Raw genomic sequence first — 67,407 nt, forward strand, 5'->3', positions numbered from 1 at the left:
CATCTGCAATGTCTTCTTTAATTTTTTTTGAAAACTTCTCATACTTTATTTTTTGAAAGCTCCTTTCTAGAGAGAAGCTGCAGGCTTCCGCCTTGATACCTGCTGCTAATTCTGGACACTGCAGAAGTTTCAGGCAGTGGCAGTGGAAGAAAAACTGCCTTTCTTTATGAACCACAGGAAAGTGGACTATGAAGGGGGCGGGAACTTCAGAGAGATCCAGAGGCTGATCCTACAAGAGACACGCAGTGTCAACAAGCGGTGAGGCCAGAAATGCTGTGCTTTGCAAATGATTAATCACCTTCAAAGGGAAGATAAATTGGAACAGCATTTTAAGGACATTAAAAACTTGTGTGCATGTGTTTTGTTTAAATTATCTACTCTTATCCTGTAAGCTCACTCAGTTCTTCCTGCAAAAGTAATCAAGTCAAGTCCAGGATGTTTCTACAGCATTGCTTGTAATAGCAAAGAAAAAAATTGTCTCTAAGTTAAGTATTATATTGATTTTAAAAAATGATATTCCCATACAATGGGATACTATGAAGACAATTACATGACAGTGGAAAGGCATTTTTTTTAATGGGAAAAAGCATGTACAGCTTGACAACATGTATGAGTGCTTCAAAGAAAGTATGGAGACTTGAACTCTTCCTCTCTCAGGAATCCATCCTCAGCAAACAATTCTAAAACAAGTCCAGGCCATCTGCAATGTCTTTGGGGAAACTGATTTCCCCTGCTTTTCCCTTTCTTCCCTAACATACTTCTTTATTTTTCCACAAATGAATAATGACTTCCTAGAGAAAAGGGCTAGAGAGTGGTATGTAGATAACTTCTGGGGCCCCAAAGGAAGAACTGAAGAACACGTGAGGTAAAATAAAGATGGCTGTCTGTGCACCTCCACACTGTCATTTGTTGGAGAAGGAAGATGTTCTGGGATTCACTGTTCTCATCTTTTGAAAGCTGGACTCTGTGAAGGGACTTAGAAGACACTGGGGTGGAGGCCAGCACAATCATGGCGTGGTGAGATCTCTGGGCTAGATGTCTTCAACCTAGAAGTTAAGGTGCTTGAATTTTAGTTGCGTGTCTGACATTTCTGAGAGCTCTGTGCTTTTGTGCAAGTCATTTAATCTCTCAGAGACTAATTTCTTACCCCAGAAATACCGTGTTGCTGAGCATAGTCAACACTTTCTAAATGTCTATTGGTTAAATAAATGAACAAAGGAATTAGTGAAGTGACTTGTCGAAGGTCACCCTTAGTGGGAGCTATGCCTGAAGCCTACAGGTGTCCCACTTGGCTGGCGCACAGTGCAGATGGATCTCTCCCACTTCCCTCACCCCCATTCACTGGCCTCAGCACTCCGCACACCTTCCAGACCAGGGTGCAGACCGCCACATCCACAGAGCCGTCAGCCACCTGGTGCATGTTCTCCCCGGCAGCCACCATGAAGCGCTCCAACTGCAGGTGTCGGTTCTCAGCAATGCTCTTGATCAAGAACTTCTCAAAGCTGGGATTCTGATCAATACTGGTCACCCTGCTTCCAGGAGGACAGAACTTGAACTTGGCCTTTGTGCCACAGCCCTCATCCAGCAGGGAGATCTCCCCAGAGGGGCCCATAAACTCCTTCAGGTTACTAAAGAGCTCCCGCTTCTTGCTCACCATCTGTTCACTGTACGTCACAGTGAACCTCACCACGAAGTAGGGGATCCATTGTTGGCACATCCAGTCCCACAAGCCCAGAAAGTTCAGCAGGAACATGGGAGATGCCAGCATGCCAGACAGCCAGAAAGAGAGGGCTGGCAAGGACTGCCAGTGTGCAGGAAAGAAAGAAGCATGGGGAGGGGAGGATGGGAGAGGGCTGGGGGCTTGGCTCCTCTGTAAGTAATGTGAGGCCCTGTAGACCGCCCTACCTCATGCCCCTGCCAGTAGCGCAGGCTCATGAAATAAGGGACAAATGAAGGGAGATGGTGTCTCAAGTCCCGATATCCATGGGCTCTTACAGGAAAAGAGAGGAGAAGAAGCTCCAAGAGCCTGGTCATCCGCCATAACAAGTTCAATGACACCAACAGCTCCCATTTATTGAGTCTTTAACTGTATTTTAAAACACTGTCTACTTCAATACTTAAGAGAACCCATGAGATAGACACTATTATGATACAGAAGAAGAAACTGAGTCTCAGAGAAGTTAGCCACAAGGTTGTGGAGCTAGGAAGCCAGTGCCTGCACCGTTCACGCAGTGCCAACTGATTTCCCTTGAGACTGCGTCTCATTCAGGGGAGTAACTGTCATGCCAACCAAGATGAGAGTACGCACACAGGGTGACTGGGCGTGGAGAATTTGGTCAGAACAGCCCCACAAAATGCTTTTATCACCCCTGGATGCAAAAAATATCCATTCCCACAGTTTATAGAAACTTCTCTGAGCTGGCCTCCTCTGCCCACCTTGAATATCTATATCCTTGTTTATCCTTAGCACCTTCTGGCCATAGGTGTTGAGGTGTCCCTTCTCTGCACTGAGACTCTTAAACCCATCCTGCACTTGCCCCCTACCCCCACTTGCTCCATTAATTAGCTCTCCTCTCCTCATATTTAACATCTCTCCTTGTGGTCTATCTCCTTTTCCTCTGCCATCCCACATGCTCGTCTCTATATCCTGCATCAATCCTTTCCTTTAGCTTGCTTTCCATTCAAGTTAACATCCCACCTCACTTTCTCCTACTGACAAACCTCATGAGAAACTGTAGTAGGCACTCATGGTTCCCACTTCCTATCCCACTCAAACCTCTGCCCACTATACATGGCTTTACACTCCAGCAATAGTGCCTGCAGACAAGTGGGAAGGCAGTCAAAGGGAGGGGACAGAGGGTGACAGTGTTAGGAAGTGGTGACCAATGAATGGAAGAGTATATCTGAGGAGGTGAGAGAGGCTGGTGTCCAGGGTGCAGGTGGAGAGACAGTCTGTGCTCAGAGCCTGGAAGGAGGGAGGAAGGGTGGGTGGGCAGGAAAGTTTGGGTGGGGAAGGAAGGTAAAGGAGTTTGTGCCAGATGGCCTTGATTTTTCTCAGAGAAGAGCGCTATGATACTTTGTGGAGAGTGAGGGTATCGGGAGCGAGGTGGGGGATGGGAAGAGAGTAGAGAAGCTTTGCTGTAGCAACCAGGGGGACCAAGAGAGCTTGCTGACCAAAGGCAGGGAGAAGTGCCCAGTAGGAGAGGGGATGCAGCTGAGCCTGGTGACTAGGTGGTGACTAGATCTTGAGGACAAGGCTTTCTTCACTGATGCTCTGCACTTCAGACCTTGAGCAGAGAAGTTCAGTGCTTAAGCTCAGCAGACTGGGGGTTTATCCAGGTGGAGGAGACTCTTCAGGGTAAGGGCTCAGAGAGTGGGGGTCCAAGCTGGAAAGAAGGTCTGAAGGAGGCTAGCGGGCAGAGAGAAAATGGAATAATCAAGTTCAGGGTTGCAGATGCTGGTGTGGCTGATGAACCCATCTACTGAGAGTGGGATGGTCCTGAAGTGTAAGATCAGACTTTAAGACTTCAAAGATGGGACAGTTTAGGTCTAGAGTGGGGCCACGGGCAGAGACAAAAGAAAAAGGATGGAAATGAAAGTCCATGGGATTGAGGAACTAAGGAACAATCAGGCTGAGAGGCTGGGCGGGTCATCCACATGGAGAACAAGGGTGCCAGGAGCTAGAGGCCCTGGTGAGCGTGAGGGAGTGGCCAGGAGGTCAGGAGGTGACTGGACTGCGGGGCCAGTAGGGACCAGCCACGAGGAGAGGGGTGGAAATGGTACAGCCAGATGGAACAACCCTCATAGGCTTTTAAAAAGTTGCAGTTATTTGTGTGATCAATACATAAAAACAAAAATCCAATCAGCACAGGTAGGGTTTTATGCTTCTCAATAAATATCATCCCTCTGAATGTACATAACTCAGTCCATTTAATTGCTTCTTACTGATGGGCGTTTGCGTTGTTTCCTCTTTCTCTCTGATGAGAAATAATGGTGGCAAAAGCCGGACACATGTGTGGGCTTTTGGTGGGCACACCTGCAGGGTAAGGTCCTCGCAGTTGACGTACATGGCTGAGGACAAGTGTGTTCAACTTTTTGGTTTTGTGCATTGAGGTAAGGGCAAATGTCTTTAATTCTGATAGCTGTTGCTAACTTGCCCTCCAATCCATGCGCCAATCCACGATCCCATGAATGAAGGACAAAACTTTGTTACCCCCACACTCACCATCACGGTTATCAAACATTTCAGTCTTTGACAACCTGACAGGTGAAATGACTTTTCATTCCTTTTGTTGTTGGATTTCTTTGAGTGAGGTTGAGCAATTTTTTTCATATTTGCTATTTGGCTTTCTTTCTTTTCTTCTCTCTCTCTCTCTCTTTTTTTTTTATTGTAAGTAATCTAGTGGTTCAAATTGCCAACCTACCAGTCCTGGCTTTTCTATCTACCAGCTGTGTGTCCTTGGGCCATTTACTTAAATTTGTTGTGCCTCTGTCTCTTCTCTTAAAAATAGGTTTAGTGATTCAGAGCATGCCTTCAGGTTATTATGGGAACTAAATGGGTTAATAGATGCAAAGTGCTCAGGACAGTGCCAGGCACGTGCAGAGTCAGTACTGTGTACGCACCAGCTCATATTATCCACGTCTGTTCGTTTTTCTTCTGTGTTGTCTTTTTCTCAGGGCCTTGTGTATTTAGGAAAGTAGCCCACTGGCTGTCATTTATGTTGCTTCTTTGTCTCTCATTATTTGACTTTTTTTTTTTTTTAAGTATTACATTCCATGCAGGAATGTTAAATGGCTTTTGTTATGACTGCAAGCATTCGAATTCCAAGATAATGAAAACAAATCATGCTTTTCTTTTTCCTCTTTGGGAATCAGAGGACTCATCCATTAGAGGGCACAGACTATGAGTAACAGTCCTGGAAGTGCAGCAGGGAGCCCTGAAGAATGTCTCCCCCACCTCTCAGGAGAGGAGCAGCCAATACCCCCTACAGGGGCTGCAGGGCCACGGTGTTTGGGACAGGTTCAGTGAAGCCAAGCAGCGCTGAGGACCTGGGCCTGCTTATTTGTTCACAGCTGGGGCCCAGAGGGTGTGGTGGGAAGCCAGGACGGGAGAGGAAGGATGAGTGAGCGTGTGCTTGGCAGGTGTGCGTGTGTGTGACAGAACATTATGGAGACGGGAGTGAGATTTTAGGGTAGGGAAGGACAAGTGGGAAAGGCTTTGGGGATTAACTTGTCTCAAGATTCTGCCCGCAGTCTCCTGAAGGGGTCTCTGGGAGGCCAGCTGGGGTACAGGCTGGGGTGAGTTTAGATGTATCACTGAACTTGGAGCCACTGTGGGGCCTCTTGTCCACAGCTCCTGGTGAAGCCCTCCAGAGGGTGTTTATGGGCACAGCCTGGCACGAGTGGGCTCCTGCTGCCAGCCTGTCAACGTAGAGATGGGAGGAGACAGGCAAGGCTGGAACTGCCAGGAATGCTTCAGGGAGGGGCTGGTGAGGCTGAGGGGCAGATACCCAGCAGGCCCTGGAATGGGGCAATGCCACTCACAAGGGGGGGGGGGGGCTGAGGCCTGGACCTGGGAATCTTTTCTCCTTTGCAATGTCCTCCTGCCGGCTTGCTCTCCCCAAGGAACCAGGGATTTTATCTCATGCCCGGGGAGGTGCGGTCGGGGAGGGGCAGCGACTTGCTCAGGGTCACCAGGCAGTAGTACCCTGCCAAAGATTTCTCAGGCCCGACTCCTAAGGCAGAAGTGGAGGGGTGGAAGGAATTCCAGGTGTGGGCGGGGCACAGCCTCCAGAGAGCAGATCCTGTGGGGGCAGTAGATGGGAGGGGGCTGGAGGGGTAGGGGTCCAGGGTGGGAGGTAGAGGGAAAAAGTTGAGGATGGGTCCTGAGGGGTAAGGAATTTGGAGTGTGCGTGTGATGAGGTGTGCATGTGTGTGGGTGTGTGCATGTATGTGTGTGCATGTGTGTTTGAGCATGTGTGTGGAAATTAAACAATTGGTTTCTTTCACCTGCTTGGCAGGGTGTGGGCTGGGGAGGAGTGGGATCCCCACGATTCTGCTCTCTCTCTCTCTCTCTCTCTCTCTCTCTCTCTCACACACACACACCCTGAGCAGACACCACTGATGGTCTCCTTGGGCATCCCTCTGCCTCTGGTCTGAGCTGTCCCAACACCAGTAGGGAGGAGAGGGAGGGCAGGGGTCACTGAGAAGGTGTTGCTAGATGGTCAGCCTTACCAGCAGTCCTGATCAACTGAAATGAAAACCCAGAAGGGGATCTATCCCCACCCTCCTCCTCCTCCAGAACATCCCCAGGGCTTGGTATGAAGTGTCAATCTGCCCAGCTCATCGGGTCCAGGTGACAGCAGGCCTTTTCCAAGGACTCCTCAGGCTGCCCCTGAAACCACAATGGGTCTGTGGAAAATGGGGAAGGAATGTACAGGGGTGTGGCCAGTGTGTGGGGCTGGAGCCTACCAGGAAATGAGGCTGGGTGTGGCTATCTCTGTCCAGTGTTCCCTGTTCCGGTCCAGTGTTTATCCCCCTCTCTGGCTGGGTTTGAAACTCCTGGGCATTGCTTGGTAGTAGCTTCAGGTGGGGTGTTGATGAGAGCTGGTGACCTTTAAACCGGAAAATGGCCAGGTAGGGGGACTGGGAGGCATGTTGGAGTGCAAACACAGGCGCATGTTCAGACATGCATATGAAAGTGGGCAATTGTGTATTCATGGTCCCCCTACCCCCCCATATAGACTCCCACCTGTAAAAGAACTTTCACAGACATGCACACACACAGGTCTGGGATATGCAGACAGTGAAGCCCAGTGGCCTGCAGATGTATACACACAGAAATGTACAGACATCCACAGAGTGTCCCAAATACACACAGGTGTCCCCTTTTCCTCAGGAAAAAATAAGTGGGCAGGAATGTGATTTGGGGGTGGGGGAGAAAAGCACAGGCGCAGAGTAGTCATTTCCACAGACCTCTGGGCCTCAGATGCCTTTGGAGTGGCAAGAAAAGGGGCCAGAGCGGGGTCAGGCCCCACCCTACCTAGTTACTATTATGGAAATGAGGTGTAGGGCCGTGTGGTCAAGGAAACCAGTATGTCGGCTTCTTCCCTCCCTCCCTATCAGATCACTCAAGAACTGAGCTGATCTCTCAAGTTGGAGCTGGACTTGGGGGAAGGAGCCTTTCAGAGAATGCCTCTCTGGCTTTCAGTAACAACTTTTTGTGCACCCCTTCCCCCAGTCTTTCACAACTTGATTTCTCTGCTCTGGCCTCAGGAATCTGGGTATTCTTCATCCCTTCCCCCAAGCCTCCTCCAGGAAGCCTTTCCAGACTGAGCCTGTTTCGTATGTGCTCTGACGGCTGTCTCCCACCCATCTCTGCGTCCTCCTGCAACAGGGCCTCTAGGGGCCTACGGCCCTCCTGCCCACTCCGGCGCGTTCCAGCTTGGACCAAAAGCCCGGGCCTCTGCGGGGTGAGCGGCGCGGTGGCTGAAGCGGCCTGGGGAGGGGCCGGGCGGGCGGAGAAAGGTGGCCCGCGGCCAGCCCCGCCTCTACCTGTGTAAGCAGATCAGCCCTCGCCTAGCGGTTAAAAGGGGCCGATCTCCCCGAGATCAGCGAGTTCGCCTCCTTCCCGCCTTCCGTTAGTTAGACGGTCCAGCCAGCATGTCCATCCACTTAAGCTCCCAAGTCTTCAGTTCGCGCTCAGCCGCTTTTCCAGGGCGCGGCGCCCAGGTGCGCCTGAGCTCGGCGCGCCCCCTTGGCTTCAGCAGCAGGAGCCTCTACAGCCTGGGCGCCTCGCGGCCGCATGTGTCCCTGCGCCCCGCGTCCAGGGGCCCGGTGGGCGCCGGCATCCGCGAGGTCACTATTAACCAAAGCCTGCTGGCCCCGCTGCGGGTGGACATCGACCCCTCGATCCAGCAGGTGCGCCAGGAGGAGCGCGAGCAGATCAAGACCCTCAATAACAAGTTCGCCTCCTTCATCGACAAGGTGAGCCGGCCACGCTCTGCTTCAGGCCCCGCTCCAGGCCACAGCAGCCACCCCAGCCCTGACAGCACCAAGATAGGTGCTTGGAGGCCTGGTGCGTTCTGTCTTTCCGCGCGTGTTGGGGACCTTCCCCTTCCTCCTCCCCAGGAACCCTGTGACTGTCCCCGTCCGTCTCCAAGCCCTTCCTTCCAGCAAGCTGCCCAGGTTGCAGTGCTTTGTCCTCAGGGAATGTGTGCCTGGGTCTGTCCGGCAGCGCTGCCTGGCTGTATCTGTCAGTGGGCTGGGGTTCTTGGACCGGTTTTGTCACTGCTACAGTTTGGGAGCGCCAGGCACCAGGGCCGGAAGTTCTTTCTCTGGGCCCCTTTCTTTGAGAGGAGGCTGTGTGGAGTCTGAGATGGGATAGGGGATGATGCCCCTTCCCAGCTGAGGAGCTCCCCTCAGATACTGCCTACCCTGAGACAGATGCTGGAAATAGAAGGCTGGAGGGAGGGAGGGAGGCTTCCAGGTACTCCCGTCCCACCTACCTGGTCCTGCAACCTCCCTTTGGTCCTGCCCTTGGAGATAGCCCATCTGGGGGCAGGGAAGGTGCACTGAGGGGCCCTGGGGAGGACCATTTGGGAGGTGTTTTTCCTGGCTGGGTGGGTCCCACAGGGGTGCAGGCTGGGGGGATGAGGTGGGAGTTGGGAGTGAGGGGGCAGACTTGACTGGTGGGTCTAGGGGTGGGCAAAGTGGTGCTGGGCCCAGGAACTAAGGGCTAGCCCAGTTGGGCCCCTCTGCCAGGGCTTCCCCCTCAAGTGTGGACCAAACCTTTCCTCTCCTGCCTTTGTGTAGCTCTCTGCTTCCCAGCCCACCATATCCTTCTCTTCCTCAACATTCAGACCCTCCCCATCCCTCAGCTTCTGCTGAAGTCTTCCCAGGCCCAGGTTTCTCTGCTGCCTTTGAGCTGCTCTGCCTTATGTCTGCAGCCCCTAAGCCCTGCTGCCCAGAGTTGCTGGTTTTAGGAGGCTTGCTTCCCACCCCCAGTCCTACTGGGTGCTCCTTGTGGGCCTAGCACATAACTGGTGCTCTTTTTACAATGACTTGATTGTAGCCTTCTGTCCTGAGGCCTCGCTGGAGGAAAGGGGAAGGGGAGAGGGTATACTGAGGGAAGAAGAGACAAGATCCCATCCTGAAGGGAGGGAACCGAGTTAGGCCCGGGACACAGGAAGGATGCATAACTCTTCAGAGAGGAGGTAAAGATCACCTGGAATGCAATGAGAGCACAGGGGGCAGAAGGCTCTGGAACACAAGCACTGGGCCACCTTGGTGAAGCAGGCCCACCTGGCCCTTGGTCACACTCCGAGACACGTGAGACAAAGTCCTGGAGGACAGGCTTGTTTGGGTGGGGTTCCTGGAGGAGAGGGTCAAGGGCTGGGGGCCCAGGCTGGTGGAACAGCCAGTGGGAGCATGGGCTCCTCTGCGTGGTTGGAGACTGTCCCAGCCCCACTATGTGACACCATCAACACCTCCTATTTCTTCCTCCATCCCAGGTTCGGTTTCTGGAGCAGCAGAACAAGCTGCTGGAGACCAAGTGGGCACTGCTGCAGGAGCAGAAGTCGACCAAGAGCAGCTGCCTCCCGGGCATCTTTGAGGCCCAGATTGCTGCTCTGCGGAAGCAGCTTGACGCCCTGCAGATGGATGGGGGTCGCCTGGAGGTGGAGCTGCGGAGCATGCAGGACACTGTGGAAGACTTCAAGAATAAGTACTGTCCCCTAGTGCGACCTGCAGGATGCATGCCCTGGGCCAATGTGTCCCTCATGAGCTGACCTTTGCAAGTTCCCTTTGGGTTAGGCATCAGAGGGTGCAGCTAGCGGCTCAGTACAATAGCTCCCTGAAGGGAAGGTCTTGGCTAATACATTTTCTACTCCTCCTCTCCACTTTTTATCCCAGAGGGCTGTTTCCCAGTCATTCTGGTCTGTTCTCCTGACTTATTCCTAGTGAAATATCTCTGCCCACCTCTGACCTGTACTGTTCCCTTTGGTTGCCTGACTAAGGTCCCAAGAGAGGGTAGGGCAGCTGTGCTTCAGAACTTGCATGAGTCTCACAGATTATTCTAGAACAACTCCATTTTGCTCAGGAATTAGAGAGGTTTAGGGACTTGATCAAGATCACACAGCAGATCACTGGGAGAGCAGGGACTTGAATTTTGAGACATGGAGCACACTTGGGATGGAAAGAAGCCAGGAGAGAGAATGGTCATTGTGAGCCATGGGAGGGGTTGCGGAGGATGAGGGGTGGGTCTGGTCAGGACAGGAGTCAGAAGGGAGGCTATGAGGAGGGCAGGGAGTGCAGGGGCTAGGAAGGTTGGGGTTTTGAGGATAGACCTTTGAGGTGCCCATGAGTTCTCTTTTCTCATTGAATAGAAACCAAAGTCTGAGGCTTTGGCTGGGCCCCACCCTGACATACCTACCCAGTGGGCACTGGGAATTGTGAGCTTGCTCTGTCTGCCTGGGGTGTATGACTAAGCTGGAGCAGGGACACTGGCTCTGACTGGAGGAAGAACAAACAAAGGCCTGTGTGGAAAATGCCCACCCCCCTACTTCCCTAGGGCAACAGTCAACAGGGTTAATCCCACAGCAGGTGGAACCAGACAGGTGCAGAGCAGGAAAGGCCCGGGGCAACCAGTGAGCCCCTGTTGTGTGCACATGCATGTGTGTGCACACATAATCCTCCCCCCACACTAACCCGAGGAGCCAGGCTGTGCTCTGGGCTGGGACTGAAGGGGGCCTGGGAGGGGCACAGGGAGGGGCCCTGTGGGCAGCTGCCTGTGAGCTCTCTTTTGCATCCCCTCTGGGCCCAGGCATGGTGCGAAGGCAGGGGTGGACTGACGGCCTTGAGGACATTTCTGTAACTCTTCTGTAGTACCTGAGGGATGAGGGCTTTGGGAGTCTGACTGCCAGACCATCCTGCCCCCCACCCGGCTCCTGGGGCTCTCCTGCAGCTCTTGGGCACTGCTGAGTTCCATTTCTGACACCTTTTTAAAAAGTCCCCAAGTGAATGCTGGTTAGGCGCAATTAGGCTCACATGCTCTCTTGCTCTGTGGATGGCCTTCTATGGTGGGGTGGCTCCTTAGGAAGAAGAGGGATGGGAGCAGACCTGTGGAGCAGGGATGGGGGCTGGACAGTCTAGCTGGGGCCTGGTTCTTCCAGGACTTTCTGTATCCTCTTTCCTGATTTCACAATTAGAAGGGTTGCTCCCCTTCAGGCCCTTTCTTCACCCTCAGGAGGTGGGATTAGGTTGTGGGTACAGCATGGGCTGAGTTAGAATGCTAGGTTTCAAGTCTGGGCTCTGCCACTTAGCGTCTTACTGACTGGACAGATTATTCTGCCTCTCTGTGCCTCCGATTCCTTCCCTGTAAATCATAGTTCCATTGTTCCAGGACTGTTGTAAGGATTACATGAGAATGCACGGGAAGCTCGTACCTGTGCAGGCCCCCTATGAAGCGGTGCCTAAGCATGGCTAGTAGTCTTGCTGCCAGCATATGCAGCCTTTGTCCTTTAATCCACATTATTTCCTGCTCCCCGTGCCCTCAACCCATGCCAAGACTCAAAGCCTTAGGAATAGCTTTTATATGGAACATGAAAAAGTCAGGGACATTTGATTTCATAGCTCACACATGGTTTTTGCAGTGTCACTAAGGAGAGGGTGAAGGGAGGCAGGGCAGGTTTTCACACCTGGATACGAGGAGGGATGGAGGCAAAGCTGTGCCAACACCATGCCCACCCCTCTACTGCAGGTATGAAGATGAAATTAACCGTCGGACGGCTGCTGAAAATGAGTTTGTGGTGCTGAAAAAGGTGAGGGGGCAGACAGGTAGGGGGCATGTTACATGAAAATACATGACACAGGGGACCACAGGGCCCTCTCACCTGAACAGACAATAGGGACCAAGGTGGCCAAGATCTGGCCTGGGTTTGGAGGAGAGATCTGGAAGTCAGGCCCTTACAGCACAGCCTCTCTCTGTGTGTGTATCTGGCCTGGGTTTGGAGGAGAGATCTGGAAGTCAGGCTCTTACAGCACAGCCTCTCTGTGTGTGTGTGTGTGTGTGTGTGTGTGTGTGTGTGTGGTGAGTCACTAGACTTGTTTCTGGTTCTGGAGGGGTTAGAATTAAGACCAAAGGTTAGAGGCTAGGAAGGGTGATTTCAACCCCAAATAAGGAGGTGCTCTGTCACATTCAGAACCTTTCCTTACAGACAAAGGTTTGCACATGGCAGGCTTGAAATGTGAGCTGAATGAATGGGGTGGGCTTTCTTGGGGCCGAATGAACTTCCCATCCCTGGAATGTGTGAGCCAAGATTGGAAGGCCTGAGGGATATCTTAGGGGGCTTGATTTAAGAATCTGATCAACACACATGGAGCAGCTTAGTGTTCCAGTTCATCTACATAAATGCAACTTGCCCCAGAGTGCTGGGCATTCTGGGAGATTTAGGGCTGAGTGGAAGTGGGTCCTGCCCATAGGAGTTTAACCATAGGAAAGTATGGTTAGGAGAGGCCCAGACATTATCTGGACCTGCAGTGTCATCTGCATCAGAATCAACCAAGCTGCCAGTTCAACATTTAGGCTTGATATTTTCCATCCCTGGGATCAGTGTCCTCGAATTGAAGTGAATTGTTCAAGGTCACACAGCTGCTGGGTGGCAGAGCCAGGGGTGTGCCCAAGCCACCAAAGCCGTGAGGAACTGGTAAAGTGCTAAGTTTGGGGCTTTAGGCTGCTCTGGGCTATTAGTGCTGGGAAGGCCCCTCTGGTCCTGGGGATGCACGGAGATGATGTCCATCATGTAGCCCGGGAGGGTCCCGCAGAGGAAACTTGCTGCTGTGGGCATGTCAGGCAGCCTGGAGAAACTGTCTGTTTCTTGGAGGGTAACGGTGTTTGGGCCTGTGGGTTGGACAGTGCTGGCTTGCTCTCCTCCTAAATGTTCTTATTACTGAGGACATGGTGTCTCCCTGCCCCATTTACCACCACCTCCCAGGACGTGGATGCTGCCTACATGAACAAGGTGGAGCTGGAGGCCAAGGTGGATGCCCTGAATGATGAGATCAACTTCTTAAAGACCCTCTATGAGACGGTGAGGACCTCGTGGTTGGGAGACACCTCATGTCCTACATGTTCTATCTAAGGGGCCATCTAGTCCACCCCCTGCTTCTGGACCAGTTTTGGGGTACTGAGTGTGTGTGGGGGCATTTATTTCACTCTTTTTCCTTCCTGGACTCAGGAATCCATGATGGGCAAGATGAATTCCGGATGAGCTAGGGAAAGTGGAGCAGAGTGGGGTCAGTCAGGATTGGCCTCCCAGAGGCATGGGATGACCATTGGTCAGGAAGGGAGATTGGGAGGGGTTAAAAGGAACAGGAGGACATCAAGGGATCCCAGGCAGTGACAGAGTTCAGAGGTAGGCTGAGTGGGACAGGCAGGGAAGCCTGAGTCAAGGGAGATTGGAGTTCCTTGGAATTTACACCAAAAAGGGACTGGGTGGGTGGCTGTCCACCAACTGGTCACTCTGTCTGCCCACCCTTTTCTCCCGTCTCATTCTTTCCCTCTCATCCCTACCTTGGGCTTGCAGCTCTTCACCCTTGTGGAGATTTATAAACCTCTCCACTCTGTCAGTGTGCGTTTCTGGCTGTAGGCAGAAGATAGGGTGCCCCATCATCTGGCAGGGCTGGTCTGGGAAATAATTACATGTGAGGCTAGTTACAGAACAGTTCTCAGCTCTCCTCAGTCCAGTCCTGGCCTGAGTATCCAGCCTCCATAGCCCCTCAAAGTGAGTTCCCATGTGTGTTCATCTCAGGGGCTGGATCCTTGAGGTTTACTTCCAGCCCTCCTAGTCTCAGTGCTGGTCTTCATATGTCTATCACAAGTTTTATATATATATATGTGTGTGTGTGTGTATGTATGTGTGTGTGTGTGTATATATGTACATATAATTATTTCCTCTCATTATGAAAGAAACATATTTTCATTGTAAAAAAACCCAGGAAATTAAGTAAATCATAAAATTGAAGACAGGATATACCACTCTTATCTTGGCACCTACCTTTTTGGCCTTTTTCTGTGCAACTTAAAGATATAGAAATACATATTACATATTTTAATAAAAGTACGATCATACCCTTTTTCATGTAACAGTATGCCATGAATGTATTTCCCTTTTCACAAATGCAGCTATATCATCAGTTTTAAAGGCTGCCGAGTGTTCTGTTAGAGGGTGAAATAGGACTTATTTTACCTGCCCTGAGGGATCATCTTCACAATGGAGTTCATGCCCCAAAGACCTCCAGCAAGGAGCCATCACAGTTCACTCTGGATCACTTCGTTATACACTATAACCCCACCTGACTCTCTTATTTGAGAAGTTGCTCTGTAGCATATCAGGCAGTTGGGGGTGGGAAGAACTGTTTAGCAGGTGCTGGGGTTGGGCTCCCTCTCTGTCTGGTGACTCAGGGGACTGGGTGGGTGGCTGTCCACCAACTGGTCACTCTGTCTCTTCTCCCTTATTCTTTCCCTAGTGTGTGGGGACGGATGGGTCACGCCCCAGGTCCTGATGTTCTGTCTGGTTCCTACAGGAGTTGGCAGAGCTGCAGGCCCAGATCTCGGACACCTCTGTGGTGCTATCCATGGACAACAGCCGCTCCCTAGACCTGGACAGCATCATTGCTGAGGTCAAGGCCCAATATGAGGAGATGGCCAACCGCAGCCGGGCTGAGGCTGAGGCCTGGTACCAGACCAAGGTGGGTGGCCTCTAAGGGCACATTTTCTCTTTCTGGCAGGTCCTGGCAGCAGCTTCCCTTATGCCTCACCCTGTCTCAAGCCTTTAGGGGCTGGGTCCCATTGGGTCCCCCTGGCAGGCACCAGTGGTTAAGTCTATGGTGCTCTCCAGTATCCCGGGAAGAAGAGGCTGTGAAGGCCAGGCCCCTGCCCAGGGAGAGATCCCAGCTTGAGGTTGGGGACAGGACAGAAGAAATGGACACATATTAATAGTGTCCTCTGGGCTGAGACACTATTATAATATATTATAATAGCTAAAATTTGGCAGGCACTCCGTGCTAAGCAATATTTTCATATGTTTTACCTGTGCTGATTATTTAATCCAGAGAACAGCCCAAGTACTATTATTATCCCCATTTTATAGATGATGAAACTGAGACACACAGAGGTTGGTTAAGTACTCTGCCTAATTCCACACAGCTAGTAGATGGAAGAGCAGGCACAAGATTCTGGGTCCTTGGGCTCTAGACCAGGGAGGTTTAATAATTCCAAGTGCTGTGTGGAGGCAGGGCATTGACTGTACATGTGCTGAGAGAATGTGGTGGGCTGGCGGGGGTGGTGCTGGAGTAAACCGGTATTCTGGAGGAGGGAACCTGAGGCAGGGTTTAAAAGCAGCAGAGAGGGATGCCTCTGAAGAGACAGGGAGTCATCCATGGTGCATGGCTGAGGACATAGGTATACCAACAAGGAGACCTGGGTTCATATTTGCTGTGTGATTCTCGGGCAGTGCCTTCTAGTCTCTGGGACTCATTCTCCTCATCTGTGAAATGGGTGGTGCTGATGTTTCTAACAGGTGTGTTTTTATGGGGGGTGTTTAAGCTATATCTCAGACTTGCAGGGATTCTCCGGCACTGGGACATGAGGGCAATGGGTCCTGGAGAGCCATCCTTGTCCTTCCCTGGAGGAGAGTGAACCCCTGCTGTACCCCACTGCCCAGTAGTCTGGCCTCCTGGCAGTGGGTGAAGATTGTTGGGAGTTAGACTGTTGGTCCCTGGGTCTATAAGCTAGGAGGACTTATCACTCAGAACCTTGGGCTGTCCTTGGATGGGGAGAGGGATGAGTCACCTGTAATGGTGGACTTCTCTGTATGGCCTCTCCAGTTTGCGACCCTCCAGGCCCAGGCTGGGAAGCATGGGGACGACCTCCGCAACACCCGGAATGAGATTGCAGACATGAACCGCACCATCCAGAGGCTGCAGGCTGAGATTGACAACATCAAGAACCAGGTGGGCAGGCCCTCCCCGCTGTTTCTTGGGGCATGTGGAGAGCAGCCATCTGAGAAGGAGAAGCAGGAGGCAGGGGGTGGGTGGCAACCCGGGTGGGTGGCAACCCTACCCTTACTCCTCTCAGCTGAGGCTGGTGCAGCTCAAATCTCTCAGGCCTCCTCGTGAGGTCCCCAGGATGGAGTGCTCTTGGCTAGGTCCTGGCTGGGGCCAAAGGGAGCGAGGAGTCCTGTCGGGGTACAGAGCCCATGGAGGGAGACTGGCTGGCTGGCCAGAGAGGAGCCACTATTCATTACCAATTTGGTACTGAGCATTGTCCTTGCACCTAGCACTAGGTGCAATATTAGTGCCTGGGAGCTTGCAGTCTGTGGGGAATGGGGGACCAAGGCTCACTTACTATGACTCATGAGGCCCCAACCCATCTCTTGACCTCCCTTCCCACCACTGTCTCTCTCCCTGTGCTCTGGCCACACTAGCCTGTATGCCGTGTCTTGCACTTGCCAAGAATATTCATGCTTCAGAGCCTTTGCATGTGGTGTTCCCTCCACCTGGAATGTGGTTCTCCCAGTTCTGCACATGGCTACCCCTTTCTCATGGACAAAAGACCCTTTCTTAGAGATGGCATCCTCAAACATCCACTCTATCAGCAGTCTGCCTGAAGTTCCCTGGAGCACCTGTCACTATCTGAAATTTTCTGCTTTATTAGTTAAATTGTTGACCGTGCCCCACCTCCACTTGGGTAAAAAAAATATAAGGAAGGGACCCTGTCTGTCTGGCTGAGTGCCCTCCCTTCCCAGTACCTGGCACATGTTAGGGATACAGGACTCAGACAAGAGACTGATAGGAGGATGTGCTGTGAAGCTGGTGTGGGGAGTGTTGATGAGGGAAGCCCTGGCCAAGGCCCGGGGGTAGACTGGCAGCTCAGCCTGAGCAAGTGTCTGCAGTGGGGAGGGAGGGAAGGTGACCAGGGCAGCAGCTTCAGAGAGCTTGATTCCACATGTGCTGGGAGGATGGGATGTGGGGGTGACTTACCCAGAAATGGCCTTCCTTCAGAGCCCTGCAGGCCTGTTTACATGAGGGCGGAGGCTGCCTCCTGGCACAAATGTGGCCATGAGTCACTGGTGAAGTGAGCCAGCTCCAGGCTGGAAGGGGAGGCACAGAGTAATCAATGGTGGTTTCCCAAACCATGCAGCTTCTGCTGCACCCAGTTCTCAGCTCACACAACAGGGCAGAGCCAGCCCCCAGAGTTGGGGTGCCTACCACCATCAAGGGGTCCACAAGCAGTGGGGTAGCCCTGGACAAGGGGGCACAAGTGTGCTAGGGAAGGACACTGACTGATGGACAAGGGGTAGAGAGCATTGACATTGGAGGACTTCCCGGGGAGGACTGGGAGGGCTGGGCAGACAGGCTATGTGAGCCCAGGGGAGAGGGTCCGAGGGCATAGAAGGCGGGGGTCAGGGGTGGGGGAGGAGGAGGAGCCCTGAGCTGACCAAGAGGAGGCCCAGGACTAGAGAGGCTTCTGACGGTGGGATGGGCCACAAGCAGAATGAAAGCTAAGGCAGGGCAAGAGGTGGCAGTTGCTGCTCAGGTCCATTGTAAATCTGAACACCCCAACCCAAACCAGGGGTGCTGCTGATTATGTATTTTGGGTCTGGGGGTTCCAAGCAGTGCCTCTGTGCTCCAAGTCCCCCTGTTCTGGTCTGTTTCAAACTGGTTCCTGTTTTGAAGGTGGTTTTTGGTTCTTATCAGTTGTCTGAAATCTGAGACTCACCTGGTATCCATGGCCTTGGAGCTCCTCCAGCTGGGGGCTGGGCATCTGTAAACCATAATAACATTTATTAATAATAGTGATCATAATGACATTTATTAATTACCTACTGTACATGAGATACTGCCAAGAACTTCTGTATTACTCATTTAATCCTCACACTATCCCTATGAGAAAGGTGCTGTAATTACTGCTATTGTAGAAAAGGGGAGACTTTGGTTTGGAAGGGTTGATTCATCCAAGATTGCATAGCTAGTAAGTAGTAGAGCCAGAAATGGAACCTAGGCATTGGGTGTCAAACCCCATGTTTTTAACCCTTGGGATTCCCTGGTACCTGGGGGAGTAGACCGGTGCCAGTGAAGCTACTGTAAGCAAGTTGCCCAGGTGTTTTCTGCAGGGTGGGAAGGCAGGGACTGGTGAGCTCTGTGCCCCAGACCATAGCTCCACTCCTACCTGCAGTGTGCCAAGTTGGAGGCCGCCATCGCTGAGGCCGAGGCACATGGGGAGATGGCACTCAAGGATGCACGTGCCAAGCAGGAGGAGCTGGAGGCTGCCCTGCAGCGAGCCAAGCAGGACATGGCCCGGCAGCTGCGTGAGTACCAGGAGCTCATGAACGTCAAGCTGGCCCTGGACATTGAGATCGCCACCTACCGCAAGCTGCTGGAGGGTGAGGAGTGCAGGTGAGGGCACAGAAGCCAGAAAAGGGAGTGTTCTGGTGGGCCTGACAGTCATCCATCTACAAGCTTTTCCTGTGTATCATCTTCGGCAGGGCACTGGGGGTGGGAAGTGTGGGGAGGGTACAGCTGATGCTGGCTTCTTTGCCTCTTATCTGATCCACAGAACACTTCAGGTAAGCAGGTCAGCACTGTTGATTCCTAGTTTACAGAGAGGGAAACTGTGGTTCAGTTTTATTAATTGTGGGGACAGGATCAGTGTACAGTCAGACTCTGCTGATTCCTGGTCCAGGCTTCTTCCGTGATGCCAGGCTGCTCCTCACTACATAACTGAGTGCTAAGTCACGTGGTATTGGTGAGTTCATGCCCAAGGTCACATGGCAAGTGGAGACATGCCCCCCGGAAGCCTAATCCGAGGCCAGGTTGCTATCACTGGAGTTAGATCCTGGTTCTCTGAAAGGAGACTGTCCTCTGAAAGGACGCTTAGGGGACACAGACATCTTGTTTATATCCCTTAATGTCTAAGCACCAAGGGCAGGTCTAGGATTTGTGATCTTACAACCCCATGCGATTTAGGGGGACTTCTTTTAAGAATACAAAGTTGCAAATATAAAATTAGACACAGACCCAAATATTTATTTAGGATGAGAAAAAAAAATCACACAAATCACTAGAGCTTTAGGCATTACTTTTGAGTTCAGTAGTCATTGTTCCAGTAATTTTTACATGGAATTGCTGCCTGATTGCAGCCTCACTTCCCTGCACACCCACAACTGCCAGCACCTCCTGGCACTTGCGGGGGCCATTTGAACGAGAGGCCTGGATGCTTCCACGCATACCCATTTCTTGCCCTTGGTCTTTGCTCTACCCCCTTCCTGGACCTGGAGAATACGGTGCGCTATGCAAACCGCACCGAGGGGCCAGGGCCACACTTCGGTCCCAGCTGGGCTCCCCTCACTCCCTCCATCAAAGTGTACTTTACTCCCCACTGTAAAGTCATCCCCAAAACCAAGGGCTTGGTGATAATAGGACTGTGAGTCACAAAACAAACACACCCAGCTGTCTTGGATGGATTTTTAATTTCCAGTGCAAGACCTGTTTCAATGCACAGGCTCATTAAAGCCACCCCACCTACCTCCCTGCTCATTCCTCAGTCCCGGATGGAGCTGCATTTACTCAGTCAACAATTCATTAATTATTTCAACACATTAAATTATTACTCCATGCCAGACCTCATACTGGGCGCTAGAGATACAGGAATCAATAAGCTACAGCCCACTTTGAAGATTTTATCATCTGCTTAGAGGAGGCAGCCATTCCCATAAATAATAAGAGCAGCTACAGGATTTACTGAATCCTGTGTTCCCAGGGCTTTAGGTAAATTATGTTATTTAATTCTCACAAAAAATCTGGTGAGGTTGGTATTGAGTTAGGCCCAATTTACAGGTGAGGAAATGGAAGCCCTGACACATTGCCCAGTGTCATGTAGCCAATAAGAAGGCCTGAGCCGATGCCCCCTACCCCTGCAACACTCTTCACTCATTTTGCAACAAGGTTGGGGGAAGGCTGGCAGTGAGGGGACAGGGGAAGGAACACCAGTCCTGCTTGGGGCCTGGATGGAGGGGTCCTGGCTGTGCTTTCTGCAACACTGAGGAAAGAGCTGCTCTCACAGGTTTCTCTCTGCCTCCAGGTTGGCCGGAGATGGAGTGGGAGCCGTGAACATCTGTAAGTCCTTGGCAGCGCCCATCCCTTGTGCTGTCCCTTGTCTATAGACCAGGATGTATAGGATGGCCTTGTGGGGACCAGGAGCCTCTCTCCCTCAACATCGGTCCGCCAGTGTCTGGAGATCCTAGCCAGGCTCAGCGGCCCAAGGAAGCTATGCAAGAGGGAGGAGTAGGGCAGGGGGCACCTGTGGGGGAGCCCCATCACTGTGGGAGGCTCCTATTGGGTATGCCCTGTGGGGAGGGAGAGGGGCAGCCACAGTAGGGTGGGGTGGAGTGGGGCTGGGGCCTGGGGGGTGGTCCTCGTGCTGACTGGGCCTTCCTCCCTTCTCTCCCAGCTGTGGTGAATTCCACCGGTGGTGGCGGCAGTGCGCTGGCCTTTGGGGGAACCATGGGCAGCAATGCCCTGAGCTTCTCAAGCAGTGGAGGGTCTGGGTCCCTCAAGGCTTATTCCATCAGGACCTCGTCTGCCACCCACAGGAGTACCCGCAACTGAGTCCTGGGTGTGGGGTCTGTGTGTTTGGGTGTGGGGTGTTTTTGTGTTCTGTGCTTGGGGACCTCCATTCCTGATGGGCAACAGCACATATGATGGGTACTGGGGAGGAGGTAGGAGGTCTCTGTGTCTGGACCCCCAGGGGGTGATGATGGTGGCATGCGTGGTAAGCCCCATAGCCCCACCCACTGTTGTCACAAGAGGACTTCCATCTCTGGTCCTAAAATTGCAAAGCAGTCTGAAAACTGATGTCAGAATAACTCCCAATAAAGCAGCTTCTGAGGCCTGGATGAGCCTCATGCCCAGCACCTGGCATCCTGGCTTCACTAGGGTGGGCAGGGGAGAGGGTGGGGAGGGAGGGAGGGGACCTAGAGAGGACAGTCTGCCACTCGTGCAGGAGAAAGCACATTGGTGACATAGGGCTGCTGCTCTAAGGAACTTGGCTCCTACCCAGTGTGAGGCCTTGGTGCCCTCCCAGGGCTGGGCTGATTCCAGCTCTCCTGAAGAGCCCAGAAATACTCTAGGAAAGTTCTGGCTCTGCTAGGAAGTGGACAGTGGGGTCATCTCCTCCTGAGGGGAGAGGGAGGGCTGTTGGCACCCCTGGCCTCCATGCCTAGTGCTGCCGGAGTACATTGCTTGGTGTGAGAAGGCCACAGATACTCAGCTGTGCCAGGCATGGGTCTCGGGTGGGCCAGCCGCCCTCAGCCCTTCCCGGTGCCAGGTCTGCCACACCCTGGGGCCCTGGATGGCTGTGTGTGTCTGGGGCCTAGGGTCTGGGATTCTGCGGGGGTCATGGCAGTGGGAGGAAGTGTGTGTAAGTCTGGGAGATGTGAGGGGTGAGGGGTGGTGCCAGAGTCTAGCTCCCCAAGTCTAGTCTAGTATGGGGGATCTGTGCCTGGGTCCATGGGCTGAGGGAGGGGCTGTGTATCTGGATACCTTGTTAGGGGGTGGGTGGGCAGGGAGAACATCTGTGTGTTAAGTCTGTGCTGGAAAAGGGCATCTGTTGTCAAGGTCTTTGGTGTGGGAGTCTGTGTGTTTGGGTGTGGGGTGTTTTTGTGGTCTGTGCTTGGGGACCTCCATTCCTGATGGGCAGCAGCACATATGATGGGTACTGGGGAGGAGGTAGGAGGTCTCTGTGTCTGGACCCCCAGGGGGTGATGATGGTGGCATGCGTGGGAAGGTGGGGGAAGTGTTGGTTCCAGGGGGAGGGGAAGTCTGTATATTTGATCCTATGGTTAAGAATTTTCCTATGTTGAGGTGGGGGTGGGATGGGGGCGTGGAGGAAGTGGACCACTGGTGTCCTAGCAGTTTCAAGCAATGAGGTCCCCACTCGAGGTGTCAGGGGAGCCAAGTCCTGCCCTCCTGGCCAAGGCCTCTCCCTGTTGCCCTTCTCACTTCCCTTCTGGCGCCTCCTCATGCTTCCGTGTGTCTAGGCGTTTGGCCTATCCCTCTGGACTCCTCAGGATATGTAAATATGGCACTAGGGCCAGAGTGAGACAGTCCTCTCGCGCCCTTTGGCTGAGAAGACCTTCTCTGTCAGCTGGAAGTGCATGTGCATAGGCACAAAAGGGAGACTCTCAGAGCGGATTACATATGCCCCATGAGCTTTATTGGAAACATGGAAACCAAGTGTGAGGGAGAGGGACAGGAGGAGGTTGCTGCGGAAAATCGTCTCCTCCGAGATGCAAACTCAGTCACTGTGCGAAGGTTTGGAAGGCAGGGGAGCCACAGCACGCAGCGCAGCGCGCCCACACTTGAGTGGCCCTGGGGCCAGTCTGACCCTCAGAAGTCACCGGCGTCCAGGCCCCCAGAGCAGCCTGAGTCGGGACTGGATCTTTGCCCAGGGCTGCGAGGAACCCAGTAATTTAGACTCCTGGGGGTGTGGGTGGGGTGAGCTGCCAGATGCGCGGGCCAGGAGCCCGGCCTCCCGGGAAGAACCAAGCACACAAGAGGGGAGAGAGATGCAAGGAGATAAGGCAGCAGTTGGGAGAGTCCAGAGGGCCGGTTCTGAAGCCCCTTCGCCTCAAGCCTAGGGCCTTTCAGAGCTCAGGGACCAGCCGCTGGAGGACTGCTCTCTCGCTGTAAGGTGTGTTGCAAAGCGGGAGGCGCTATGCAAACCGCACCGAGGGACCGGGGCCACACCTCGGTCCGCAGGGCGCGCAGATTCCGGTGCTCACCGCCAGGTTCCCGCTGCAGGGGGCGCTGCAGACGCTGCCCGTCACTGGCCGGGAACCGGACACGGTCAGGTCCCCGCAGACAACCCCGCCCCGGGAGCTGCTGACACCTAAGGAAGACGTCAGGGCTTAGTCCCCGTGTGAAGTTGTCGCTGGAGACCCCTGCCTGCTAACCAGAGCTCCCTTCCCTTGCTCAGAGCTCCTCCACTCCATTTCTATCCCCCATCCCTGCCCCCACAACCCGCACTCTTCACATCTGGGCACACCTTCCTGCAGTCTAACCTCAAGCATCTTTGATAAATGTTAGCCTACAACTGCCGTTTATGCAGAAATAGCTGTTTATTATATTCATTGCCACATTGCCCTCCTCCCTTCAGGGTCTTCAAACTGCAGCCACATGACAGCCTCATGGCCTCCTGTTTTTCTAAATCTACTCATTAAATATTGCTTATGGTTGTGGCTGCTTTCACATCACAGAGTTGAGTAGTGAGACAGAGAACACATGTCCCACAAGCCTGGTATATTTACTATCTGGCTCTTTACAAAAACGTTTGCACACCAAGAGCCCCAATCCCTTATGTCAGAGCCCACAGGACAGATTACTTACAGACATTAACAGCTCCAATGCCCTCACACAACCTTGCGGGAAGGACAAAGAGACAAAAGTTTGTTGAACGAAGAGACGATAAAAGCTAACTGCAAATTCCCTCCTCTAAGGCACCAGTGCAAGTTAGGTGCAAATATATGCAAAACATGCTCCTGGCTCAAAGCACAGATTGGGGGAGATTGAAGAGATATCCGCCCCTACAGGTGTGGTCCTCACCTCTGCTCCTCGCCCTCCAGCAGGCGCCTGTAGGTGGCGATCTCAATGTCCAGGCCCAGCTTGGAGTTCATCACCTCCTGGTACTCCTTGAGCAGGCAGGCCATGTCCTGCTTGGCCTTCTGCAGGGCAGCCTCCAGCTCAGCCAGCTTGCAGCGGGCGTCGTTAAGGGCGGCCTCACCCTGCTGCTCAGCCTGGGCCACTGCAGCCTCCAACTTGGAGTTCTGGGAGGCAGGGAAGGGTTATTAAGGTTCTCTGTTCTGGGTTCAGATTCACAGGCCAGGCATCCTCTGACCATTGATTGTCAGAGGAAGAAGGGCTTTACCCATTTGTGAGGTGAGGATTTGCAAATTAGTGTTCCCAGGGAATGTTGACACAGCATCTTTAATTTTTGAACTTTAACGTAAAATACCCAGATTCCTGGCTTCTCTTGAAACATCAGAGGATCTGTCCACACTGGACTTGCATTTCCACATGGCCTGCCTCATTTGGATATGATTAGCTCTGCCCTTTTTGCTTTCCAGTTTATCACTGTGGCCCTAGTGCCTTCCGTACAGCCACTTCACTCATTTATGACCCCTTAGGACATCAGAGAGTGATCACTGATCTAGAACAGCAGGCCAGAGAGGTGAAATGGCTTGCCCCAAATCATGTGGTGAGCTGGTGGCCCAGCTGGTAGGAGAGCCAGGTTCTGGTCCCGCAGATGGGTGCTGTTTCCTCCACCCTAGTTTGCCCAGAGACCAGGAAAGCCCCCTCATTCCATTTCCTCTGTAGTGCTCCCCCCTCCTTTCAGCAGGAATTGGGGAGACTTGCCTAATGTTTGAAGTTCATTCCTTTTCCCACAACTTGGCAAGGTGTTTAACTTAAATCCCCTGCGGCAGGCGAACTCCATTGTCTTTCTACACAATGGAGTGGCCCAGGCTCCTGTACCTGGCACTTGGCATTCTCGACCTCGGCGGTCAGCCTCTGGATCATGCGGTTCAGCTCATTGATCTCCTCCTTGGTGCGGCGCAGAGTCTCCCCGTGCCGGATCACTGTGGCCTTGATCTCCTCGCACTGGGGGGAAGCAGAGATGCTCCTGAGGCTCAGGATGGGAACCCTACCCGTTCAGGTCACCATGGATGATTGTGCAGGTTGGTAGTGCTCAGCCTGTGCAACCATATAGGGGAGCCATGCCCTGCCACCCCAACAACGCACTAAGAGCTTTTTGCCCCTCTCCTATCATCTCTAGGGAAGGACAGCCCACAATTCTTTAGGGATCAGAATTACAGAGAAGTTGTTTCTAATATATGCATCACATCCCTCCCACTGCCACGTCTAGGAGGCAGGTGTCCTGGGCCTCTCACCTTGGTGCGGTACCAGGACTCGGCCTCGGCCCGGCTGCGGCTGGCAATGTCGTCGTACTGAGCCTTGATCTCAGCCACAATGCAGTCCATGTTCAGGTCCCGGCTGTTGTCCATCTTGACGATGACTGAGGTGTCTGAGATGTGGGACTGGAGGACGCGGATCTCCTGTGGTGGTGGGAGGGGACAGAGCTTCTTTGGCCAGAGCCGCACTCTCGGCAGCCCGCCCTCTCGCAGACTTTCCCCGGTCCCTTTCCCTGCTTCCTCCATAGCCTCACTGTCTAAGCCCCAGTCTCACAGGGGAAGTCTCCCCGTCAGCCCCGGGGCCTCCCAATGCTCCCCAGGTCCAGAGACCAGAGGCTGACAGGGGCCAAGTCTGAGGCCCCCTGCCTGATTTAGGTGAGGGCCTCCTGTCTCCATCCTTTGGGTCTAGGGTCAGCATTTACCAGTTTGTGATGAGTGTCACCACAGTAACCAGGAACGCCAGCTTATCAGGGGCATGGCAGATGAGACCAAAGCCACCCTTCTTCACCTTCTGACAGTAAACCTGTCCCAGGTCTGTCCATCTGCTCTGCACTCCCCCTCTCCCTCCAACCCAGGGGCTCAGAAGGCAAATAAATGGTGGCAAGTCCTTCCCAGTGTCTAACTCACATCTGTCTTGCTGCCCCCCTGCTCTGTGGCCCCTCACCTCCTCATACAGCCGCCGCAGGAAGTCGATCTCCTGGATCAGGGCCTCTGCGTTGGCCTCCAGGTCCGACTTGCGCAGGTAGGCACAGTCCACATCCTAAAGGGAGAGGGTGGTACAGGAGTCACACAGGTGAGACAGCACAGAGCTTTCCCCAGCAGGGGGCACCCCATCAGGCTGGGTGGAGACCCTCCTGAGCTCCCCGTGCAGAGCCTGCTGAAGTCCTCTGTGCAGTCGGAGGGGTCAGGAGCAGGTTCGGGTAAGGGCGGGGACCCCAAGGTTTCCAGGCAAGTCGTCTGGTGCCACTGGGATGGTCCCTCTAGAATCCACACGTGCCACTCTCACTGAAACTAGGATCTAGTGTAAAATGGGTCACCTCTACTGTGGCCCCGCCCCTCTGGGCTTTGAAATCTCAGGGAATGCACTGTAGTCTGTGGTCAGAAGGGAGGTCTCGGATCCTGGAAGGGTCTCTGTCCCTTCCAAGCCAGGGTGGCTCAGGCTGACACCTGTGACCTCCACGCCTCAGTGTCCTCACAGTGACACTGCCGTCCTCATGGGGAAAAGCTAGAAGGACCTGCCGAGAGTCCAAATGGTGGCACCTGTGCCGAGTCGAGTCCAAGAGGTGAGGAATGGGACTATTCCTGCCAACATGTGCCAACTGTTATGGCCTGAGCTTGCTTCTCTCCCCGGGCCTCCATGTGCTCTTTCACTCACAAACATTTCCTGAGTGCCCGTTCTCTGCCAGGCTCAGGGCACAAGGAGGTAGGAACCATGGGCTGGACAGCAGTCACTGGGCTGGGAGGAGGCTGCACTGCTTGAAGCAGGCTTGTTCTCTGCTTCCCAGGGCCACCAGGAGCACGGGGACATCTGGGGCCAGGAGTGCGGGGGACACTGGGCTCCGTGATTGTGGGGAGTCGCCCAGCCTCTCTCACTGCAGAGCTGCCTCCTGCCTATGCCCTCGTTTCTGAATTATGGGTGGAGTATTCTGGGGCCACTCACCTTCTTCAGGGCCACAAATTCATTCTCAGCGGTGGCCCTTAGTGCCACCTCCTCTTCATACCTGGGGACAAAGGGCACGAAGTTCACTGACTAGAACTTCAATAGGCTGGGATTTGAAAGAAAAGAAAGAGAAAGAAGGCCAGACACACACAAGCCAGGAACTGGGTTTTCTGGAGGTGGTCATAGAATCGGGCTCTGGGACTAGAAGGGACCCTGTGCCTCCTTTCCCTCTGGGCACTCAGACCAGCCCGTGTCACCATGCAGTGCTCTTCCTGGCTCAGGGACTGTCACCTGACCGGGCCCAGGGTGGGTGCATCACACACCTTGGAAGCCTCCTCTCTGCTTCTGGATGCAGCCCCTGGGGGGCAGGAACCCACCCTAGATCTGTGCCCCCCTCATCCTTCATGCTTACTTGCTCACTCCTGCTCCATTCTCAGGTCCTAAAAAGTACCTGGACATAGAGTGGATGCTCAAAAATGTTTGCTGAATTAATGAAATAAACACATAGTGATGAGGTAGCTGGAGCAGCTCAGATTGACTCCAGTGCTTAAACTCCCATCCCAGAAAAGAACATGATCCCCACAGGCTTTCCATCCCTGACTTCTTCCTCTTGGGAAGTTCCTCTTGTGGTCTAGCCCAAACACATCCTGCCTGGATTTAACCCCACTTCCTTTGCCCAAACCCTCCTCCTGAGGCGCTCACTTCTTCTTGTAGCCCTCCAGCACCTCCTGCACGTGGTTGAGCTCAGAGGCCAGCCTCCCGCTGTCGGCCTCCGCACACTCGGCCTCCCGCCTCAGCGTCTCGATGTAGCCATTGAACAGTGGCTCCAGGTTGCTCTCGCAGCACTGGCGGTTCTGGTAGAACTGCCACTTGGTCTCCAGCAGCTTGTTCTGCTGCTCCAGGAAGCGCACCTGGGTAGAAGTGGAGAAAAGTGGGTCGAAGGAGCCCATATCCACCGCCCTCCTCAGAGAGCAGCAGAGTCCAGGCAGAGCCAGCAGTGGGGTGTGCAGAGGAAGGGGTGGCCGTGGTGGCCCCTGCTGGGCTCTCCTGGGCCGAGGATGGCCGTGGTGGCCCCTGCTGGGCTCTCCTGGGCCGAGGATGCACCGGGAGCATCCGTGTTTCATGACCGCTTGTTCAGGCCCAAGTGAGGGTCTGTCCATGGTCCTGGGTCGGGTGTGTGGGAGACTCAGGGGTTCCAGGCTGAGCTGGGTGCTGCTGGGCTAGGGGCAGTGTCCCCTTTCTCTTCTGTGTACACTCAAATAATTGACCTAGGGACAGTGGTTCTCTAATGAACCCTTTGCAGGCGGACCTCAGGATTTTGTCCTCCTGGTACTGTTTTACTCATGACACATCTATAAATGAATCTACTTAGAGTTTACACTTAAATGAGGTTAAGTTGTAACTTTATATTACCACCATGGTTGTGAATCCAGTATCATTTGGCATCCACAAGAGGAGCTCGAAAAACATTAAATTCTAGGTGAAACTGTTGCCCAAGACAGCTTTGAATCTGTGGCTTGCTCTCTTTATTAGAGGGATGTGAAAGACCTATGAGCACCCAATGAGATTTTCTCCATTAATGTTAAGGAATGAAACAAACATGAAAGGAAATGAATTTTCTTGTCAGGGGTTTCAATGTTATTTAATGCTTTAATGTACCACTTAAATTTATCACATAAAATATCAGCAGTCCCCATTCCCCATTTCTAGAGACTGGCCTGAAAATTCCAAGATCCTCTCTGGACTCCCAGGCTCGGGGAGTGGGTGATCAAGGACAGCCAACTTGTTTGTGGGACCCTGCCTGCCTGGACAGAGGTTGTGTATCAAATTAGGAGACCTCCCCTATACTCAGGTCTCTGTGCCTGTCTGTGCCCTGGGTGTGTATCCACGTCCTCCATCAGACTAGGGGTTCACCTGTATCACATCTCCCCCTGCCCTTGACTCCCCTCAGTGGCTAGCCCAGGAACTGAAGATGCAGGAAGGGTGTGATCAAGGACACCCACCTTGTCGATGAAGGCAGCGAACCTGCTGTTGAGGCACTTGATCTGCTCCTTCTCCTCCTGCTTCACGCACTGCGCATTGGGGTCGATCTCCAGGTTGAGGGGAGCAAGCAGGCTCTCGTTGACCGACACGGAGGTGATGCAAGGTGGGTTGGGGCCGCACACGCCGCCGGCGCGGTATCCGAAGCTGCGGCCGCAGGAGCCGGAGCGGAAGCCCCCGCAGACGCTTAGGCTGCCAAAGCCCCCGGTGATGCCGCGGTAGCAGGAGACGCCACGGTAGGGGGCGGCCGTGATGCAGCAGCGGGCGGGCCTGGGCCCGCAGGCCGAGGCACAGCTGAAGGTGCGGACCCCGCAAGGGGCACCGAGGCGGGCGGAGAGGCAGGACATGGTGCGGCGGCAGTGACGGCGGGTGGTTGACCCTGAAGCCCTGGTGCTGTGCCTTATATCGCGGTCCGCGAGCCCGGGGATGGAGCGCACAGCCAACGCGTTTATGAGCTTGGAGGTCGGCCCTCGCGCCTCGTCCAGCCGGAATCAAAGCAGGCCGGGCCGCAGGCAGCCTCCATAAAACGGCGTTCATCTCCCGCCCGCGCTTTATGGGGCCGGAAAGCGCCTGGTCAGCTCTGCAGCCGGGGCTGCGCCTCCGGGCGGGCCCCCTACGCCCCTCTGCCGCACTGGGTTCGGGTAGGCTGGCTCATGGCTCATGGCTGCGTCCCCAGGATGGGGCAGCTAGGCACACCTGGTCCCATTCGGTACCAGCAGCACCGCCCCGCAGTCGGGAAAAACTTTGGCAATCTGTGCATTTCCTCCTGGTGCGGGCACGCGCGCCGGTTGAAGTGCGGGGTCTCTGAAACCAGTCCTACAGATTCTTGTCATGACCCTGGACAGCTGAATTACCTTCCGAGCCTCAGTGACAAAGGGATAATAGCAGAATAGTAGTACCCGTTTGAGAGCTGTTGGGAGGATCAGATGAGATAATGGACAGGAAAACATTGAGTGCCCTACCTAGCAGTTAGTGAGAGCTCCATGAATGTTTGTTTGTTCTATTTATTTTACTAGCATTAATTTGCCATTAGTCCTGTCTCCCTTTGGACAGAAACTTTCTCCTCTTTTGCTCACAACACAGCCCATGGTTCCTCTCCTCCTAAGTGTCACACCCTTCCGCTACTGAAAATCGCTTCCTATCCCCCTCTCCACCCTGCTTTGGGGAGAAGAAGGGAGTTGTATCTACGGAGTGCCTACAGAGAGAGGGCTTTATACTGCCTTGTCAATGCATCTAAGTCCAGGGCATCCTTCTGAGGTCAGTATGCTTGTGCCCATCTACCTGATCAGGAAGGTAAGCTCAGAGTGGTCTAGTGACTTTAAGGTCAAGCATAAGGCTCCATAGATAGAGGGGCAGAGTCAGAATCTGAAAGGAGGCTCTCAGGCCTCCTGTCATCAATGCCTCCCAAGGAATGAGTCTGTGGAGGCTAAGCGAGGGGTGAGCGCTTGGAGGCAGGAGCCCAGGCTGCCAGGCTTTGGGCCCTTGGAGACATGGGCCTGATGCACAGCCTCTCCTCAACTGGTGCTTTGTCAGGGCCACCAACCCCAGAAGGTTGTAACCCAGTACGATGGAAGCTAACTTTAAGTCCAATTATGGGCAGAGAAAACTAGAGTGTGAACTCAGCAGGGAGCATTAAGGAGAAATATGCAAATCACCCTTAGCTTCCTTTGCTTTTAAATATGAGTTATTATTGTGCAGCTGGTAATTAAATCCTGGAACCCCAAAGATCATCATAGCCAGCCTGGCCAACTGGCCTGGCTTTGGGTTGCCTGGCATTCCATTTCCAGGGAGTGCCACTGCCCCTCTGCCATCTATCCCAACACTGTGGGCCTGAGACTCTTTGGTCCAGCCTTGATTTTGCAGGAGTTTCAGTTCAACCTTAGTGCTATCCTCTGTGGAAGATGGAGTCTAACCCTCAGTGTCTTGTGCTTCCACTCCCAGTTTCTGCTGGGGTTACCAGCTGTGTGACTAATGGCTTCAGGATTATATGTTTCTACTCCAGTTTTCTCCAGGAAATAATAGTATTGGAGAAATGTTCCCTTGTGTTCTCTCACCATAGGAAATGGACTTACCCTGAAATATGGAGGATTTCAGTTAGACTTTTGGAGGCACTTATGTGATGTTTCCTTAGACCTCTTTCTGGGTTTCAGTGGGTGGATGAAACAGATGTTTTGTGCTATTACAGTAGATGAGATTAATAATCAGCCTTTGCAGAGATAATTAAGTCTTTTAAAATTCAGAGAGGTAGGAGAGCTGCATGCTGAGTTGTGCCCATGAAGAATGCAGCCTAAAGGGGATGCAATTGAAAGGTTTGACAGCTAGAGCACAGTGGTTCCCCCAAGTGTTAGTACTAATCCCTGACCCAGCCTCACAGAAACATGCTCCCTGGTTTCCCTAAATTTTTCTTAGTACCTAGAGGGGAGAAGTGGGCTAAAGCATGAGGGATTTCAGACACAATCAAGGACAAACTTCCTCATAGGGAGATTTGGTAGTCATGGAGACTGGGAGGAGGGTTGCTCCATTCTTGGCCAGATTTAGAAATCATACCTTTTCCCCTTCTTTCTCCCATCCAACAGTCTACTGATGAAATGCTAATGCTCTGTCTAGGTTGTTCGTATCTTTTCTTTATCTCCAGTGGGCCCCAGGAGCCATTCCAGGCAGGGAACACATAACCCCTGAGCACCCAGCAGGAAGCACGCTGAGAGCAGGAAGGAGCAGACTGCAGTCCCCAGGCAGGGCAGATGCACACAGAGGACTTTAACACAAAGCCGCAGGGGGTTTGGCTGTCATGGGAAAACACTACACCACAGGACTTCTTCAGGGGGTGAGCCTCCAGGTCACGGGCTTGGGGCCAGAGGCAAAGGTAGGGTCCTAGGAGGAGATGACAGTTTAGTTGGGCCTGAAGAGTGGTGAGGAATGGGATGTGCTGCGATGACAGGAGGGAGGAGGATTCAGGAAGAGGGAATGGTGTAAGCAGAGACACAAAAGAAGGGAGACCATGGGATGTGAGAGGAACAGATGGTAGTCCACTTTGGCTGGAAATAGAGGATGGATGAGGGCAGGGGAAAGGAGGCAGGCTGTGGGTATATGGTGAACATGGTAGATGGACAGGGTGGGCTTAGAATGTCAAGCTGAGCACCAGAAGTACTTTACCTGGAGAGGACCATGCTCAGGGGTGCATGGGCAAATGGGACAAGGGTGTTGTGTATGGAGTGTGAATGTGTGTGAAAGTGTATGTATATGTGTGTTTGTCTACTTTTGGTAACCCAAGACAGCATTATGAAACATCAATATGCCCATTTCAGAAATACATTTGTTCCTTCTCCATGGTGTAATGGTCAAAAGTGTTTCTGGAATGAGACATATGTGGATTCAAGCCTGGGTTCTGCCACTTACAATCTGGGCGAAAAGTTATATAACCTCTCTGAGCTTCAACTTCCTTTGTATTTAGAATGAAGATGGTAAGATGTGCCCAGGGATTGGTGAGGATAAAGTAAAGTGGGCATGGAAAGCATCAGTACAATGCCTGGTGCACAGTAAGTGGTCAAATACCAACTGCTATTATCATTACTGTTGTTATTATTTTCCTTCTATTGCCCACTGGTCAGCCCAGGTAGCTCCCTGGGGAACTGTCCTTGGCTTCTCTGCCCACCCCACTGGCCAGTCTGCTCTTCCAGGTCTGGGAGCTGTGGTTTCCTGCATGCTGATGCTCTCCTGGCTAGGGCCCCTGATTCTGCCTCTCTGTCCAGGCTCAGTGCTTATCAGAAAAGCTCTTTTGAAAGCACCCCAAACACAGGGAACCCTATAAAAGAGACTGTCTGGAGAGTGTGGCCCTGTGCTTATGGTCGAGTTGAGGGACACTATGTTGGATGGGGGTAAGGCACATGGGAAGGGATAGAGGTAGATGGACAGGCTGCAGGTTTTAGGAACCCAGGTGTGTGGAACTCTCACACCACATCACTTATATACATCCACCAACTTTAAGGGTCCCACAGCATGAAGTAGCTGAACAAATAACTTTTTGGTTGTGTGACACGTCTTGGTGGGGATAGACACAATTTCTCTCTGGCCTTGTCAAGGATTAAGTGTCCTAGGTTGCTTAGAAGACTTGGCCCCTGAGGCCCTGCCTACAGAGGCCCTGGAAGGCTCTTCCTCTCAAAGCTGCCTGGGTCCACTCACCTGCCAGGACGGCTTCTCCTTTGCTTCTAGTTTCAGTTAATCTTGTGGCCAAAATGAAAGACTGAGTTATGAGCCCAGCTGATGACCCGAAAGAAATCCTTCATGTTTGCTTCGTTTTTCCTGCTTAATTATCTCATGAAGCTCAGAGTCCACAAGCCCTGGCTGACCGTGACTCCTCCGGCACCGTCAGGTCCTCAGCTGTGGGAGAAACGCTGTCAAGGCTTCAGAGCTGCCCAAGTGTAGGATTTTCCAAAGCCTCATCTTGATGATGTTACTTGATGAAAAGAGGAGTGAAATGACTGTGAAATTCCTCAAGCCCATAAAGGTGACAAAATGGTCCCTCCACACAGTGAGGCAGACCCAGGTGCCTGGGTTTATAAAAGGGCCTGGCAGTGAGGGAGCGGTCAGAATCCTTCTCTTTCTCTGGCTTCATCTCCAGCACACCAGTCATCATGACCTGCGGACCGTCTTGCTTTAGCTCCCGAAGCACCATCTGCAAGTCCACGCAAAGATACAGCTCTGGCGGGGCCTTCAGCTGCGCCTCGGCCTGCGGGCCCAGGCCCGCCCGCTGCTGCATCACGGCCGCCCCCTACCGCGGCGTCTCCTGCTACCGCGGCATCACCGGGGCCTTCGGCAGCCGCAGCGTCTGCGGGGCCTTCCGCTCCGGCTCCTGCGGCCGCAGCTTCGGATACCGCGCCGGCGGCGTGTGCGGGCCCAGCCCTCCCTGCATCACCTCCGTGTCGGTCAACGAGAGCCTGCTCGCGCCCCTCAACCTGGAGATCGACCCCAATGCGCAGTGCGTGAAGCAGGAGGAGAAGGAGCAGATCAAGTCCCTCAACAGCAGGTTCGCTGCCTTCATCGACAAGGTGGGTGTCCATGATCACACCCTTCCTGCACCTTTACTTCCTGGGCTGGCCACTGAGGGAAGTCAAGGGCAGGGGACACGTGGTGCAGGTGAACCCCAGTCTGATGGAGGACATGGATGCACATTCAGGGCATAGACAGGTACAGAGACCTGAGTATAGGGAGGGACTCCTGATTAATATACAACCTCTGTCCAGACAGGCAGCATCACCACAGTGAGACTAGGACAGGGTATGTAACTGCAAGACACTTACAGACAATAAGGTCATCCTTTGGTATAATCTTGTTGTCTGGAATTGTCAGCCCAGTCTCTCTTTCTCTCTCTCTTTCTGTCTCTCTCTCTTACACATACACACACAGTGAATACTGGGACTAGCTGAGGACACCTGGGCAATGTTCATTTCAGACAGGTATGAGCCAACAGGCGAGTTAGCCAGGGAAGGTTTCTCAGGGGAAGCGTCATCATTCGGGAGGGATACTGATCCCTGGCATGGTGAGGCCGAGCATTAGAAAAGATCCTTTTGATCATGGGGTCCTCAGGCTAATACTTGGAGCCATTTCAAATGATAGAGGCCCTGGGGTGTGTGTGTGGGGGGGGTGTGAGGCTGGTGTGGAAGCTGGGGTGGGGTGGGTCTTCCAGGATGCTGGAATTATAAGTGACTAGATGGCTGTGCCTTTGGGCCTCAGGTGCGCTTCCTGGAGCAGCAGAACAAGCTGCTGGAGACCAAGTGGCAGTTCTACCAGAACCGCCAGTGCTGCGAGAGCAACCTAGAGCCGCTGTTCCAGGGCTACATCGAGACGCTGAGGCGGGAGGCCGAGTGTGCGGAGGCTGACAGCGGGAGGCTGGCCTCTGAGCTCAACCACGTGCGGGAGGTGCTGGAGGGCTACAAGAAGAAGTGAGTTGGTGGGGAAGGTCCACTTCTCTCTGAAGCAGTCACATGATATGACAACTGGGGAACCACTGAACACACAGGCCTCAGAAACTTCTTCCTTCATTAACCCAATTGTGCTTTTATCAGCTTTAAAGGCTGTGACAGGAAGACACATGAAGAAAAGAGAAGCTGAAATCTCAGCTATGACCCTTTTCCCAGTGCATTATGAACTTCTCAGGATAGGGACCACATCCCTATTCATCCATCCATCCATACATCATCCTATAAACCTGTTCTGAGAACTTAATTGTGTTCCATAACTGTGCTGGGTTCTGGGGTTACAAAGAAATGACAGCTCCTCTGCTGCACCTTCACACCCACTGGCTCCTGTTGCTGATTCCACCCACCTTCCCAGATCTAAGCTCAGGGAATCAGCTTATTCTATTAGAGTAACAGCAAAATCAAGATCTTTAAAGGGAGCAGTGTTTAAGTTAGAGAAATGTATTATTAGAGATATGGGTGAGAGGAAAGTCCCAGACCTGAGGGGAGGGAGATAGATGAGGGGGCTATTCCAGTCATCCTGGGGGAGGGATGGGACAAGTCAGACTGGGGTGGTCTCTGCTCCTTTCCATTACTGGACAAATCTCTGAATAATCTCCTCTGTTCCAAATCCCTTCTCCTTGTGGAGGTATGAAGAAGAGGCCACTCTGAGGACCACAGCAGAGAATGAGCTTGTCAGAATGAAGCAGGTGAGTAAATTGGCCTGTGGTCCAGCCGCCTGGGAATGGGCAGCCCTCAGGGCACCCAGTACTCCCTCCTTCAGTTATTAAGCTAATATTTTATTTCCACCCATGGAAAGGCATTTCTTTCCTCATACCCCAGGAGATCCATAGACCAGGAATTCTCTGGATCTTTCTCTTTAGAGAGGTCCAGAGAGGTGGAAGAACTTTCCAAAGTCACATATATTTTGCTAGAGTTGAAGGGAGAGCTTAGTTCCTGGTCCTTTGACTTCTGGATCTATGCCTCTGACTTGCTTTGCAGGGCTGGGAATAGGATTGGGGATTTTCCAGAGTTGGCCTGGGGAGGTGGAGACCCCTGGAAAAACTGAAACAACTAGGGACTGCCTTTGTGTCTGTCTCCAGGAGATTAACTGTGCCTATGTGCGCAAAGGAGACCTGGAGGCCAATGTCCACAGCCTGGTGGAGGAGATCAACTTCCTGAAGACCATGTATGAGGAGGTGAGCACCATCAGGGAGGACATTAGTCACCCCTCCTCTCTGTCCTAGGCCAGCCCATATAGAAAGGAAGCAGACAGAAGGGTCTGCAGGCCTGCGGGCTTTGGAAATGGTGGCTGTGAATGTATGTAAAGGGGATTGTGGCCTGTTCCGCTTGACTCGGGATGGTATATGTGATATGAATGGCTGTTGGCCCACAGGAGATAAGAGTTCTCCACGCCCACATCTCAGACACCTCAGTCATCGTCAAGATGGACAACAGCCGGGACCTGAACATGGACAGCATTGTGGCTGAGATCAAGGCAAACTATGATGACATTGCCAGCCGCAGCCGGGCTGAGGCTGAGTCCTGGTACCGCAGCAAGGTGAGTGGCCCAGGACACCAGCCTCCTAGGCTCGGCAGTGGGAGGGGTTTTGAGGTGTATATTAACAAGGCTTCTTTGGTCTGGGGATTCTGATCGTTAGGGATAAGAAGGGCAGAGAGCTCTCATGTTAGAGGGGTATGGTGGAGCTGCCACATACAACCTGAGGCTGTGCTATACAACCTGCACAATCATCCATGGTGACCTGAATGGGTAGGGTTCCCATCCTGAGCCTCAGGAGCATCTCTGCTTCCCCCCAGTGTGAGGAGATCAAGGCCACAGTGATCCGGCACGGGGAGACCCTGCGCCGCACCAAGGAGGAGATCAATGAGCTGAACCGCATGATCCAGAGGCTGACTGCCGAGGTCGAGAATGCCAAGTGCCAGGTATGGGTTGTTTGGGACCTACCTAGAGTCCCACAGGCAGTGTGTGCCCAGGATGGATCTCACCATTCTTCCCCAGCCTGTTTGTATGACTAAAGTCCCTGGTGGTGGCCACTTCAGGGGACCCAGGTGATGAAGGCAAGGGCCCTGTCCTGGGTGTTCCCCACTGGCTGGGAGAGACCAGACACAACCAGGAGATGGCCAGGGAGACCCAGGGACCATAACCCACCTTGTTCTCTCCTGGGCCCCCAGAACTCCAAGCTGGAGGCTGCAGTGACCCAGGCCGAGCAGCAGGGTGAGGCCACCCTCAGCGACGCCCGCTGCAAGCTGGCGGGGCTGGAGGCCGCCCTGCAGAAGGCCAAGCAGGACATGGCCTGCCTGCTCAAGGAGTACCAGGAGGTGATGAGCTCCAAGCTGGGCCTGGACATCGAGATCGCCACCTACAGGCGCCTGCTGGAGGGAGAGGAGCACAGGTGGGTACAGCCCCGCAGTTGGGGCCAGGGCCTTGCAAAGACCTGACCCATGATTTTGCTCTACTACTTCCCCCATTTCCTCTTCTGCTCTCTGGAACCATTTTGTGGCCTCTCCCTGCCCTGAGGAGAGACTAGGGAGAACAGTCTTAGTTGAGGTCCATTGCTTGTCTTGAATAGGCTTCCTGCATGATTTAGTTAGGAACAATGGTTTGCTGACAAAGTGTTTAACAGCTGGCTCTCTGAGGAAAAAAAGCCCTGGTTTCTAATATTTGCTGATTTCAGTAGTGTAAATACTTCCAGCAAGCTGATTTCTAGCTACTACTACGACTTCTAGAGTCGGTTAGAAATGTGCAAAACAGGCTCTGTGAACTGCTTCCATAATACCATTGGTTAGGGGGCAGGATGAAAGGAGGCCTCAAGCTGAAAGGGCAAATAGAACAAAAATATTTCTATTCGAGAGATGGAACACCTATGGCTCAGGGAGACTGGATCATTAGATCGTGTAGCTGGTCAGTGGGAGTGCGGGAGGCTGTATGGAGCTGGATTCCTGGGGGCAGGTGAAGAGAGCTCTGGGTCCTGCTACATTTTAGCAGGTCCCACTTCCCAGAGAGATCTGGGAGAACCTGCCCTTTATGCTCTTTTGGGACAGGGGTGGGGAGATGCTGAGTCTTTGATGGTGCTGGACCTTAGATCTTTTCCTCTGACCTTCTGGAGAGGGACTTGGGTCATTCCTCGGGTCACTGGGCTCAGAGCTGGTAACCACGTTACCTCTGGATCATTGTCGGGAACTAACACCCTAATGCTGACCTTTTCTCTCCTGCATCAGGCTGTGTGAAGGCATCAGTGCTGTGAATATCTGTGAGTAATTCTGGCCCTGGATGAAGACACTGAAGTTAGATAATGGGAAGAATGTTTTTGCTCTGAGGGTGAAGAGACCAAGGGAGAAGGGGTTCCATTCATTTCCAGCCATGTAGTTACAAAGAGGGAGCTGGTTGACAGGTGATGAGTGGAATAATTTCTCACTCTAGACCCGTCAGAGTGTCCATTTTATTTTTCCCTTCGTAAGAAACTCTTATTTTCTCCCTGTCCAAAAAAACACACTTGTTTGTGTTCATGAGGTCAAACACTTTTCTGGGTTCAAACAGATATTTTATTAGCTTGGTTGTCCCAGGGAAATCTTCCTGAAATCAGCTGCAGAAGAATTTATAATGAAGGGATTGAGATTAAACCACAAGATGGATTCCATTCCAGTAAGGGTGGGAGTCCTGAGAACAGCCCACAGGAAGGCTCACGTTGGTTTTGTCCTTGGAGATGTGGGTGATGAGCAGTCATCAGCATGGTGCTCTGGGCTGGCAGAGAGGGAGTTCTCATTGGAGGTGGAGGCTGTTGGGAACAGCTGCCCGCCCCCACCAAAAATTCTGACTTACCATTATTGTCTCTGTGCAGGTGTGAGTAGCTCCCAGGGCGGAGTTGTATGTGGGGATCTCTCAGCCACCCGCACCTGCGGCATCAGATTCTGTGGCACAGGAGCCTGCGGCAGCAGCTGTAAGAAGGGTTAACTTGGTATGGCTTGAGGAAGGACGGGAGCTCCCAGGCTTTTCATCTTCTGCCCAACCTGACCATGTGTAGCCTGATGGTGGGCGCAACTGTTTGTTTTCTCCCTGACCCATCTTCCCTGCTGTCCACGTCCCTTTTCTTATTGTGTGGGAATCCCTGCCCCTCATTGTCTCCTGCCTCCCTCAGGCTGAGAAAGGCTATTGGAGGAGTGGTTTGTGGATACATTCATTCTGCCTGAGGAGTCTGGGCTGCCTGAACCCATGGGGAGAACAGTCCCTCAGCCCCTTCCTCCCAACCTTCCCTTGACTCTTACTCTACCCTTACTTTTCCAAATCTTCCTTTTCTCCTCGCTGTCTATGCTTAAAATAAACTCACACAGTTTCTTTCATGCTTGTCAATCTTTCTGGTCATTACTGCAGCCCTGGAGGGGGTGGGTGGGATCTTCAGGGGGACATTTAACATAGTGGGGCTACTAAGCCCATGCCAGCTATTTATTCAGTTGTGGACTCAGGGCTGGGGACATTGAGCAGTGGTGCTCTGATGGCTGGGACTCCCTGAGGCAGTTCTCCAGTGCCTGTTAGTGCCTGGCACAGTGCTGGCTCACAGCAAGCACTGAGCAATGGTAACAGAATGAGTGAATTCATCCCTAAGGTTTCCAGTTGCCCAGTTGGATGCCCATCTCCACTTGAATGTTGCACTAATATTTGGAATCAAAGTGCCTTAAAATGCCTCTTCATTTTCTCCTCTACTGATGTCCATTCATCAACTTCCTCTCTGTCAGTTCTTTCTAATATCTGCAGCTTAAAACTCTTTGATACCTATTTTCCCCACCCAAAATGTCACCAAAACTGGCTGATTTTTTTTTCTTTGAAAAATATCGCCAGGAACTTCTTTTCTTGCAATATGTCAGACTAGAATCTCTGAAAAATTCTTTCATCATAAGTTACCTAAAATTCTGGGTAATATACTTAACAATACATTTTAATGCATCATTGAGTAAGCAAGAAGGCATGGTAGATGATCAGGGGTAAAAAACATTATCAATTAAAATGGGCAAAAGATTTCAACTGACACTTTACAAAAGAAGATATATTAATAACTGATAAGGACATGAGAAGTTGTTCATCATTATAAGTTATCAGAGAAATCTAAATTAAAACCACTAAGAGAAACTTAATACCCACTAGAGTTTTAGAATTTAAAAGAGTGATAATACTGAATGTGGAGAAACTGGAAATTTCATGGAGTGTAGAATGATATAGTCTCTTTGAAAAGCAGTTCGGCAATTCCTTACAAAATTAAACATATACTACTAAACAACACAGCAATTCCATTCCTGGGTGTTCATCCAAAAGAGATGAAAATGTGTCCACACAGATATTTGTACATGAATTTCACATAATAGCCCACACAAGAAACAACCCAATATCCTTCAGCAGGTGAACAGTTAACCAACTGAGATATAGTTATGCAATGTAGTATCACTCAGCAACAGAAAGAATGAACTACTGATTCATGAAACATGGATGACTCTTAAAAACACTATGCTCAGTGAAAAAGTCAGATAAAAAAGACTATATATATATATATATATATATATATATATATACACACCCACACCCACATATATTGTAAGCTTCTATTCATATGAAGTTCTAGAACTGACAAGGCTAATTGACGGCGAAATTAGATCAGTGGTTGCCTGGGATGGGGTGGGGGAATTTACTGCAAAGGAGCATGAGGGAACTTTTGAGATGATGGAAAGTTCTCTATTCAGTGGTGGCTAAATAGGGGCATGCACCTGCCAAAACTTCTTGAGCTGCACACTTAAAATGTGTGTACATTATATCTCAATACAGTTGATAAAATAATGATTTAAAAACCCAACCTAACAAATATGTGAAAGACCTATGCCTAGATAAATATAAACATTATATGAAATGAAAGATACCAAAGCAAACCTAAGTAAATGAAGAGCTATACCATTTTCACAGACAGGAAGCTTGACTATTATAAACATATTAGTTCCCCTTAAACTGGTTTATAATCAATGCAACTACAATCAAATTCCAAATAATTTACATAAATCTTAACAAGTTGGTTCTAAGATTTATGGTGAAAACAAAGGCAAACATAGTCAAAGCACTGATGAAAAAGAATTAATGGGTATTGGCCCTTTCAGAGATTATGATTTATTATAAAGCTATAGTAATTTAGTACAGTATCCACACAAGAATAGACAATTAACCAATGGAACAAAATAGAGAGCCCCTAAATTGACACACATTGTGTATATATAGAAAACATGTATATTAACGTCAATTATTCTTCAGTTAAAAATAATTAAAAAACATATATTGTATGTGTAATATATATGCATAATTTGTTACACATATATATGTGTGTATATATGTATAACATATGTAGTTTGTTCCATTTGTCTATTCTTGTGTATCTGTTACACAAATATATTAAATCTATATAAATATGATATATGGATAACATGATATCTATATATCTGTGTATTTGATATGCAGCAGCAGTGGTTTGGCAGATCAATAGTAAAGGAGGGACTATGCATTTAGTTATCCACATGGAAAAAACTGAAATTGGATCTCTGCCTTCTAACATACACATAATCCATTCCAAGGAAATTAAAGTGATACATATCACATACAAAACTTAAAAACTTTTAGAAGAAAAAATTGGAAAATGTCTTACTGACCTTGCTAAAGAGAAGGATTTTTAAAGACACATTGAATGGTTAATACAAAGGGAAAAAATTGATAAATTAGACACATTAAAATTAAGAATTTTTAAAGAAAGTGAGAAGATAAGCCATGAACCTGAAGATGATTAACTGATAAATGGAGGTGATAAAGTAGTAATATCTAGAAATATAAAGAACGCTTATAATCCAGTAAGAATAAAGCAAACAACCCAATAGGAACAATGAGCAAAAGAAAAGGAAATCCATACAGATAATAAACATTTAAAAAGATAATTCAAACTTAGTAGTAATGAAAATGAAAAGCAAGACTAAAAAGTTATACCATTTAATTGTTGAAATTTAAGACACATTGGAGAAGCTCTGAATCTTTTATACATTGCTGACCAAAGTGTAAACTGTTATTAAAACAACTTTGGCAAATCATTTTTGTCTGGTAATTTGATTAACCTATGACCCAGAAATTCCCCTTCTAGATGTATATCAAAAGAATTTTCACATATGTGAATCAGGGACATTTAGAAAAATGTTCAGAGCACCAACTCTGTAAAAGGAAAATCCCAAACCAAACTAAAACAATAATAAAATTACAATAATACAATAAGTGTGGCATATTCTACTAACTAGAGTACTATGAATCCTAGTGGAGGGCTCCTAGTTACATAATGTTAAAAAAGAAAGCAAGTCCCTGTGGAAGTGATACACTTTTATAAGAAAAATAAACAAGGAAAACTAAAAAATATATTTTTATTTATAGGCATGTATGTAATAAAACCAGAAGAAAAATGTAGGAGAACAATAACTCAAATTTGAGGAAGTGGTTACTTCTAGTGTGAAAAGTAGGGGACAGGGTTGGGAAGGAGTATATAGGTAGATATAAATTATTAGCACTGCTTTGGTTCTTGTGTTGGTAAATGGGTTCATGGGTATTTCATTTTCATAATCTATTAAATATGCTATTTATAAGAAATGAAATATAAACATAAGGCCTGATTGAAAACTGAAAGATGAAACATTCAAAAACCTAAAACCAAAAAAGTACCTGAAACACAAAGCCATAAATGGGAAGTGAAATAATGTTAAAGTGATTGTTTAGAAGATCAGAGTGTGTTGTACACAGTAGGAATGAGTGATGTTTCATGAAACTTATTTCGATTTAGTGCATGAATATGTATGTTATGTCTTATTTTAAGTTGTGGTTAAAAAAAAGCTTGCCAGTCAGTACCTTAGAGAACCTCTTGCCGAAATATACCAACAGATATGCAGGAAAAAGTTCATAGCTACATTGTCATAAAACAAATGTACACATACATGAACCCACAGGAGAGTGGAGAAATAATCATATGTTGGAATACTACACAGCACTGATAAATAAACAATGCTCCATTCATCAAAATGGCTGACTCTCATTAAAAATAGAATGTTGAGGAGGGAAAAGCAAGTCATAGAAGTATACAAGTGGTAATTTTTTAATATAAAGTTTGGTAAGCAAAAGTAAACAATTGCCTAGGGATTCACACACAGATGATAAAATAATAAAGAAAAGCAAGGGAAGGCTTAACACAAAGCCCAGGATAGTAGTTAATTTGGGGATTGGGGTCAGGGATGGAGGGTGCTTTTAGGAGGGTCCCACAGGGGGGCTTCGAAGGTACTAGAAGGTACACAAGGATTTGTTTCATTACTGTTGCTATTTAAATCAATAAGTGTATGTTGTAAATCCTCTTTTATAGGTTGAGAAATTTATAAAACAAAAGGAAAATGCCGATCAGTTGTGTTCTCTGGTCCCTGGTTACTCTGTCAGTTTGCAGTCATCATCCTGCTCCAAATTCCCTACCTAGTCTCAGAGCTGGAATCCCCAGCCCCAGTCTCTTTCTCTCCTGTCTGTCTTCCACACTGCTAAATTGCATAGCACACCATACTGCTGCCTGTCAAGCACCTCCTGTGGCTCCCATTGTCCCCTCCATAAGCCCAAACTCCTCAGCTCCACACAATGTCCCCACTGAAGTAGCCTTCCCCCTGACCTTCCCTCAAGGCCCATTCCAACCTACAGACCTCCACTTTGCCATGCAGGCTCACAGAATGGCCCCTTCCACCCCTTGTCAGAACTCTGTAATTATATCAAAGGTCACAAAGCCCCCAGGAAGGAAAGGCCCTATCTCAGAGGGGAGGATTCTGGGAGCTCCTTGGGCTGGAGCTGGGCTCAGGTGCTCACGGCTGAATTGGAGGAGACTGGCAGCTCTGTTCGTCATGGTGAGACTCATCCATGTGGCTCACAGGGTCCCATGGGATGAGGGGCCTTGGACCCCACCCAGATTTGTTGGACCCAGCCAGCCACAAGCTTGTCTACTGTCTACAGCTGTTGGGAATGGGAGCGGGAAGGGTGGGCACTGGGAATAGGGCAGAGACTGGTGGGAGATGATGTTTTTCAGTCTGTTCATATCCATTCCCCACTAACCGCATCTGTCTGTAAAGAAATTTGCACTGGGCAGGTGTGAACAGTTCCTGTTCTCTGGGTTGTAGGGTGTGGTGACTTCAGGTCCCTCAGGGTATAGAGCAAAGAGCATGGGCTTAAGATGCAGTCTGGCTCAGTTGTTGATGGGCAGGGTCACTCATGTCCCTCTGGGTCCCTGCTTCCTTGCAAGGTTGATGTAATGAGCATCTGCTTGCCCAGGGAAAGATAATGGAGACAATAACATCTACCCGGCCTACTTCACAGGTAGCCATCAGCTCCAGTAAGATGGTGGAGGTAAAAGATTTTGAAGAGTGCAAGGCATTGTGCAAGCTTCGGCTACTCTGCATGGCCTATGTACTGGTGGGTGGAGCAGGGTGCTGGAGGGAAAAGCCTCACTGATTTTGTCCTTTGTAAACAACGTTTCCCACAGTGGCCTTGGGCTTGGGGAAGAAGCTGGAATCTGGTCACTGATTAATAGCATTCATCAAGTTAAGAAAGTTTCTACACATTCTTAGTTTTTTAAAAGTATTTTTAAACTTAGGAATTATTGTGGAATTTTGCCTTTTGTATTAATTTAGATCATCGTATGTGGTGAATGATAATAATTAGTTTTCTAGAGTTTAATAATCCCTATCCAGGAATAAACGCTGTATGACCTCAGTCCAAAGACTCAACTTGACAGACTGCTGCCTGTGTTGTTGCCCTTTATACCCAAGTTCATGCTACTGTTGAACCCACTAGGTGTCACCCACTAGGGAGTCACCCAAATGCATTTCATTCTTTCAACAACCCTTGGGCATAGGGAAGATTATCATCCCCATTTTATAGATGGAAAAATGGAGGTCCCAAGAAGTCTGATGATGTGTCCATGATAGAAGGTGGATGGGTGGGTATTGCAACTGTGTTGCTGGTCTCCATCAAGTGCTCTTGTCTGTTTCCCATGTCCCTGTTCCTCGCCCCTATTCGGCTGCCCTCACCCCACAGTGTGTGGACACAAAGGCGACCAAGCAGAAATGCATGCAGACCCTGAGGCACAGCAAGGAGCAGCTGAACAGGCTCAACCAGGCCATCCAGTGGGTGACTGTGGAGGTGGACAGAGCCATGAGTCAGGTGAGGGGTGGGAGTGGGGGGCGGCAGAGAGGTGAATGGTGGGAGGGTGTCCATTATTTACAACCACCAGACTGGTCGTCCCCCAGTCTTTGGAATAAATGTATAGAGTTTTTCTTTGTGAATGTCTGAGGGGCAGGAGTGTGGCTGTGTGTATATGTCATCCTTACTTTGCCAAAGACTCTCTGTATTCCATGTGGGTAAGTAATTAACATGTAGGTAAATATGTATGCTTGCTGGCTTATCACTTTTTTGTGTACGTACATTTTTATGTCTGTGTGTCTTGTTTGTCCTATGCAATGTTAAGTTTGAGCCCATCTTCAGAATTTACAAGATTTTATCTAGAAATCCTGTTTTCTGGGTTCTCTTTAAAAATGTGCAGGTCTTGCAATGTTAAACTATGCTCCCATGTGGTAATATTTGGTTAGAGAAGAGAAGTCTCTTCACAGGGGGATACACTCCTTTTGTGTGCCATAGACCCCACCACTCCAAATTGCATCCTTTGACACTGAGGCAGAGAAGTCTTTGCCATTTTGCATCTCCCTGGTTGACATTAATATTACCCTTGAGGAAGAGAAAAGGCGCTAATCTGAGTATCTAAATCAGAGAAAGACAAACAGAAAACATGAAAGGTCCTGGTGATTTCAGGAACTGGATACTATTGATGAATATTTAGCATTTGGCCTTTACCTATTGATGCCTCTAGCCAGGCCTCTGTAGGCATTTGCGTTTGTGACTCAGGCTTGGGGCCTTAGAAAGGCGAGGTTCCCACATGAATGCTTTCTTTCTCCTAACCCCCAACCTCCTCTCCCCTCTCCCAGCTGGCTTCTGTCTCAAGCTCCTTCCTGCCCCCCACCCTCCCCCAGCTCATGCTCCACCCCAGCAGAAGGAAGAGGTTCTCCTCCTGGTCTTTTTCTTGCTTTCTCCAGGTGTAAGGGGATATGAGGCTCTGAGGGATATCTGTGGGGGTTCTCACTTCTCCAGGAACTGATGATTTTGCAGAGGGATGAGCTGGTCAGGGTCCAGAGGGGGGCAGAGTGAGTGGGTGGGCTCCAGCTGCTGAGTCCCCCATTGGTTTCTTACGCAGCAAGCACAATGTCACCAAGGCAAGTTTTTATTATTACTGTTTCTCCCCAGAGACTACGAATTCTAATTTCCTGTGAGGAAAGAATATTCTTCCTTTAGTTTCCCTGATGAAACAATAACCCCAGGGCTAGGTGCTAAGCAGCATTGAATACTTTCTGGGCCCTAGCTCATATTAGAAGTGTTACCATACTAGATGTAAAATCCAAAATCTTTACCCTAGAAACGGGGCAGACGCACAAACACACGTCTTGGAACAGGCATGCTCACTCTTCACAATGCTCTCTAATTCTTCATTGGCCCTTCAGTCTCTGGATTTTTGATGGGGGAGGCAGGGGGCCAAGGATGTCCTTCCTTCTGGGATCCTCCCTTCACCTCCAGCCCTGCGAACTACAGAAAGCTAAGGACCCCCCTGCTCTGCAGGAGGAGGATGTCTCAGGCAGCACCAACGGCAAGCTGGCCTGGCTGGAGGCTGCCCTGCAGCGGGCTAAGCAGGACATGGCGCGGCAGCTGCGTGAGTACCAGGAGTTCATGATCGTCAAGCTGGGCCTAGACTTTGAGATCGCCACCTACCGCAAGCTGCTGGAGGTCAAGGAGAGCAGGTGAGGGCTTGGTGGTGCTTCAGATGTGGCCATGGTCTGGAGTGCAGGGCACAGGGAGGTGACCTGGGTATCCAGGGACTTGTTCTCTTAGTGAAATTTTCCCCACCACCATCTTACAGACCTTTAGACAAAACGTCCAGCTAATATGCACACTCAGTGCCTGAGATGGGGCAACTCAGAAAGTCACTCACTGCCAGGATCAGGGAGCAGGGGCATTTTGTCCGTGGAGACAGCTGCAGAGACCAAGGCCCAGCCAGGGGGAATAAGGTTGCCACTGTGGAGTGCTTTCCTCGTAACTCCGACCCTGCTGAGGCAGAGGCTGGGGAAGGCAGGTTTATGGGAACAAGTAGAGCCTTGCTTTTAACCTTAGACAGTGGGAGGCACCCAGGGCCGGCCTGCCAGCCAGTGGGGTATATGAGGCTGAGGGAGGGAAGGGGAACCCACATACAACAGGAATGCTGCACTTATTACCTCCTTTAAACCCCTCAAAAACCCCATTATCCCCATTTTACAGAGGAAAAGGAATCTCAGAGAGGGTAAAGAACATCTCAAGGACACAGGTGAAGTGTTGGGTGAGGCTCAAACAATATTATTCAGACAATTGAGCTCTCCCCTATCTCTCCTTTCAAGATAAGTTTAGGTCAAAGAAAGTGTAGATCTTTTGCCTTCTCCTTCCTCTAAGAAGTCATCACTAAAAAGTGAGTTACTCAAACTTAAGTCAGGAAAGATTGAGTTTAAGGTTCAGAGGAGTCTGATGCAAAAGGGCTTTGGGGGTCTGAGAGAACCAAGGGGCTTGCAGGACAGAAAGATTTCTGTCTGTCTGGAGAAGGCCAGAAGCATTTTGTCTTGCAGAATGGAGAATATCACACCGGGAGGATAGATGCAGTCACCTGCTTCCTCCGTCTCCCTCTAGGCGGGTTGCAGGCCTGGTCTGGGATTTGGAGCGGAGCGGCAGTAAGTAAATAACAGAGGTAACTTGGGTTAGAGGGGTCAGATCTTCTCTCTCCCCCCCTCCTTTGTGTGTATCCTCTTGGGAAGGGAGAAAGGGTCTGCTTCCTTTCTGTGTCTCCCTTTTTGGGGGGCTTTTTCCTCTCTTGTGGGTGATTCTTTGTGTGTGTGTTGTGGGGGAGTCCCATGGTCTGTTTTTTGAGGGGAGGTTCTGTTGGTGTGTCCTGGGGTGTGGGAGGAGCTTCTGTGGGTTTGTCCTTGTGCAGGAGACTGTTTATTTCTCGGGTGGGGAGAATCTGCGTGTCTGACTTGGAGGAAGGGGTCTGCTAGTCTGCGGAGTTTGCACATCAGTTTTCTAATGGGCGGGGAGGGTCTGTGAGTCTGCCCTTTGGAGCAGGAGTTTGTATGTCTGTTTTCTGGGACGCAGGCGGAGCGGGGAGTCTCCTTCCAACAGCAGCCCTCTGCTCAGTCCTGGGTAGCCCTCCCACCTGCGAGCCCAGCTCAGCTTCCATGCCTGCCCGCCTGGGGCTGCCTGGAGCGGGCTCCTGCGCCCTGGAGAAGAGCGCCCCTGGCGGCCGCTGCGCGCTATGCGGCTCTGCCGGCTTTGCCGGGTCGTCATCGGCAGCCGTTCCCGCGGATGTTGGAGCCTTCCTGCCCCGCTCTGGGTAAGTCAAAGAACCCTAGCTTCTGCTGCAGAGACTTGGCCCTGCGTCTCAGACGCCCGCCCTCTCCCATGAACTGGCCCTCACCTCATCCCTGCCTCTTACCGCCCACCCCAGAACGTAGTCTTGGAATAGTTTACTGGACCGTGACAGACCCCTCCCCAGTGTGGAGACAGCTTGGGTGCTGTGCCACTGGGGAGGCATTGTGGACTACCTGGATCCAGCACCCTGCCCTTCCGAACCGTCCCCATCCTGCTCTTCCTGGGACTCATCCTTTGCAATACAAAGTTCTGCAGCGGACTGAGCTGGCAGGCTGTTTGCCGCCTGGATTCCATTCCTCTAGCTATGCCCTGAGCAATCACAAAGCTGATGGATTTGGGGGTGGGGGAGGGAGGGAGAGACACTGCCAGGAAGCAGCCCTTCCCCGGTGGTGTGTGGGTCCACATGGCTTCAACTGGTGGTGGTATAGAACCAGGATCTAAGGGTCAGTGCGGTGGTATCCGCGGACCCCTGGTGAAAGGGAAAGAAGGGGTTAATTCATGCAGCCAGTCTGCTTACCCCCAGCCTGAGGTGCTGAGTGTTCCCTGAGGGTCAGGGAGAGTGCTTGGTGAGCAAGATGCTCTCCTCCTGGCCCAATGGAGATGACGTTCTGGGAGGGAAGCAGGCTATAAACAAGGAAACAGACCAGAAAGAGAAACAGGACGAGATGGGGATGAGGGTGAGCCACCCTCTGTTACCCTGGCAGGAGCACTCAAGTGCAGGCCCTGGGGGTGATGGCCCTCACAGACTGGGGCTGGGTATGAAAATTAGGTGGCCTAGGCCTGGATTCTAGCTTAACAAATGATCTGTTGGTGGATTGGGAACAACTTACCGTGGTGGGTGAGTTCATGTGTTTGGAATCAGACCCAGGTTCTAACTCTATGCCTACTTCCAGCACTGCGGTGTAGTTTGGTCTGAGGTTCCAAAGGCAACTGACTTTGGGGTGCAGAAGATAGGCCTGTTTGGGGGGTGGGGTGGCCAGAGAACGGCTGGGTTTCTGGGTGCTTTCCTTGCCATAGTGGCCTCAGAGGAGCCACGGTTCAGTGAACTCACATTCTTTTCCATTGCACAAAGGATGACCTCATCAAGGCGCTGGGGAACAATGGTTCCTGCTATGTCCCTGGGTGGGGCCAAGGTGCGTCACTGGCCAGAGGCCCTGGTTTTACCTTTTAAGGTATGCTAGTGCCAGGGCGTCTCTGCTTGATTCTCTGGGTTGCTGCCTGGAGAACAGACATCCAAAGGGCCCCTCCGTGGGTAAACAGAACAGCCTCAGGCAAGAGGAATGGGACCCAAACTTGTCTGGCAGGCTGCCATCTACCTGAAAGGTAGGGGACATGCCCCACTGGGCTCGTGCATCAGCCGCATTTAATCAATACTGACAGACACCAACCATATAAATATTTTTACTAACACTCCCAATGCAAAGCAGCTGTCTGAAAGCAGAGTTGTGTCTCCATTTTGCTAGGAGGACATTCTCTGATGTTCAAGGTCAGGTTTTTCCAGCTGCTGGTGTGCCCATCATGTGGAGGAAGGAGCTCTGTGGGAAGTGCAGAAGGACCTGCCACCTAGGGGTTGTCAGCAGGTTGTCTGCGCTTGCATCACTGAGGACTGATGGCCCACATTTCCCTTTTCCAAATAAGCCTGATGTCAGTGTGGGAAATTCCAAAGAAACCTCTGGTGTCAGATTTGAGTCTCTTGCTGGGCCACGTGGGCCACAAGCAATGTTTGTGCTTGGGGACTGATTCTCTGAGTGGCTCCCTGGCCACGGGCCACATTCCAGCTTGGGGCAGGGGATAACTGCTTGGCACACTTGTGAAGAGTCATTCACTAGCCCATTTACAAGCTTTCTGTGTTGGGATGACTTCTGAGGGGAAGAGGGTCATCACCAGTTCAGTCGTTGCTTCTCAGCAGAAGGGGACCCCAAAGGGTCAGCCCTCCATTGGCTCCTCATGCCTGTCTCATTTAATAGCACTTAAATATGATGAATGTAACTTAGCTGCGTTTGTGTGTGTATTTGGGCCCCTCAAGGGCAGGGACTGTCTCCTCCATCCATCGCGAGGGCCTGCCACGTAGTGAATGCGAACAGGTCTAGGCTCTGTGGTCCTATTTGGTCTGCTCTGTCCTTGGATGCATTGGGCCCTGTTCTTCCACCATTGATATGTCTCACCCCGTGGAAACCTCTTGGGGGTCTCTTGATGATCTACTAAATGCCATCCTTCCTGATGGGGCTCCAGCTGCACTCTAGCAATCAGACCAGTGTGGAGGAAGGCAGGAAGGACTGAATTTCTGTTCCCAGTCTTCTGCCACCTTGACCAAAGTCACCTGTTTCTGGGCCCCAGTTCTGCCCTTTCCAGATCTAACTGGTGAGGATTCATTTATCCCTTTTATTTTTCCTCCCTATTTAACCTCTCTTCACCACAGTTTATCTGTAAAATAAGAATCCTAACTATCATAGGGTTGTTTGGGAATTAATTGTTACTATATGTAAAGTAATTAAAGCATAGAGAGAATTATAGAAATGTAATTAGTATTTCATTTAACGGAGTTCTTGTTTTTGAGCACCTTTAAAGGAGGTGCTACCAAGTTGAAGACCAATGAGCTCCCTCTGCCCCAGCTGGTGCTAAAGTGACTGGAGGGCAGGAGGGCAGGGAGGTGGGCCCAAGGGGTAGAGCCAAGACCCCCTAGCCAGACGGCATCTCTCCTGTGACCCCCAGCAGTGCCTGCCCATTATCATCCCACCTCAGCCCTGTTCTCTGTGACTCCACCTCACCAGCACGAACCCACTGGTGTCCCCACACAGGTTCTCTCCTAGCACATATACACAGGTGGGCACACACACACACAATCACACATATAGTCACAGTCACACACACATAAATGTATTTATACACAGATGCCTGGAAATGTGCATATACCCAAATGCTGTATTGTTCTGCTCACAGACAGCCGCCTAGAGACAGCTCTGTGGAATGATACAGATAGGATGCACACAGCACAGTTGCATGGCTTCTGACTCCCTGCTTTCCTTTAGTGCCTAGTCCTTTCCCTCTGGCTCCTAATCCTTTCCCAACTCTCCTAAAGAATAATAGAGCTTTAAACTGGTAAGGGACCTTAGCAACTATCTAGTTAAAACACTCTATTTCACTAGTGAATTCATGGAGGCCCAGGAGGGGAGGCGACTTGCTAAAAGTCACACAGCCAGGTGTTCCATTTTCTTCACCATTAATATTATGTGTTTGATTGATTCACCCTTGTTCTCCTGCCTGTGCCTGCCCAGAGGTGGCAAGGTAGAGCTGGAGTGGGAAATAGAAGGGTCAGAGCTGGAAGGCGAATGAGAGAGGGAAGTGGGGCAGGTCATCAAGGCTCAGCCGGGCTGGTGAGACCAGTGAGATGGGAAGGGAGGGGTTAGTTGACAGAGAAGAGAAGGCCTTCAGGACTGGAATTGCAGGTGGCTTCTGAACTGAGGAGGGCTGGAGGGATGGGGCTGGTGCTTGGGCCTCAGGTCTGGACTCCTGACAGGAACTGCTTCTGAGCTGTGTGGTGTCACCGCAGAGGAACTTTCCCAGGGCTTTGTCCTGTTCAGAATTCCATCAGGAGGGTGGCAGAGCCATGTTAGTTCAAAGGAGATTGATTCTATCCATTGAAAGAGTCTTTGTCTTTTCAGGACATTCGTTCTGGCTTTCAATTTTCTTAATTATTTCTATTGCCCTGGGGAATGGAGAATGGACTTATATTTCTGCTACAGTTTTCTGGGCCTGGGACTGGAAGTTTAAAGATTCACCCTTCTGTACAGACCTGTCTTCAGGGACTTGCCTTGGCCCATAGTGAGGCTGAGGGGCTATCTTCCTACTCCCTCTGGCGCTTGTGAGATTCTTATCAGTATCAAGTGGGGACAGTCACCTACATGAAGGAGCTTGATGGCCCTGGAAGACATAATGATTTCTGTCTTGAAATTTCTGATCACAGATATAAATGTAATAAGATGTAAGTGCGATCAGTTTACAGATATGCACAAGAGGTTGGTCATGGCTCTGAGCACTGGGATTTCTACTTTGTATTTTGTGAAAGAGTGCTGGTAACAATGAATGTGTAGTGTGATTATTTTGTGGCAGGCATTGTCTAAATACTTTACATATATGAAATTCCTTAATCCTCCCATCAACCATATGAGGTAGGTGCTCTTTTGATCATTCTTGCTTTAGGGATGTGGAAACTGAGGCACAGAGAGGTTCAGTAAATTGCATAAGGTCAGTCAGCTAGGAAGAAACAGCCCATCTGGACCCAGGTGATCTGGTTCCAGATTCTGTGGGCTCACCTCTGTGCACCATCATCATATGGTTATGTGCTGTTTTCTGTCTTTGAGGTAATTTCTCAGCTATGGCAGGTCTCCAACCCCAAAAGGATGCCATTAAAAAAAAAGTAACCATATCAAAGGCTTTTTGAAGGTTTAAGTCATGTTTATGTGTTTACCCCTTAAAGAATTTTTATAAATTACTCAAGCATGAGTCTTCCCCATCATAGCAATGAGTGATGTTTCCATAAGTGTTGAGTCACTGGTAAATCTAATTTTCATTATCCGTCAGTTTACAGATACGCACAGGGTTGTTTTCTGGGAGGCAACTGTGGTTTAATGAAATGAGCACTGGAGACACACACCATGTTCAAAGCCAGCTGTACCACTGAACGCAGCGTCGGGCCCTGCCCCAGTTCCTGAGCACCTCTGAGCTCTGGTTTCTTCATCTGCAAGATGTATCACGAAGGTGGTATGGCGTATGGATAAGATCGCTAAGGTTGTGTGGATAAAATTACCTCATGAAGAGGCTGGCACAACCCTTAGCTAACTCTGAGACTGCTGTGAGCCCAGAGAGAGAGGACGGTACTGGAGATCCTGAACGAGGGATTTTTTTGGGCTCCTTTTTCTCCATGTGACTTTGGAGACCTTCCTAACCCAGACCCTTGAGGATAACAGAGGTACAGACAAGGCCCAGGTCAACTACATTGATTTATTGGAAACACAGATGAAGGCGGAGATGAACACTGCAGAGGAGGAAGGGGAGAGGCTTGAGGGGCCCATGGTGATTGGTCCTGGTCCTCCCTGCCCCTGGACTCCCTTCCTGTGGACGTCAAAGGGACATCTTTCTAGGGTAGCCTTTCTCAGCGCCCAGGGAGAGGGAATCACAGACATGAGAGGCCAGGAGGGAAGAGACCTTTCAAGGTGCCAGAGAAGTAGCAGAGTGCTTGCTCCACCCTGTGGGGGGAGTGGGTGCTGGGAGGGGCTGGACCAGGCCAGGCGGGGCCATCTGGGGCTGCACAGGAGAGATGTCAGGCTTGAGTTGGGGTGCCTAACATTTGCGGCAGCTGCTGGCACAGGAGCCCACACCGTAGGAACTGATGCCGTAGGAGCCCAGGCCACAAGATGTGATGGAATTACAGGGGCCACAGGGTGCGCAGATTCCGGTGCTCACTGCCAGGTTCCCGCTGCACGGGGCGCTGCAGGTGCTGCCCGTCACTGGCCGGGTGCCGGACACAGTCAGGTCCCCGCAAACGACCCCGCCCCGGGAGCTGCTGACACCTGTGAACCCCAAAGGTTTAGTCAAAATTCTGGGTAACAAGCCATCCCATCTCCTCAAAGATGCCTATCCCCAAGCCCGGAGCTCTAGATGCTAGAAATTCAGAGCATCTCTACTTGAAAACCCTACATCCATCTGGCCCAGAGCTGTGGTCTTTCTCAAACCCCTCCTGGCTGTGATGCCAGCCGGCTCTTTAGTTTTCTGTGGTTTCATCCCACAGAAAGGGAGTAAACCCATCCACCCAGGGCCTATGTTACTCACAGACATTCACGGCCCCAATGCCTTCACACAGTCTGAGAGGGAAGAAGAAAAAGGCAACATTAGTGACTTGGCTGGAGTTGCAGACAGAGCTCCCCATTCTTGGGGTGCGTCCGGAGGTGGTCAAAAGAGCAGGAGCAGAGGGTCTCTGGGAATAGCCCTCCCAAACTGCCCCCTACCCCAAGATAATAAATGATAGGTTCTCCTACACCCCAGGCCATTTCTCAGCCAAGAGAAAGGGTGGCATTTCTTGAAGGGCAGGTCAGAGTAAGGTTTGGGTCCCACCTCTGCTCCTCGCCCTCCAGCAGGCGCCTGTAGGTGGCGATCTCGATGTCCAGGCCCAGCTTAGAGTTCATCACCTCCTGGTACTCCTTGAGCAGGCAGGCCATGTCCTGCTTGGCCTTCTGCAGGGCGGCCTCCAGCCCCGCCAGCTTGCAGCGGGCGTCGTTGAGGGCAGCCTCACCCTGCTGCTCGGCCTGGGCCACTGCAGCCTCCAGCTTGGAGTTCTGGGGGCCCAGGAGAGAACAAGGTGGGTTATGGTCCCTGGGTCTCCCTGGCCATCTCCTGGTTGTGTCTGGTCTCTCCCAGCCAGTGGGGAACACCCAGGACAGGGCCCTTGCCTTCATCACCTGGGTCCCCTGAAGTGGCCACCACCAGGGACTTTAGTCATACAAACAGGCTGGGGAAGAATGGTGAGATCCATCCTGGGCACACACTGCCTGTGGGACTCTAGGTAGGTCCCAAACAACCCATACCTGGCACTTGGCATTCTCGACCTCGGCGGTCAGCCTCTGGATCATGCGGTTCAGCTCATTGATCTCCTCCTTGGTGCGGCGCAGGGTCTCCCCGTGCCGGATCACTGTGGCCTTGATCTCCTCGCACTGGGGGGAAGCAGAGATGCTCCTGAGGCTCAGGATGGGAACCCTACCCGTTCAGGTCACCATGGATGATTGTGCAGGTTGGTAGTGCTCAGCCTGTGCAACCATATAGGGGAGCCATGCCCTGCCACCCCAACAACGCACTGAGAGCTTTTTGCCCCTCTCCTATCATCTCTAGGGAAGGACAGCCCACAATTCTTTAGGGATCAGAATTACAGAGAAGTTGTTTCTAATATATGTATCACATCCCTCCCACTGCCACGTCTAGGAGGCAGGTGTCCTGGGCCTCTCACCTTGGTGCGGTACCAGGACTCGGCCTCGGCCCGGCTGCGGCTGGCAATGTCGTCGTACTGAGCCTTGATCTCAGCCACAATGCAGTCCATGTTCAGGTCCCGGCTGTTGTCCATCTTGACGATGACTGAGGTGTCTGAGATGTGGGACTGGAGGACGCGGATCTCCTGTGGTGGTGGGAGGGGACAGAGCTTCTTTGGCCAGAGCCCCACTCTCGGCAGCCCGCCCTCTCGCAGACCTTCCCCGGTCCCTTTCCCTGCTTCCTCCATAGCCTCACTGTCTAAGCCCCAGTCTCACAGGGGAAGTCTCCCCCTCAGCCCCGGGGCCTCCCAATGCTCCCCAGGTCCAGAGACCAGAGGCTGACAGGGGCCAAGTCTGAGGCCCCCTGCCTGATTTAGGTGAGGGCCTCCTGTCTCCATCCTTTGGGTCTAGGGTCAGCATTTACCAGTTTGTGATGAGTGTCACCACAGTAACCAGGAACGCCAGCTTATCAGGGGCATGGCAGATGAGACCAAAGCCACCCTTCTTCACCTTCTGACAGTAAACCTGTCCCAGGTCTGTCCAACTGCTCTGCACTCCCCCTCTCCCTCCAACCCAGGGGCTCAGAAGGCAAATAAATGGTGGCAAGTCCTTCCCAGTGTCTAACTCACATCTGTCTTGCTGCCCCCCTGCTCTGTGGCCCCTCACCTCCTCATACAGCCGCCGCAGGAAGTCGATCTCCTGGATCAGGGCCTCTGCGTTGGCCTCCAGGTCCGACTTGCGCAGGTAGGCACAGTCCACATCCTAAAGGGAGAGGGTGGTACAGGAGTCACACAGGTGAGACAGCACAGAGCTCTCCCCAGCAGGGGGCACCCCATCAGGCTGGGTGGAGACCCTCCTGAGCTCCCCGTGCAGAGCCTGCTGAAGTCCTCTGTGCAGTCGGAGGGGTCAGGAGCAGGTTCGGGTAAGGGCGGGGACCCCAAGGTTTCCAGGCAAGTCGTCTGGTGCCACTGGGATGGTCCCTCTAGAATCCACACGTGCCACTCTCACTGAAACTAGGATCTAGTGTAAAATGGGTCACCTCTACTGTGGCCCCGCCCCTCTGGGCTTTGAAATCTCAGGGAATGCACTGTAGTCTGTGGTCAGAAGGGAGGTCTCGGAACAACTCTGTCGTTTCCAAGCAAGGGTGGCTCAGGCTGACACCTGTGACCTCCATGACTCAGTGTCCTCACAGTGACGCTGCCGTCCTCACGGGGAATGGCTAGAAGGTCCTGCCGAGAGTCTACATGGTGGCACCTGTGCTGAGTCAAGTCCAAGAGGTGAGGAACAGGAGACTGTTCCTGCTGGCATGTGCCAACTATTGTGGCCTGAGCGTGCTGCCCTCCCCGGGCATCCATGTGCTCTTTCACTCACAAACATTTCCTGAGTGCCCGCTCTCTGCCAGGCTCAGGGCGCGAGGAGGTGGGAACCATGGGCTGGACGGCAATCACTGGGCTGGGGGACAGGCCTGCGATGCTTGAAGCAGGCTTGTTCTCTGCTTCCCAGGGCCACCAGGAGCACGGGGACATCTGGGGCCAGGAGTGCGGGGGACGCTGGCTCCGTGATTGTGGGGAGTTGCCCAGCCTCTCTCATTGCAGAGCTGCCTCCTGCCTATGCCCTTGTTTCTGAATTACAGGTGGAGTATTCTGGGGCCACTCACCTTCTTCAGGGCCACAAATTCATTCTCAGCGGTGGCCCTTAGTGCCACCTCCTCTTCATACCTGGGGACAAAGGGCACGAAGTTCACTGACTAGCACTACAATAGGCTGGAATTTGAAAGAAAAGAAAGAGAAAGAAGGCCAGGCACACACAAGCCAGGAACTGGGTTTTCTGGAGGCGGTCATAGAATCGGGCTCTGGGACTAGAAGGGACCCTGTGCCTCCTCTCCCTCTGGGCACTCAGACCAGCCCGTGTCACCATGCAGTGCTCTTCCTGGCTCAGGGACTGTCACCTGACCGGGCCCAGGGTGGGTGCGTCACACACCTTGGAAGCCTCCTCTCTGCTTCTGGATGCAGCCCCTGGGGGGCAGGAACCCACCCTAGATCTGTGCCCCCCTCATCCTTCATGCTTACATGCTCACACCTGCCCCATTCTCAGGTCCTAAAAAGCACCTGGACATAGAGTGGATGCTCAAAAATGTTTGCTGAATTAATGAAATAAACACATAGTGATGCGGTAGCTGGAGCAGCTCAGATTGACTCCAGTGCTTAAACTCCCATCCCAGAAAAGAACATGGTTCCTACATGCTTTCCATCCCTGACTTCTTCCTATTGGGAAGTTCCTCTTGTGGTCTAGCCCAAACACATCCTGCCTGGATTTAACCCCATTTCCTTTGCCCAAACCCTCCTCCTGAGGCGCTCACTTCTTCTTGTAGCCCTCTAGCACCTCCTGCACGTGGTTGAGCTCGGAGGCCAGCCTCCCGCTGTCGGCCTCCGCACACTCGGCCTCCCGCCTCAGCGTCTCGATGTAGCCCTGGAACAGCGGCTCCAGGTTGCTCTCGCAGCACTGGCGGTTCTGGTAGAACTGCCACTTGGTCTCCAGCAGCTTGTTCTGCTGCTCCAGGAAGCGCACCTGGGTAGAAGTGGAGAAAAGTGGGTCGAAGGAGCCCATATCCACCGCCCTCCTCAGAGAGCAGCAGAGTCCAGGCAGAGCCAGCAGTGGGGTGTGCAGAGGAAGGGGTGGCCGTGGTGGCCCCTGCTGGGCTCTCCTGGGCCGAGGACGCACCGGGAGCATCCGTGTTTCATGACCACTTGGACAGGCCTGAGTGAGTAGGAGTCTCAAGGCTGCCTTGGCCTCATCTTTCCTTTCCAGGTCATGGCCAGCTCACCCCCTGCACCACACAGAACTCTGGTGTGAACTTGGAGCTGAGAAAGGGAAACTACAGCCCAGCATTGGCAGGGGAATCAGAGGAGAACCTGGACGTGAAGCCCAGCCTCCTGCTTCTGAACCGGGACTTTCCATGCTTGAGTTCTGGCCACTTTTCTGGGGTATGTGGGCCAGCAACAGGATGCAGTGGCTGTCAGGGTGGGGCAGCTCCTGCTGGGGAGGAGAGGGGTAGCTGGGCCCCAAAGCCCCAGTGGCCTAGAAAGCTAGGGAGATCCTGGGCTTGGCGTTCTGCTCTGCCACCCACTCTTGGTGGGACCTGGCCAGCCCCTGTCCCCCATCCCTGCCCCATTTCTCTTCTGTGCGTACTCACAGAGCTGGCCAGGGGCAGTGGTTCTCAGATATGATCCTTCTCAGGCTGCCTTCAGGATTTTGCTCTTCCCTGGTACTATTTTATTTAGGGTGTATCAATAAATGGATCTGCTGAATATTTTACACTTAAGTAGGGTTAAAGGGATATTTTTATATTACTACCATAGTTGGGAATCCAATATCACTTTTGAGTTCCATAAGAGGAGCTCCAAAAATATTAAATTCTAGCTGAAACTGTTGCCCCTTAGCAGCAACTGAACCTGAGGCTTGCTTTCTTTATTAGAAGCTCATATTAGAGGGATGTTAAAGACATTTCAGCACCCAATGAGATTTTCTCCATTAATGTTAAGGAATGAAACAAACATGAAAGGAAATGCATTTTCTCATCAGTGGCTTAATGTTATTTAATGCTTTAATGTACCACCTAAAACTATCACTTAATATATCAGCAGTCCCCATTCCTCCCAGGACTCCCAGGCTCAGGAAGTGGGTGTTGAGGACCCTGCCTGTCTGGACGGAGGTTTATATAATAGTGCTATCAAATTAGGAGGTGCTAACTTATACTCAGGTCTCTGTGTATCTGTGCCCTAGATATGTATCCACATCCTCCATCAGACTGGGGTTCACCTGCACCACGTACACCCTGCCGTTGACTCCCCTCAGTGGCCAGCCCAGGAACGGGAAGGTCAGGAAGGGTGTGATCAAGGACACCAACCTTGTCAATGAAGGCAGCGAACCTGCTGTTGAGGCACTTGATCTGCTCCTTCTCCTCCTGCTTCACGCACTGCGCATTGGGGTCGATCTCCAGGTTGAGGGGCGCGAGCAGGCTCTCGTTGACCGACACGGAGGTGATGCAGGGAGGGCTGGGCCCGCACACGCCGCCGGAACGGTATCCGAAGCTGCGGCCGCAGGAGCCGGAGCGGAAGGCCCCGCAGACGCTGCGGCTGCCGAAGGCCCCGGTGATGCCGCGGTAGCAGGAGACGCCGCTGTAGGGGGCGGCCGTGATGCAGCAGCGGCCTGGCCTGGGCCCGCAGGCCGAGGCGCAGCTGAAGGTGCGGCCGCAGAATCCCGATCCGCAGGTCATGGTGCTTCTGGAGGTGTGTGTTGCAGAGTATAGGGTGGGTGATCTGGAGTCTTGTGGGAACTCCAACGTGCTCCTCAAGGCGCCGCAGTCCTATTTATGCTCGGATCCTAGGGGCTTGGCTATGCAGATGGGGTTGGGGCAATTTGTGCTTTATGGGCTTGGGCGGCTAGCCGGTTCCAAAACCTCTTTAGAACGTGGTTTAATGGTGGAGTGGCCCCCACCCGCCTCTGTGTAAAGGGTGCCAACCTCTGGGCTGTAGGGGCACTCAGCATGTTTCATCTTCAAAGTGCCTTGCCAGCAGGGCATGCATTCATCTGAGGATTATGGGGAGGGCAGGGCAGGGCAGGGGAGGGAGGAATGTGGCCAGGAGAAGGGAGAAGGGTGGCCAGATCCTGGGAGAAGCAGGGGACCTGTGTTTGTGTGGGGGTGGGGGTGAATGGGGAGGGGACCCGGGAAAGACTATACTTTTAATAAATAACATCTAGAAGTTCCCATTACAGTAGTGTCCTATGTGCTACTATAACAGAAATCTGTATTTTCCCCATTTTAGAATGTCTAGTGGGCTGCTGAAATACATCTGATTTTTCCTATCATGGCAGTAGCTACCAGCAGATTATTACATATTTGTGTTTCATGTCTTTTTCAACTTCAATTATGAAAGTTTTCAAACATATAGAAAAGCTGAAAGAATAGTATAATTAACATCCCGAGATGTTCCACCTCAGTACCTAAATTTAACAGTTGTTAGCATTGTTCCATATTTGCTTTCGTATTTGCCCAATTATTTGGCAGTTACAGAAAGCATGAAAGGTAACCCTTAAATGCTACAGCATGCGTTTCTTTTTGCATGCAAGAAAATTAACAATAATTTCAAAGAATCATTTACTCTCCTTTTCATTTTTGATTTTCCTAATTGTCCCAAGAACTTTAAAAATAGGTTTCATGTGATTTCACTGGTGGCTCTACCCTGTGCATTTTCTATATCCTGGAAGTTAACTCTAGAGCTGGACTCTTCAATATGGTAACCAACAGACACATGTGGCTATTTAAATTTAAATTATTTAAAATTAAATTCATAATCTAGTTCCTCAGCTGCACTAGACATATGACCAGTGGCTACCTTATTGGACAGTGCAGGTACAGAATTATTCCACAATCACACCAGCATCTACTGGACAGCGTTCGTCTAGAGGCTTGATTGGGTTTAACTGAAACATTTTTTTTGGCAGAATACTTTATAAATGGTGGTATATAACTGATTGTATCATCCCAAGAAGTACCTATTATTTGTGCTGCTCAGTTGGATCACTCGAGTACATTGCCTTCTTTACAATTAGAAAGAAGTCTGTAGGGAAACATAGGTTCTATTTTGAGAAGAGAATATTTTCTTTTTTTTGGCTACCTATTATCCTTATATACCATAAACAATCTCTAGTTCTCCCATCAACCATATGAAATATGTATCATTATCCTAATTTTATAGATGAGGAGACTAAGGCTCAGGGAGTTAAGTAACTCACCCAAAGTCTCCCATCTGGTATGCGATGGGGTTAGGAGATGCAATGGCTTCTCACCTCCAGGCTATGACAAGCCCTGGATTTCTTAATCCCTGGACAATTTCAGGAGGGTAGAGAAAGTTATTTAGTAGGGGAGACCATGGATTTAGGGTTGGGGATAGTCAGTCAAAAGACGATGGACAGAGTCAGAGGGAGTTGGTATGGTTAGAACCAACAGCGGCCAGTGGGGTGTGGGTGTGAGTGTAACACAAGGGCAATGTAAGGTAGGAGGCCACAGGCCTGCAAGACCTTGTGGCTGAGAATTGAAGGGAGAGGGTGAAAAATGACAGTTTTGGTTATTTGTTTATCTCTGGTATATTTAAGTACCTTGAGGGATTGTACTGTATTCTACTTAGCCATGAAGCATGCATTCCAATAGAGCAGGTCTAAAAAAGTTATTTCATGAAGTGCAGAGGTTTTCATTAAATGAAAGAGAAGTAAAATGATGTGGCTGACAGCCCCTTGTAGCTGCTGTGCTTAGTGGCAAAGGCACGCAGAGCAGCTTAGGGAAGGAGAGAGGGGGTGGGTTTGATAGGAAAAGAGAAGGAAAGAGGAGAAAAGAGCAGGATACAAGGTAGGCTGTATGTGTTTATGTAAAACATTCAGGAGTGGAGCCTTGTGACAGGAGAGGTGTGGGGTCATGAACTGTGTCAGCCACCTGGTCATCCCAGAGGAGGGTGTGGCACCTACTGTCACTTTGTGTGTTTGGGAGCTGGGCCAACACTTCTGAGGCCCTCAATACCTGCATGCACAGCTCCGGGCACTGCGCACAATTGAGCCATAGTGCTTCCAGCAGGCCAGCCGGCTGGGTGTCCCAAGGAGAAGCGCTGTGAGTCAAGGCACATCTCACACACGCTTTACCTTTTTGAGCAGTGTCACTCCCTATAAAAATAACATGCATAAACATGAGCTAATTACTAATGGCTGGCCCTTGCTGCGCAATTTTGAAGAAGCAAGGAGCAATTTAAAACAGGATATAAAAAAATGTGACACCACTTCATTAAACTTCAGGGATTATTAATTGCTGCTAATTTTTGAAGACCTAAAAGGAAATTCAACCTGTTTGGTTTCTTGGAGTAAAAAAGTTTGTGGCGGGAGGAAGTGGGATTGGGAGGGGACAGAGTTGGCAGAATCATCTCTCTATGGTCTTGGTTCTGGCAATGTGAGTTTTATGAAAGTTAAAATTGTTTTTGTTGTGAAATATGTCACCCCTAGAAAGAATGTATAGGTGGACCTCACACGTATAGGAAGAAGTAGAAAACACATGTAACTTAGGAGCTTCCTATGAGCTTCATTTAATTGCACCTGTGTCCTTCCTGGCCTAGAGCTGGCCATTCTCTGGGATTTTGTGTTGGCTCATTCCCTTGCTTTTCTTTACAGTTTTAGAACCAATGTATGCATCCACACATTATTATTATTGTGTAATACCACACATTATTATTTTATTATTACACACAATGTAAACCACACATTATTATTTTTCCAGTTTTTGAACTTCACATTCTTTTGTGCCATGTTGTTCCCTGTAGCTGCACTGTGTTCATTTTTATTGTGATTGCACTCATTGTATGAATATGCCACAGTTTATTCAGTTTATTCGTCTTTCCACACTGATGGTCTCATGGTAGTTTCCAGAGTTTGTATTATGAATAGAGCTGCCATGGACATTCTTTTCCATGCCATCTGGTATATGTGTGCAAGAGTTTTTCTAGGGTAGGTGGTTATTTTTAAAAATCATGCAAGTAATATATGCTTAGTGTGGAAAAATATTTTATGAATATTCTTCCAAACTTAAAAAATAATAACATTTCTTGATGATATTACTTCATACTGGATATTGTATTGCCCAACATGAATTAATGCATTTAATATTTACAATGACTTTCCAAGGAAGGTGTTATTATCTAGTTTCACAGATGGGGACGCTGAGACTTACAGAGTTAAGAGATTCTCTGTTTGTGTAGTTAGTAGCCGAGCTGGCACTCAGAGCCTGGTGTGTTTGATCCCAATGGAAGGGATGAGTTTATCTCACTGCTGTCCCACCCTGCCACCATCTGCCATCATTAAAAGTATCACACAATAGATGGTGTTTGTGTGTAACATGTTAATCAGATTCCCTTCCACCAGTCCCTCTTCAGGGCCCTTTAGAGTGCCCCCAGGGTTCAGGATCTTAAAAGTCCTGGAGAGGAGAGCTTACCCTTGTTCTTGGTGAGCTTCCAGTTTTGAGAACAGCTGGACACATACCGAGATCATGAATAAAAATGCAAACCCTGCAACCCACCAATAGGTACAAATGTTTGGTTCATGGATACATTCCAAGGGCTTGGCACACAGTAGGTGCTCAATAAATTTTTGTTGAATGACTCAAATGAATACCAGTGGCGTATTAAGTGCTGAGTAATGGATCTGTCAAAGCTTGGTGGTTATTTGTGCAAAGCTTTCTAGCAGGATGGGGTGGAGGCTAGAGGAAGCAGACCAGAGAAAAGCCATTCCTGTGAGTGGGGGTGGGATGGGGACACATTCCTGACTGGGCCTGAAAGACAGGTGACGTGAATAGATGTATTCTTGACCAAAGTGAAATCCTTGACCTGTGCAATGACAGGGGTGGTAGCCAGCCAACAGGGGCAAGACTTCTCAAGGCCATGGGACAGAGCAGAGTCTGGGGGGAGGGTTGAGGAAGGACAGAGAAGTGGGTGGGAGGTGGATTTCTAGGGAACAGAAGCTACTCCCTAGGGCTCTTTGAAAGAAGGACAGAGACTGGCTGGAGGCAAGAAGAATGGGAAGAAAGGGAGGTTGGGGGAGACAGGGGGAAGAGGAGGGAAGTGGAGGACAGTGGAGGGAAACGGGGAGAAGACTCAGGGGATAGTGGTTGGGGGGGACTTCCAGGGGAAGAAGAGCTGAAGAAGAGGTTGATGGGAACAGGGACGCAGTAAGGTGTAGAAGAGGTAGGCAACCTTGGCTCCAGATTTATAGCAATGAACCCTCACAGGGAAGGGCTGTGGGGTGGGGAGGTGCAGGAGCTCAGCCCAGTTAGTGGGATGGACCTCACTAAGGGCAGGACACCTGAGTCATGCCTCATCCCTCCTTCAGGATCTCCATGAAAGCCTTTGGCACTTACTTCCTCTAGTGAGTTCTCATGGATAATTGACCATTGTTCCAGGCTGTCTTGGCTTAAGAGGCAGGGGTCTGACTTGGGCCTCTCCTTAACTCACCAACCCAACCACCCTGCCTGGTGGCTGGATCTGAGGTCAACTACCTCATCAATAGCCTGGATGTTGTGTATACAGCCACTCCCTAGCCCCTTAATTTCCCTCACTGGAACCTGGCTTGCGCCTGCTTTCTAGGAAGAGAAAGCATGAGCTGCAGGGTTAGAAAGGGCATGGCCCCTTGGGTCCCTACAAGCCTGGTGTGCAGCTGCTTTGGTAACCTTCAGATATAGAGCCCACAGGCTGCCTCTCAGCCTGCAGTCATGGAACAGGGTCCCATAGGTGACATTGGCCCTGCTTCTGAGGTCTCTGCCTCAACTGGTGCTCTTCCATTGCCACATCTCACCATCCCCTCCTCTTCTGCAGGGTACTCAAGTGCCCCTACTGTCTACTCTCTGAAATACCTCCATGAACACCTTACTACCAAATTGTCTCACCTTCCTTCTTTCTGATGCCTATTCTCACCCTTTCCAGGGAGCCTTTCTTGCCTTTCCCACCAGACAAGCTGCATCCTACATTGCCCCAGAACAAGCACTGTCAGTAAACATTACATTCCTGAGCATCTGATGGTACAGCTGAAAAGGAGCCCTCTTCAGACTTTTGGTCTTTCTCATGAATGTGGATCTGTCTTCCCTGTCAGATTGGGAGCTCCAGAATCCATGTCTCTTTCTTTTTTCATCCCTCCAAAATTCAGACAGGGCTCAGCATATGGAAAGGATATATCACAGAATTCCTGAATACCCCAAGAAGATGTTATCTTGTCTAACCCATCATCCATCTTGGGGAATCTGTCTTATCCTCTGCAGGAGCAGAATGGACTAAAGGGAGCCTTGAATAAGAATTCCTAATGTTAAAACTACACAGTTTGTTTCTTCTTGCCAGGCATCCCTTGAAACAAGATTCACCTGAGCTAAAAGAAAAGGCTCTGATCTCTAAATTTGAAGGTCTTTTGATTTTTCCTGCCTCCACAAATATGGTGGCCACTCCAGAATAAAGAGTGTTTCTGTTTTATATAAAGCTCCCTAAATGGGAGACCCAATGCAAGTTCCTTTAGGAAACCATGGCTGCCTGTCCTGGGAAGTTCTTTTTCAACTCCAACACCCAACTGTCCAGCTTCACTGAAAGCCTGACTTCTCTTGCTCCCTTTGGAATTCCAATACACTTGGATGGATTATCAGTGGAATATCCCCCATCCTCAATCCCATTGTACCTCTGGGCTACTGACCAACCAGGAAGCTTTAGGATCAGGCAAACAGTAAGATGAGTGGGCATGTCATTGATTTATGGCTGAGAATTTCTGATGGTCTATTAAGGCCAAATAAGAAATACAAATTTATGAACTATTCACAGAAAATGGACTTTTTGGATTGTCTAAGCTTCTCTTTTCATCCAGTAGTGTGATTGCCCAAGGGTTGGTGACATTTTCACTTTGCCTAAGAGGAGAGATTCCCACTGGGCCTTCCCTGGGGCAGCTGCACTAGAGTGGGGATTTAAGGAGGAGGTGCACTTGATTTTTGGTTCTTTCCTAGGATAAAAGAAGTAACCACAGTCAAAGATCTCATGTCATCCCTGCCCCTTGGATTGACCCCAATGGTAGAATAATAGTAGATAATTCATGTTGAACACTTGTTCAATATGTGCTAGATACTGAGTTAAGCATTGTCCATGCATTATTTAATTTAATTCTTATACCAGGCTTTTAAGATAGGCACCATTAGTGGGGGTTTTACAAGGTAGTTTAGGAATGCGGATAGGTATATGCCATCAAACCTGCTGACATATTCACAGCAGCAGCAGTGGCAACAGTGAGAACACATACCACTGTTTCCCCATGAAACCTGTCACTAAAGCCACCGCAACAGCTCCAACAACTACTGATATGATTACATACTTAAAACAGAGTGTCAGGCTGTGTTGTAAGTGCTTCGCATGGGTTAATTCTTCTAACCCTTATAACAATTTATGAGGTGGTACTATTATCCTCCATTTTATAAATCATGAAGTGAGGTTCAGAGAGGTTAAGTAACTGCCTGGGATCACACAGCTAGAAAGTGGCAGAACTGGTCTCAGAAACTTGGCAGTTTGGAATCTGGGTCTGTTCTTAACTGATACGCCATGATTAGTTATCTTAATAGACCGTTGATTAGTTTCAATCATATTAAGAAATAATTTCCTCAGTGACTATATACATACATACATACTATATACAATTGAAGCAAAAAGTTCATGAAATAGTATTCTTCCTACCTGTGATGCATGCTGATATTTTCTATTCTGTTCTACTCTATTACAATTTATGGGTCACAATGTGAATTCTGAAAAAATGCTGCCCGAGAGCCTCCTGCTTGTTAATGATTATAGCAAAGCACATCTGCACTGTGCTCTGAAGCTTACTGAGCATGTGCACAGCCACGATTCTCCAAGACAGCCCTGGGATGGAAAGCTTAGCCCATTTCCCAGAGAAGTGAAATACCTGGACCTCAGGTTACGCAGAGCTAATCAGGGTAGAGTCTTGGTTCCTACCAGTTTTCTTGGGCTCAAGGCCCACACTAGCCCCACTGGATGAATATAGCACATACCAAGATGGATCTGTTCTAACATCTGCCAAGGTTACTGATAAACTGTTGTAAAAGAGAGAGGGCTGCAGGATTGGTAGAGAATGGAAAGCAGCACAGACTCAGGGGGATGGTGGCTGGGGGCTGGGAGCTCTCCTCTTGTGGCTCTGTCTTGACTGATTCTATTATATGCTGAGCCAAATGCTACACAGCCTCATAACAGTGGCGTCCATCCTGGGTTTTCTGGACCCTGGAGGAACATGGACGTCTGAGGTGAAATCCAGACAAGCTATCCTTGCTTGGGGCCTTGTTGGAAGTGGTTGGTCATACCTGATGCCAGAGAGCTAGTGTGTGCCCCCTGCGGCCTCACGGAAGATGCTGAGGGAGGGCATGCCTTCTCTCAACATAGGCTGGCCATGAAGGTCTAGGAAGTTGGCTGAGGGATTGGTCTGTGTGCAAGTAGGGGTAGGTGAGTGCGCATGAAAGCACGTGTGAGTGTGTGTGTGAGATTGTGGGTGGGAGTGC

The 67,407-nt window shown here is 50.7% G+C and overlaps 5 protein-coding genes across 9 annotated transcripts in view; 2 read left to right on the forward strand and 3 right to left on the reverse strand.

Annotated features, from left to right (window-relative positions):
- Window positions 1-2,925, reverse strand: part of LOC118927231 (N6-adenosine-methyltransferase TMT1A-like) — a 3,247-nt gene extending 322 nt beyond the window's left edge. Inside the window, exon 1 of the mRNA XM_036915161.2 lies at window positions 1-2,925. This exon is cut by the window's left edge and continues 322 nt beyond it. Coding sequence (XP_036771056.2) covers window positions 1,274-1,768 — 495 coding nt within the window. The 5' untranslated portion in view covers window positions 1,769-2,925 and the 3' untranslated portion in view covers window positions 1-1,273.
- Window positions 2,926-7,514: 4,589 nt separating this feature from the next.
- KRT7 (keratin 7) lies at window positions 7,515-20,972 on the forward strand. The gene is made up of 9 exons (XM_036915159.2): window positions 7,515-7,986; window positions 9,513-9,724; window positions 11,759-11,819; window positions 12,993-13,088; window positions 14,584-14,748; window positions 15,886-16,011; window positions 18,236-18,456; window positions 20,141-20,175; window positions 20,510-20,972. The coding sequence occupies exons 1-9, from the start codon at window positions 7,663-7,665 to the stop codon at window positions 20,665-20,667; spliced, it is 1,398 nt and encodes a 465-aa protein (XP_036771054.1). The 5' UTR covers window positions 7,515-7,662; the 3' UTR covers window positions 20,668-20,972.
- A 1,274-nt stretch (window positions 20,973-22,246) lies between these two features.
- LOC118927225 (keratin, type II microfibrillar, component 7C-like) lies at window positions 22,247-29,413 on the reverse strand. Its single transcript, XM_036915157.2, has 9 exons — window positions 28,689-29,413; window positions 27,388-27,596; window positions 26,686-26,746; window positions 25,690-25,785; window positions 25,005-25,169; window positions 24,589-24,714; window positions 23,662-23,882; window positions 23,446-23,477; window positions 22,247-22,948 (listed from the first exon to the last, which is right to left on the reverse strand). The coding sequence occupies exons 1-9, from the start codon at window positions 29,070-29,072 to the stop codon at window positions 22,773-22,775; spliced, it is 1,470 nt and encodes a 489-aa protein (XP_036771052.2). The 5' UTR covers window positions 29,073-29,413; the 3' UTR covers window positions 22,247-22,772.
- A 304-nt stretch (window positions 29,414-29,717) lies between these two features.
- Window positions 29,718-38,695, forward strand: LOC118927224 (keratin, type II cuticular Hb6-like). Of its 5 annotated transcripts, XM_057486632.1 has the most exons (12): window positions 29,718-29,982; window positions 32,177-32,261; window positions 33,046-33,229; window positions 33,344-33,770; window positions 34,456-34,664; window positions 35,329-35,389; window positions 35,783-35,878; window positions 36,076-36,240; window positions 36,498-36,623; window positions 36,873-37,093; window positions 37,920-37,951; window positions 38,540-38,695. In XM_057486632.1, the coding sequence occupies exons 4-12, from the start codon at window positions 33,357-33,359 to the stop codon at window positions 38,650-38,652; spliced, it is 1,437 nt and encodes a 478-aa protein (XP_057342615.1). In that variant the 5' UTR covers window positions 29,718-29,982; window positions 32,177-32,261; window positions 33,046-33,229; window positions 33,344-33,356; the 3' UTR covers window positions 38,653-38,695. The 5 variants fall into 5 exon arrangements, with proteins under 5 accessions (XP_057342615.1, XP_057342613.1, XP_057342616.1 ...); XM_057486630.1 differs by having other exon boundaries at window positions 33,046-33,770; XM_057486633.1 differs by having other exon boundaries at window positions 33,051-33,770.
- A 14,565-nt stretch (window positions 38,696-53,260) lies between these two features.
- LOC118927222 (keratin, type II cuticular Hb1) lies at window positions 53,261-59,640 on the reverse strand. Its single transcript, XM_036915154.2, has 9 exons — window positions 59,197-59,640; window positions 57,649-57,857; window positions 56,947-57,007; window positions 55,956-56,051; window positions 55,271-55,435; window positions 54,855-54,980; window positions 54,385-54,605; window positions 54,103-54,134; window positions 53,261-53,843 (listed from the first exon to the last, which is right to left on the reverse strand). Exons 1-9 carry the CDS (start codon window positions 59,563-59,565, stop codon window positions 53,614-53,616), a joined length of 1,509 nt encoding a protein of 502 aa, XP_036771049.2. The 5' UTR covers window positions 59,566-59,640; the 3' UTR covers window positions 53,261-53,613.
- Window positions 59,641-67,407: the final 7,767 nt, after the last annotated feature.

The sequence above is a fragment of the Manis pentadactyla genome, chromosome 10 (assembly GCF_030020395.1).
Source record: "Manis pentadactyla isolate mManPen7 chromosome 10, mManPen7.hap1, whole genome shotgun sequence".
Classification (NCBI taxonomy): Eukaryota; Metazoa; Chordata; class Mammalia; order Pholidota; family Manidae; genus Manis; species Manis pentadactyla.

Bases quoted from the DNA above. Each gene is read 5' to 3' on its own strand.
- LOC118927225 (XM_036915157.2), bottom strand. From the start codon at position 29,072: ATGTCCTGCCTCTCCGCCCGCCTCGGTGCCCCTTGCGGGGTCCGCACC. The intron at 23,883-24,588 runs GTACAGGAGCCT...CCTGCCTCCCAG, and splicing joins TCGAGAATGCCAAGTGCCAG to AACTCCAAGTTGGAGGCTGC. The intron at 23,478-23,661 runs GTGAGGACCACA...CCTTCCCGCAAG, and splicing joins CTGGAGGGCGAGGAGCAGAG to GTTGTGTGAGGGCATTGGAG.
- LOC118927224 (XM_036915156.2), top strand. From the start codon at position 32,230: ATGGAAAGCATCAGTACAATGCCTGGTGCACA. The intron at 36,241-36,497 runs GTGAGTGGCCCA...GCTTCCCCCCAG, and splicing joins AGTCCTGGTACCGCAGCAAG to TGTGAGGAGATCAAGGCCAC. The intron at 37,952-38,539 runs GTGAGTAATTCT...GTCTCTGTGCAG, and splicing joins CATCAGTGCTGTGAATATCT to GTGTGAGTAGCTCCCAGGGC.
- LOC118927222 (XM_036915154.2), bottom strand. From the start codon at position 59,565: ATGACCTGCGGATCGGGATTCTGCGGCCGCACCTTCAGCTGCGCCTCG. The intron at 55,436-55,955 runs GTGAGGGGCCAC...CCACCACCACAG, and splicing joins TGCGGCGGCTGTATGAGGAG to GAGATCCGCGTCCTCCAGTC. The intron at 54,981-55,270 runs GTGAGAGGCCCA...GCTTCCCCCCAG, and splicing joins AGTCCTGGTACCGCACCAAG to TGCGAGGAGATCAAGGCCAC.
- KRT7 (XM_036915159.2), top strand. From the start codon at position 7,663: ATGTCCATCCACTTAAGCTCCCAAGTCTTCAGTTCGCGCTCAGCCGCT. The intron at 11,820-12,992 runs GTGAGGGGGCAG...ACCACCTCCCAG, and splicing joins AGTTTGTGGTGCTGAAAAAG to GACGTGGATGCTGCCTACAT. The intron at 20,176-20,509 runs GTAAGTCCTTGG...CTTCTCTCCCAG, and splicing joins AGTGGGAGCCGTGAACATCT to CTGTGGTGAATTCCACCGGT.